At 40.9% G+C, this 72,089-nt stretch overlaps 1 long non-coding RNA gene across 2 annotated transcripts; it reads left to right on the top strand.

Annotated features, from left to right (window-relative positions):
• The first annotated feature begins 16,159 nt into the window (after positions 1–16,159).
• Positions 16,160–52,668, top strand: LOC113905739. 2 transcript variants are annotated; one of them, XR_003514724.1, is made up of 3 exons: positions 16,160–16,335; positions 17,980–18,103; positions 51,255–52,668. It is a non-coding gene; the product is annotated as an uncharacterized LOC113905739 (long non-coding RNA). The 2 variants fall into 2 exon arrangements; XR_003514723.1 differs by lacking the exon at positions 51,255–52,668 and adding an exon at positions 37,310–38,829.
• Positions 52,669–72,089: the final 19,421 nt, after the last annotated feature.

The raw sequence follows: 72,089 nt of genomic DNA on the forward strand, positions 1-72,089 counted from the left end.
ATTTGGACACAGCTGAGCAACTTTCACTTTCATTTTTCATGAATCATACAATGAGGAAGTAAGTTAAGTCAGTGGCTTCTCCTTTAGATGATACGTGTTTTTAGTATAAAGAGACTGCCAGCTCCATTCATAACCTCAAACTTGTATCAGCCATAGTTTGAGATGAAAGAAAAGGTCAGACCATGTTTCAACTTCTCTTCTTTGAAGACACCTAGGCTTTGGTGATCTTTTACTAATTATCACTGCCCTCATCACCCAGGCCTCAGATGGGTTTCTGTACTACAGCCGTCACAGTGGGTTTAGTGAAAAATCTCAAGGTAAGGATACCCTTTGGATGACAGAGTGGAGAATGCAAAGCTGGCCTGCTCCTCAGCAAGTGGATAATTTCCTGAATGAGGACCATGTCTTGTTGAAGGCTATCTGTGAAGCCTCATGTCCTGTACCACGCCCCGCCCCGCCCCCCGCCCCTACCAACAGTCCCTCTTTGACTTGGATACTACTTTAATCCTTCACTTTACAGATAAGAAAACTATAGCTTCGCAAGATTAACTGTCCTTACAGGATGGATTGTGTCCTCCCCCCAAAATATGGTGAAGTCTTAACCCACAATACCTGTGCATCTGACCTTATTTGGAATTAGGGTCTTTGGAGATGTAGCCAAGTTCAGATGAGGTCGTTAAGGTGGGCCCTAATCCAAGATCACACCAGTCAATCCTAAAAGAAATCAACCTTGAATACTCATTGAAAGGACTGATGCTGAAGCTCCAATACTTTGGCCACCTGATGTGAAGAGCCAACTTATTAGAAAAGATCCTAATGCTGGGAAAGACTGAAGGTAGGAGAAAGGGGTGACAAGGGATGAGATGGTTGGATGGCATCACCAACTCAATGGACATGAGTTGAGCAAACTCCAGGAGATGGTGAAGGACAGGGAGGCCTGGCATGCTGCAGTCAACGGGGTCACAGTCGGACATGACTTAGCGACTGAACAACAACAAATTCGAACACAGAGACAGACATGCACAGAAAGGAGACAATGTGGAGACACAGAGGGAGAAGATGGCCCTGTGACAATGCAGGCAGAGACTGGACTGGTACCCCTACAAGTCAAGAAATACCAGGGGTTACAAATACCAGGAGCTAGGAGAGACAAGAAGGAATCTCCTCCCAGATCCTTCTGAGGGAGCCTGGCCTTGCTGACACCTTGACTTTGGACTTCAAGCCTCCAGACCTGTGAGACAATAAATTTCAGTGGTTTTTAGCTATTCTAGTTTATGGTCCTTTGTTACAGAAAGCCTAGAAACCTAATATCACAGAATTAGTCACCTCCAGAATCAGATTTGATTCTGATTCAGAATCATGAATCAGAATCAAGATTCACCTCCAGAATCATGTCTGTCTGGTCCCAATGCCAATGGACTAGGGCAGCATCAAGTATGAACAATCAATTCCACCTCTTTTATAGAGAAAGTACCCTTGAAGTCTGCTTCCGAGGATGAGGATGAATTTGCTAGATGAGGAAGGGAAGAAAGAGAAATTCAAGAACACAAAAGACATGAAAAGAGGATGCTGTGCTTTGAGAATAACCATGACTGTTGCATGGGGTGGAGGAGATGTGTATGGCCAGGAAGTGTGATGGTGAGAAACACTTCCATCTTCTGGGAAAGCCCTGGATACACACTTGCAGGTGGGCTTCCACATTAGAGGAGTATCCAAAATGATGGGATGGCTACAGTCTGTGCCCAAATCTGCTGCCCTGCAATTTGATGTTAGAGCTTTCATGGTTATAAATCTTTCTAGCATGGTCAATGCTAGACTTAGCCAGGGTGAGCTGGAAGATTCCATCAGCAAAGGAATCTACCAGATAAGGAGCATTTTCCTTCCTTGTCACTAAGCACTGTCTCTTAATTAAGTTGTCTTCCACACACCGGATCAGACAGAAATTCCAAGAAGTCCTTTTCCAGGAAAATGCTTATTTCTGTTCTCATCTCTTCCACAGTCACCTCCTTCCCTTTCTCCACCCCTCACCTCTGGCAACATCTCTCTTAGTCATGGGCTAGTGCCTGGAGGTAAATAAGCCAAGGGACTAGGGAGAGAGCCCCTTTTATCTCAACACTGATGTAGGTGTGTGTGCCCGGAAGGACATGGCCCCAACACCAGGCAGGTGCAGAGACAGTGCTCAGAGAATGAATCACAGACGTGATCGAGCCAAGCTTTGTGATAAGTGCAGTGAATCCTTTAATCTTGCAGAGAGAGGAGGTCACATGCTAGTTATTTGTGGTAGCACTATGGCACCTCTGGATTCCAGGCTTTGCCTTGTTTCTACCAATAAAGACTCTTTTATTGAACATTGTACATTGGGCTGTGTAGGCAGTGGCCAGTGGTACTAGGACATCTTTAAATGAATAAGAGGAAGAGAGTAAGACCTCATAGCCATTTTTCTTATTTTCTTATTTTTATTTTTTGGCCACACCATGTGGCATGTGGGATCTTAGTTCCCCAAACCAGTACCACCTGCCTTGGAAGCACAGAGTGTCAACCACTGAACAGCCAGAGAAGTCCCCTCATAGCCATTTATAACCTCTATTCCTCATTCCCTGCCTCATACCCAGGCGATCTCAAAGGGCTATCCATCCTTTCTTGTTTTCTCCTGCCTCTCTCTTTCTATCCATTTCCAGAGTGTAGGTGACACTCACCTCCTCATTTTTACAGTCACAGCTCCTGCATCACCTCTCTTGCACACACGCCCCTGCCTTTCCCACCTCCCCTCCCACCCTGCACCAGCAGACTCTGGCACTTCCTCCCCACTGTTTCAGCCGCACAGCATCAAATCAGCTATCAGGAGATTTATCACACTGTGCTGTAATTATGTATTTACTTTCCTCAATGGTGGTCTAACAAGCCACCTCAAAACTCAGTGGCTTGAAACAACAATTTTTTATTATCATTCTCGGTCACACAGTTCTGGGGTTTCACTGGGCTCAGCTATGTCATTGCCATTGGGGCTCTCCACAACCACTGTCAGAGTAGGGACATCAGTAGTATTCAGGGCTGGGATTGGGATTGTCTCCAAGGCTTTGTTATACACGGGGCTGATGCCAAGGCTGAAAAACTCCCAACAGCTGGGGCCCTTTGAGCAGGTCTCCATCTCTCTTCGGTCTAGCCTCATGGTCTGTCCTTCATGGCAGCTTTGGAGTAGTCACACACCTTACCTGGCTACTCAGGACTCCCAGAGGATTGTCCCAAGAGACAGCGAACTAGGCAAAAACTGTGATTACCTTTTATCACCTAGCCTCGTCTCACTGTGCCACTTTTGCCATGGTCCTAGACCACCCATATGCAGAGGAAAGGGAATAGAATCCATCTCTCAACCCCATAGAGGATTATCAAATCACAATATACGAAGAGCACGTAGGATGAGACACATCCATTCACGTGGCCATCTTTAGAAAATACAGCCTACCACAGTTATAAACCCAGGACTTGGCAAAATGCCTGGCATTTAATGTTTTCTCTCTAAATATAAATGGCCGATTGAATGGATGACCCTTATCCCACCCACCCCCCCCCGTTAGACCTTATTATCTTATGCCCAGCTCTATTCTTGCCTTTCTCTTTAGCCCTTCCTACATTCAATTTATCCTTTACCCTACTTTCTGAAGAACTGTCTTTTAAATCCTGCATGTCTCATTTTCAAAGGTTCTGGTAGCTCTCAGTTGCTTATGGCAGTATGATGATATTGTCTTAGCTTGTGATTCTGTAGTGTTTCTGTGAAAATGGTACAGAGATACATACCCATATACATATTTCAATTTATCTCTGGACTGAAAGAACAATATGTCTGGCATGTGTATGTGTTACTGTCTTCCAAATGTGCAACGTCTGTTATCTGTAGAAATTGTCCTGAGTTTGGGGTTATTGTTGTTGTTCAGTCACTCAGTCATGTCAACTTTTTGCCACCCCATGGTCTGTAGCACACCAGGCTTCCCTGTCCTTCACCATCTCCTGGAGCTTGCTCAAACTCATGTCCATTATGGTCAGTGATGCCATCCAGTCATCTCATCCTCTGTCACCCCCATCTCCTCCTGCCTTCAATCCTTCCCAGCATCAGGGTCTTTTCCAACGAGTGGCATCAGGTGGCCAAAGTATTGGAGCTTCAGCATCAGTCCTTCCAATGAATACTCAGGACTGATTTTCTTTAGGATTGACTGGTTTGATCTCCTTGCAGTTCAAGGGATTCTCAAGAGTCTTCTCCAACACCACAGTTCAAAAGTGTCAATTCTTCAGTGCTCAGCTTTCTCAACTCTCACATTTGTACTTGACTGCTGGAAAAACCATATCTTTGACTGTATGGACCTTTGTTGGCAAAGTAATGTCTTCTGCTTTTTAATATGCTATGTTTGTCATAGCTTTTCTTCCAAAGAGGAAGCATCTCTTAATTTCATGGTATCATAGTGATGGATTAAAACATCATGTTTAATTCTGCTCCCTCCTGTAGTCCCACAAAAACAATAGCAGAAGGCTAGAAAGGGCACACGTTCTTATAAGACTGGACTGAAAAGAGATAAAACATCAAATTTTTGGATAGAAAGCCAACAGAGAGCAATAACTGACTCAGGATTTGCAGTGTTGAAGCTGCTTTGCACCAAAAAACTTGATTAGGGCTTAGGAGTTGGAAATTCCAAATGCCTCTGAAATTGCGGAAGAAGGTGGTGTTGAACAATTAAAATGAGTGAAAAGTCTACATAAGAAGTAGACTAAAGGTAGAAGATTAAATGCTTATTTTCTTGGAGAGGATGAACCAGGATGACTGTGGACACAGAAGAGCAGGCAAGTTGATTATGTGATGTGTGGTAAAAAGAGGGGATATAATAGAGACCTACACATGGAACAGTGAGATATCTGGGCACCTTTTCCTACTAGGCTAACTAGGTTAAATGTTAACAGATAAGTTTTGACCCATGTACCCATTACTCAAACCAGTCAAGAAATGGGTGGAGTAGAAGGTGTACCCAGATGATTAAGGGGAAATGTCAGAGAGCAGGATCTAGGAAGCATCAGGTCCTGATTGGCACAGAGACCCAGAGGGCTACAAAAATGTGTCCCAGAAAAACATGAAACAGCGAGTGTCTGGTATGTTTTAACAAAGTTCTGAGAAAAGACTTAGCCCTTAAGTAAAGCCTGAGGGTAAGTTTTCAAGCACATTGAAAATAAGTTTTAAAAAGAATAAAATAGTACAGTTGTTAATTCCAGGGCGGAAATGTTGTAATCCCAGTATACTACATGGATCAGCCATAAATGAAATGTACATAGTCATCGTTGTAAATTTTAAAAATTAAGTTTAGAAAAATAAAAAGAGAAAGAGAAGGAAGGGAAGGAATGGGGGGAAAAGGAGGACGAAAAAGAAATCCTTTTTAAGTGTTACTTACATTAAAAAGTTTTGGAAGCTCTTGCCTATGAGATCAAATCTAAATCCTTCTGCATGAAATTTAATGTCTTTCAGAATTGTATGTGTGTGTATGAGTTGCTCAGTCATGTCCAACTATTTGTGACCCCATGGACTGTAGCCTGCCAGGCTCCTCTGTCCATGAAATTCTCTGGGCAAGAATACTGGAGTGGGTTGCCATTCTGCTTCATGCTAACTCACTATTGATCAATAATACCTGATATTTTCATACTCTATGCCATGCTCATCTTTTCCCTCCTAACCTGGCATTTTCCCTCTTACCTACCTTCTGCAAATCTTATCCATCTTCTAACATCACTTATACCCTTACCACCTCCGTAAAGCCTTTCTTGACCATCCCCAAAGAGGGACCTTTCCCGTCTCTGTTACTGGCTGGATCCAGTTAGTTAATTGGGCTCTCTGCACTTCAGCTTTCAAAGCATTATGTTCTATGAAAGGGGCTTGCAAGTTCCTCAAGGACATATTCTCCCACAGTGGCTCATGTGGTGCTACAGATCTGTTTACATGGTAAGAACAGTAACATTTTTTGAACAAATTAATAATTAAGCTACTCCTCCTCCTGTCTCTGTCATGCTAGGCTTTTGTTGTTCCTTCCGCTGAGCATCAGGGATTTGTTGTAACTTTCCATTGATCTCTGCTTGTGTTGCTGGGCTGTGGCTACTGACTCAGTCATTGCTTGGATGCCCTGCCCCCTCCACGGTCAGAGCCCAGAAGGTGAGGAAGGTTTGGATGCAGATGGAGTAACCACACCATGATGCTTTAGTGGTGTTTATACTGCTCTGGAACATTTGTTCCTACCAAAGCCGAGTGGGACCAGAAGTGGCAGGTGCAGAGCTGTGGCTAAATTCTTAATTCCATTTAAGGGAAATAAGAGGAAAAGCAACAGGATTATCAACTCTTTCAAAGTGATTGGTCTCATACAGACCTTTTCCAGTTAGATCCCAGGCATATTCTTGCCCAGAGACCTCACACTAGCAGCACCCACCTTTTCTAAGACCATCTGCTTGGCCCCCTGAGTATGTCATCTATCCACCCACTTTTTGTATTCCTTGGTGCTGAGATCCCCCTGAGCCTGTCCCTGTAGCCAACACACTCCATCTCTGATTCTACTTGTCAGATTCAGTCCTCTGAAGAGCAAGCAGACAATGAGGGTGACAGTTCAGTTCAGTCGCTCGTCGTGTCTGACTCTTTGTGACCCCATGAATCGCAGCAAGCCAGGCCTGCCTGTCCATCACCATCACCCAGAGTTCACTCAGACTCACATCCATCGAGTCAGCAATGCCATCCAGCCATCTCATCCTCTGTCGTCCCCTTCTCCTCCTGCCCCCAATCCCTCCCAGCATCAGGGTCTTTTCCAATGAGTCAACTCTTCACATGAGGTGGCCAAAGTACTGGAGTTTCAGCTTTAGCATCATTCCTTCCAAAGAAATCCCAGGGCTGATCGCCTTCAGAATGGACTGGTTGGATCTCCTTGCAGTCCAAGGGACTCTCAAGAGTCTTCTCCAACACCACAGTTCAAAAGCATCAATTTTTCAGCGCTCAGCCTTCTTCACAGTCCAACTCTCACATCCATACATGACCACAGGAAAAACCATAGCCTTGACTAGATGGACCTTTGTTGGCAAAGTAATGTCTCTGCTTTTGAATATGCTATCTAGGTTGGTCATAACTTTTCTTCCAAGGAGTAAGTGTCTTTTAATTTCATGGCTGCAGTCACCGTCTGCAGTGATTTTGGAGCCTAAAAAAAATAAAGTCTGACACTGTTTCCACTGTTTCCCCATCTATTTGCTGTGAAGTGATGGGACCGGATGCCATGATCTTCATTTCCTGAATGTTGAGTTTTAAGCCAACTTTTTCACTCTCCTCTTTCACCTTCATCAAGAGGCGTTTTAGTTCTTCTTCACTTTCTGCCATAAGAGTGGTGTCATCTACATATTGATATTTCTCAGTTTCCCTTAAAGGAAAAGCGGTATAAATAAGTAAGTATTACTTGCTTGTTAAGTAAGTAAGTGTTAATAGCTCAGTTGTGTCCAACTCTTTTCAACCCCATGGACTGTAGCCTGCCAGGCTCCCCTGTCCTAGGAATTCTCCAGGCAAGAATACTGGAGTGGGTTACCATTCCCTTCTCCAGGAGATCTCCTGACCCAGGGATATTGAACCTGGGTCTCCCACATTAAGGCAGATTCTTTGCTGTTTGAGCCACCAGGGTCTAAAATGCCTATTCTGTGGCCACAGATTCTTGTTTCTGGGTCACAGTTCACTGAGTCCTAGAATCTTAGAATTGAAAGAGACCCTCATGGCCACCCGGATAGTCTCCATAGTCTGCTGCATCTGATTACAAATCCCTTCAGCTTGTCTGACTTGTGCATTGCACCACTCCTGCTCACATTCTGCCATCGAGAGGAGGGACCTCCCTCAGCAAGTCATTGACGAGAGATCTAGAGACAGGACAGGAAGATCTGTGGGCAGATGGGTGATTGAAGGGTTTGCCTTAAATGTGATAGTTCTTTATTTGGGGTTGGCCAAAATGTTCATTCAGGAACATCTTATGGAAAAACCTGAACAACATTTTTGGGCGACTGCAGTATTTTATAATCACAAACCCCCAAGAGAATATGAAGCAAGATTTTAGGTCATCTCCTCCAGAAAAGGGCACAGAAACATGATATTTTGAACATAATTTTAATAGGTTCAAAGACTCCTCAAACCCATCTGCAGAAGCCAAGTTAAGAATTCCTAACTTAATGTTGTTTTTGAGAACCAAGCAAATGATCTTGATCCATGGACTAACATGTTTGTGTGTTAAGTCACTTCAGTTGTGTCTAACTCTGTGTGACCCTTGGACTGCAGCCTGCCAGGCTCCTCTGTCCGTGGCATTCTCCAGTCCAGAATGCTGAAGTCACTTGCTGTGCTGTCCTCCAGTGGATCTTCCTGACCAAGGAATCGAACCTGCATTCCTTGTGTCTCCTGTGTAACAGGCAGGTTCTTTACCACTAGCACCACATGAAGTGAAAGTTGTTCCGTCATGTCCGACTCTTTACGACCCCATGGACTATACAGTCCATGGAATTCTCTAGGCCAGAGTACTGGGGTGGGTAGCTATTCCCTTCTCCAGGGGATCTTCCCAACCCAGGGATTGAACCCAGGTCTCCTGCATTGCAAGCGGATTCTTTATTAGCTGAGCCACCAGGGAAGTCTACCCGCTCCAGTATTGTGACCTGGAGAATTCCATGGAGTCGCAAAGAGTCAGACACGACTAAGTGACTTTCACTGGAGCAAACTAGCACCACCTAACAATAATTAAATAAGCCTGACCTGAGAGGGGCAGGGGTCAAACCTTGGAAACTAAACGTTTATCATAAGTTGTATCACTTCCTATCACTCGCATCACCCACCTGGACCAACTGTATCTCAGAGACACTAAGAAGGTTAAAAAAAAAAAAGAAAAAGAGGCAGCCTTGCAAGTTATTTTGTGGGGCTGTGTCTTTCCTTGATATACCTGCCACATTGTGTGGTGAAATGAGACATTCTTCACCGTTGTGGGTTGGCAACTCCTAAGTTGCTGAAGGTTCATGATTCTCTGGGCTCAGAGCTCACACATGTTACACCTTTCAAAAGCTTCGTTTCCCTTTTGTTTGAAGTTTTTCCCAATGACTGAATTAAATATATTCTCTGTTGGCAGGAATGAGACAATTGGGAAAGGTTTTTGTACATTCTTACTCACAATGGTTAGATAGCATCACCGACTCAATGGACACGAATCTGAGCAAACTCCAGGAGATAGTACAGCATGGGGAGCCTGGTATGCTGCAGTCCATGGGGTTGCAAAGAGTTGGGCACAACTTAGCAACTGAACAACAACTCTTAAAACCAATATTGTTTGCTGATTATTGGAAGCCTTATGGTGGCAGCTGCAAAGCAAAACCCCCAGGTAAGTGCTCCCTGTAAGAACAACCTTGAGAAAGTCATGTGGCATATTCCATCATATATTTGGGCTGTGAAAGCTCTCTTGGGCTTCCCAGGAGGCACAGTGGTAAAGAATCCACCTACCAATGCAGGAGACGCAGGAGACGGGGTTTGATCCCTGGGTTGGGAAGATTCCCTGGAGGAGGAAATGGCAACCGGCTCCAGCATTCTTGCCTGAGAAATCCCATGGACAGAGGAGCTTGGCAGGTTATAGTCCACAGGGTCACCAAGAGTCAGACATGACTGAGCACACCCACAAGCTTTCTTAAGTGTCAGGATGTTACTCCTGGGAACACGTGCTTTCCACAGAACTCCATGGACAGAGTCAGTCCCACACTGACCCCTCCCCATATGAAACAATGTTGACTGCTGGACCAGATGTTTGCAAAGGGGAGAGGTGTTGGGATGATTATCAGGGTCTAGTCTATGAGTCACTTCTTACCAGCCCTGAAAAGAAGTGTTCTATTATGCAAGGTGAGAGGAGACAAGAAGCAGATCTTTTTTCTCAATAGTAACTCCTTGGTCTGAAAGGAACTAATCCATTCTTCTGCCTCCAGGCAACACAGCATTCAGATTAGGTTTTTGTTCTTTTTCCCCCCCTGCATTTCCAAAGGACATTCCAGCCTTCCTTAACCTTGCATTCCAGAGCTTCACAGAGCCTGTACTCAGGAAATACTTCCTCAGGTTTAACTTAAATCCTTCTCCCTGCAACAGGAGACCACTGCTGTCCTCTGAGGATTCAGAGAACAGCTGCCTGGCCCCTTGCCAGTCCCACCATCCCACGTTCCCATTGTTCCGGGGAGGAAACAGCTCTGGGCATGTGTTGATTGGCTCCCTACCACCCAGTGGGAACCCAGGCATGAACCCCAGGCTCCTCTGAGGGGTTACTTTGCATACTTGGGGCACTGTTCTCCCAGGACTCTAAAATGATCACAAATGACTTATCAGCCTCTGCAAACAAAAGTCTCTGCAGGGGCTTTGAGAGATGACATAAAAGAATGCTTTGCATCTTCATGGTGCTTTACCTAACGTTTGCGCACAGGCAAGTTCCACTCTAGGTATAATAACCGTCATTTTAAAGATAAGGAAATGGCTGGACCAACACTGGCACAGATTAGAACAGGGGAAACCAGGAGCTTGACCTGAAATCATGATGCATCAACACTCCACGGCACCAGTGGTGCTTCCTGGCAAGAAAATAAAGCCCTGGTTCACTGACCATATATTTCTTATCTTTGCAATTCTTAGTCTAAGGAAAAGAGAGGCAAATATGCTGCAAGAAGGGGGACCCCTTCCAGGGCCCAAGAGTGGGCTCTTGTCTAACACCTGGAAGTGAATTGTTAAGAGGAGACACACGTGCTGACAAAGCAAGAGACTGTTGGGAATGGGTAGCTGGGTGGAGAGCAGGCAGGTGAGGGAACCCAGGAGAATGATTCTGCCACGTGGCTCGCAGTCTCAGGTTTTATGGTGATGGGGTTAGTTTCTGTGTTGTCTCTGACCAATCGTTCTGACTCAGGGTCCTTCCTGGTGGCATGTGCATTGCTCAGCTAAGATGGATTCCAGTGCAAAGGATTCTGGGAGGTTGATAGGATGTGCGGGCTGGCATCTCTCTTCTCTTTAATACTTTATTTCTTGTTGGTTGTGCTGGGTCTTTGTTGCTGCAAGCAGGCTTTCTCTAGTCGTGGTGAGTTGTGGGGCTATTCTTTGTTGTGGCCCAAGGGCTTCTCATTGTGCTGGCTTCTCTTGTTGTGGAGCCTGGGCTCTAGAGCACTTGGGTTTCAGTAGCTGTGGCTCTTGGGCTCTAAAGCGTGGGCTTAGTAATTGCAGCAAGTGGACTTCAGTTGCCCCATGTTATGTGGAATCTTCCCGAACCAGGGATCGAACCCATGTCCCCTGAATTGGCAGGAGGATTCCTATCCATTGTATCACCAGGGAAGTCCTCTCTCCTTTTGGCCTTTCCCAAATTCTTCTGGTTGGTGACAACTTGTTAATTCCTCGTTCCTTACCAGGACCTCCTGTTGTTAAGATAGCTCATACAAGTGGCTGCCCTCTTGTCTGGCCAGGGCAGGCAGTTTCGGTCAGTGTTTTCCCTAACAGATATGCAAGGAAATGGCCGTGAAGACTCACTGAAAACTGTGAACATATGGAAAGTCTTTCTTCAGTCACGAGAATTGTGGAATTGGTGGTGGACTAGGAAGTAGGAAACTGACCCCACATCCCAGGGTGAGCAGAGGGGCTGTGGAGGTAGATAGATCTGATTTCCAGCTTCAGCTCCATACGTGCAGTGTGACACAGACAGGTTTCACTCAGCTCTGAGCTTCTGCAGCATTATGTATGAAATCAGAATAATCATACCATTTCCACAGGGTTATTTTGAGGAGTAAAGGAAATAATATAAAGTGCTTAGCGCAGGGTCTGACAGGAAGTGCTAAAGAAATGTTATTTATTTTGTAGAGTAAATTGAGCAATGAGATTGAATGAAGTTAAATTAGGAAAGGTTTCATGGAGGGAATAAGAGTGGGGTCAGAATTTGGAGAAGGAAATGGCAACACACTCCAGTATTCTTGCCTGGAGAATCCCATGGACGGAGGAGCCTGGTGGGCTACAGTCCGCGGGGTTGCAAAGAGTCAGACACGGCTGAGTGACTTAACTAACTAACTTTCAGAATTTGAAAGCAGGATTGGGGCTTGGTGAACAAGATTAGAGAGAGGGCATTATTTCTTTGCCCTCAGCTTCCCAAAGGCACAGAAATGTCAGTCTTTGAATGTGGATGCCCAAACTGCCTGTCTCCATGGACTTTACCATTTTTAAACACACTGAGGCATGGTAAAATAGCAGAATGTCATCAGAGAGGCTGTGGATGGATGGCTTATAGGAGACATGGGGAGACACCAGCATTAAAGCAAAGTCTATCCCAGAATGAAGAATAACTTCAGTATAACTCCATTAAAAATTGAATGTGCTGTAATGTTGAGCTATTCTTAGTGTGGATAACTGCTTAAAAGGTTAAGTTTAATGGCTTGGCTTGCTTGCCATAGATCTGCTGCTTCTGATATAGATGAGAGAGATGACCTCTCCAACACTCTACAAATTATTGGAAATAGGGAGATTGCAATTCTTGGAACTTTCCTATTGATTGGTTAAGTAAATCATCTGCTAAATAGAAATCTAATTTGAAAGGTATACATTTAATAGAATTAATAAGTGAACTGATTAGGCAGAATGTTAGAAGGAACCCCAAAATGCCTTCATTGATTGGAAAAGTATCAACTGGCCCCAATGAGAAAGGATCCAGGAGGCTTCTTTACCACTAGCGCCACCTGGGAAGCCCCAAGATAAGAATTACTAGGCTCATTTTACAAAGGATTCAGCCTAGTGGCATGCGCTTCCCAGGTGGCGCTAGTGGTAAAGAATCCACCTCCAAGTGTAGGAGACACAAGTTCAGTCCCTGGATGGGGAAGATCCCCTGGAGGAGGAAATGGAAACTCACTCCAGTATTCTTGCTGGGAGAATCCCATGGACAGAGGAACCTGGTGGGTTACAGTCCATGAGGTTGCAAATGTTGGACATGACTGAGCATCTGAGCAGCAGCAGCCAAGGAGTATAGCTGATTTTAACCCAGCTCTGACTGACTCTAAAGTCTGACTCCATGGTCTTTCCACCTCACAGGTTTGCCTCAAGAAAATGGAATATTATTTAATTTTACTGAGCGATTATACTCTATGTATGGGACTGGAATAAGCTAGGGCTGCAAAGTTGTATCCAGATCATGAAGAGCGTGGAATCACTGAGTGTAATGTTAAAAGATGAATAGGCAATGGGCAAAGAGGGTTTTAGAGTGGGGTGAGAGTGCAGAATAATCAGAATTTTCTTTTCTAATTTTAAGACTATAATTCAATATAGGAGAGAGTAGAAGATATGAAAAGCAAACAGGAGGAGACAAGTCCTAGTTCTAGCAAGTTAGTAATAAAAGTTGTTTTGTTTAATTCAATTTTATTTTTTATACAATTTTAAGAGATGGGAATACCAGACCACCTCACTTGCCTCTTGAGAAATCTATATGCAGGTCAGGAAGCAACAGTTAGAACTGGACATGGAACAACAGACTGGTTCCAAATAGGAAAAGGAGTATGTCAAGGCTGTATATTGTCACCCTGCTTATTTAACTTATATGCAGAGTACATCATGAGAAATGCTGGGCTGCATGAAGCACAAGCTGGAATCAAGATTGCTAGGGGAAATATCAATCACCTCAGATATGCAGATGACACCACCCTTATGGCAGAAAGTGAAGAAGAACTAAAGAGCCTCTTGATGAAAGTGAAAGAGGAGAGTGAAAAAGTTGGCTTAAAGCTCAACGTTCAGAAAACTAAGATCATGGCATCCGGTCCCATCACTTTATGGGAAATAGATGGGGAAACAGTGGAAATAGTGGCTGACTTTATTTTGGGGGCTCTAAAATCGCTGCAGATGGTGATTGCAGCCATGAAATGAAAAGACACTTCCTCCTTTGAAGGAAAGTTATGACCAGCCTAGATAGCATATTAAAAAGCAGAGATATTACTCTGCCAACAAAGGTACATCTAGTTAAGACTATGGTTTTTCCAGTAGTCATGTATGGATGTGAGAGTTGGACTATAAAGAAAGCTGAGTGCAGAAGAATTGATGCTTTCGAACTGTGGTGTTGGAGAAGACTCTTGAGAGTCCCTTGGACTGCAAGGAGATCCAACCAGTCCATCCTAAAGGAGATCAGTCCTGGGTGTTCATTGGAAGGAATGATGTTGAAGCTGAAATTCCAATACTTTGGCCACCTGATGCGAAGAGCTGATTCATTTGAAAAGACCCTGATGCTGGGAAAGTTTGAGGGTGGGAGGAGAAGGGGATGACAGAGGATGAGATGGTTGAATGGCATCACCACTAGTTTGTTCTCTATATCTCTTGAGTCGCTTCTTTTTTGTTATTTTCACTAGTTTGTTGTACTTCTTAGATTCTACATATAAGTGATCTCATACAATATCAGTCTTTCTCTCTCTATGACTTGTTTCACTAAGTGTAATGCCCTCCAAGTTATCCCTTTTGCTGCAAATGGCAAAATTTTGTTCCTTTTTATGAATGAGTAGTATTCTGCTGTATGATTGTCCATATGGGTGTGTGTATGTATATATATTTTTTCCCTATCAATTCATCTGTTGATGATGAATGTTGGTGGACACTAAGATTGCTTCTATATGTTGGCGATTGTAAATAATGCTGCAATGAACACTGAGGTGCATGTATCTTTTCAAATTAGTATTTTTGGTTTTTTGTTTGTTTTGGGTATATACTCAGGAGTGGAATTGCTGAGTCGTATGGTAGTTCTGGTTTTAGCTTTATGAGAAATCTCCATGCTGTTTTCCACAATGGCTGCACCAATTTACATTCCCACCAACAGTGTACAAGGGCTCCTTTTCCCCCACATCTTTGGAACCATTTGTCGTTTGTCTTCTTTTTGATGATAGCCACGCTGATAGCTGTGAGGTGATATCTCATTGTGGTTTTGATTTGCGTTTTCTTGACGATTAGTGATGTTGAGCATCTTTTCCTGTACCTGTTGGTTATTGGCATTTCTTCTTTGGCAAAATGTCTATTCAGATCTGTCCATTTGCAATTGAGTTGTGTGTTTATTTGATGTTTAGTTGTATGAGCTGTTTACATATGTTGGATATTAATCATTTATCAGTCATATCATTAGCAAATATTTTCTCCCATTCAGTAGGTTGTCTTTTCACTTTGTCAATGGTTTCCTTTGCTGTGCAGAAGGTTTTAAGTTTAATTAGGTCTCATTTGTTAACTTTCACTTTTAAATCCTTACTTTGGAGATGGATCCAAAAAAATATTGCTGTGATTTATGTCAAAAATTGTCCAGCCTATGTTTTCCTCTAGTTTTATGGTATATGGTCTTACATTTAGGTCTTTAATCAATTTTTGGTTTATTTTTTTATAAGGTGTTATAAAATGTTAGTATTAAAAATGTGAACCAAGATAGTAATGAAAAGACCTGCAAAAAAGGGGCACATTCTATTTTCCAAAAATAGCCATAACAATATTTCCCATCCCACATGTTCTTCCAGTAACTTATCATTCCCCTTTAAGAGGCAGAATCTGTGACTCCTTCCCATAAACCTGGCAGGGCTTTGTAACTGCCTCAACTAACAGAATATGACAAAAGTGACATTATGTGACTTCCAAGGTTAGGTCACAAAAAGTGGTATTGCTGCTATCTGGTTCTCCCTCTCTCTGGATACTTGTTCTTAGAAGCCAGCTGTTGTACTACAAGAAAGACGAGGCAACACAGAGAGGTCTGTGTGAACAGAAACTGAGGCCCCTAGCCATTGGCCCCAGCTGAGCTTCTTGCCAACATCAAGCAGCAACAAATGGCCATATGGAAGTAGATCTTTCAGCTCTCATTTGAGCTACCCAGATGAAACCACATGGAGCAAAGACAAGCCTTCCAAACTGAGCTTTGCCCCAATTGCAAATTTGAGGGCAAAATAAATTATTGGTATTGTTTTAGTTAACTGTTGGGGTGACTTGCTATGCAGCAATAGATTGTTGTTGTTTTGTTGCTAAGTTGTATCTAACTCTTTGCCACCCCATGAACTGTATAGCCCACCAGACTCCTCTGTCTATGGGATTTTTCAGGCAAGAATACTGGATAACGTTGCCATTTCCTTCTCCAGGGGATCTTCCTGACCCAAGGATTGAAACCACATCTCCTGGAATAGCAGGCGGGTTCTTTACCACTGAGCCATCAGGGAAATGCAGCAGTGGATCACCAGGACAAAAAGGGCCAGTGGAAGAAAGAATTATTGGTGTAGCAACCAATAGGCATACTGATGAATTCTGGTCAGAAGATTACAAAGGTTGGTTTTATTTACTCGATTGTGTCTCCATTATTCTGATGATAGAAGATTTTTAGAGTTGGGAAATATGTGCATCTAGATAACAAAGTACTAATCATAGCATTTATATAGTATCCACTCTAAAGGGTGGAGATTGTGATTTAGATAATTGTCCATAATGATGAAGGATCCAATGGAAAACAAATCTGTGTTGGGAGTCTACTATATGTCAGGCAAAATGTTAAATTTTCCACCTGCCTTTTCTCACCAAATCTTCACAAAACTCCTATAAAATCTTACTGTTACTTTACAGGATCAGAAAAGGTTAGAAAATTGACCTTTAAAAAAAATCATCTCATGCCAGTGAGTGGTAGGGGCAAGATTCAAGCTCAAGTCTGATTCCAGAACTGTTTATTTCACTGCATTGTCCTACATATTTGTCAAAGGTGATTTCTCTTTGGTTTTCACACGTGTGCTGTCAATGGTCTTTGAGTTATTCAGAATGGATTCCTTTTTCTTCAGCAACAGCATGTTTATTTACCCTTCTTGGCTACTATTTTTTACAAAAGGAATTTGCATTCCTGGTGCATACACAATCCAATGGTGTTGAAAGCAGATGGTCCACAAGTATGCTGTGAGACATGGGGAATCAAAATTAAAAGAAAATTTTGTCACAGTTTATGGAGTGCTGTGGTGCTTTGTATATGCGTACATACAGTGGAGTGTATGTCATAAACAGAAGTGGCTTCTTTATTAAGTTGGCTATTATCTTTATTAAAGGTATTCTTTCAATCAAAGCTAAGACATTTTACCCAATGCATGAGTGTCTTATAAGTTGGGTTCAGAACCCAGCATGAGTTGCACAAAATATGCAAATGCCTGTCCTGATCAGTCTACTTTAGAATTCTGTCCGGGGCATGTGATTGTTTGAATGGGAAGAGTTCCCTGAGTCATTTCTTGGAGGGAAAAGATATATAGAGGGCAAGAGGTGAAAGTCTCTACCTCTGAAAGTCAGAGGGTTCAGTGAGCAGGAGAAATGGACATTTAAGCTCGTCCATTCTGTCCTGGTACTGCCACTGCACATGGTGACTTTGCTCAAGTCATTAACCCCTTGTTTTTCTTATTAGTTCCAGGGGGATAATAACACCAAGCCAGTTCTTCAGAAAAAGTCATCAGTGTTTGTGCAAACCCAAAAGTCCTTTCTTATAAACAACACTCTCTTTTCCTGTTTTTTCCCCTGACAGCAATGCATTTCTTTCCTCAGCATGCCATTTTCAAAACCTTTGACATTTCACTGCACCTCATCATTGCCTTCATTGGGGATCATGCCAATTTGTCAGTTTTAATCTGTCCAAAAACCTGCATCTGCCAGCATAAACCTTTTTATTTCTTACATGTTGATACAAAGATTTCACACATTGATTTTTGCATAGCTCTGATTTCATGCAAGCTAAGCAAACAGTGACAGGTTGGTACTTGAGGTAATGAATGCTCTATCAGATTAATACAAATCAATGGCATTGGCAAGTTTTAGATGAGGCACAGGGGGTGGGGTCTGGAGAGCAAGAGCTGCCAGAACAAGACAGATGGTCAGAAGCTGACACTCTTACCTCTTTATCATGATGGGCTCATTAACAGATTTCTCTCCTTTGGGTATTATTTGAGTTTCTTGGCTTTAAATGGCACCCCACCATCTTGGAAAAAAACTGATGTACCCTTCTCATGACCTGGCATAGAGGACCTTCTAGTGTCGAAGATCTATTTAGCAGCCTGGAGGGCTAGAACTTGGGTAAGTGGATACCAGAATTTACTGTTTATTGAATAGGACCATTGGGGTCCAAAGAGTCAATATATCTCTGGGAAGAAGCTACTTTTCTAAAAACTACCATTTATTGAATGTCAAATCCTATACCAGGCACATTATTTTATTTAATTCTCACAATAACTCTAGGAGATAGACTTCATTATTTTTAATCCTTGTTCTTATTGTTGCTATGCTGTTTCATAAGTGAGAAATGGAGGATTACATAATCTTTCCAAGGAACACAGCTGGGGCATGGACAAGGCAGCACTTGACTCTAGGTCTGTAGAATTCTGAAGCCCTGGGGTTAACCACTGGTCTCATGTATAGAAGCACATGGCTAAGTCTGTGGGCAGCTTTCTTAGTCCTGAACTGGTGCTTCTCCTTTTTCCCTTCCCCTACCCCTTTCTTCCAGAAGATGTCGAAGACTCTCAGCTATCTCTCTTCTCCTTTCAGAAAAACATACTTCCATCTTCAAGTTCTTTTCCCTCTAAAGCTGGCGGTGGAGGAGAGTATAGTAACCTTGGCTCCCCTCTTTCCTACACTTCCTCCAGATGACCAACACAGGACAAAAACAATAGATAACCAAAAGATTTCAGAAGTCCTGTAGGGTTTTTCTAGTCATCGATCCATCAAATAGAGGTCTTGACTTCCTATTTATTTATTCTTTTCCATTATAGTTTATTAAAAGATATTGAATATAGTTCCCTGTGCTATAGAGTAGGACCTTGTTGTTCACTTATTTTATATATAGTAGTTTGTATTTGCTAACCTCAAATTCCTAATTTATCTGTCCCGCCTTTCCCCTTTGGTAACCATAAGTTTGTTTTCTATGTCTATGGGTCTGTTTCTGTTTCCTAAATAAGTCCATTTCTTCATTTTTTAGATGCCACATAGAAGTGATATCATATGATTCTTGTCTTCCTCTGTCTGGCACACATCACTTAGTATTGACAATCTCTCGGTCCATCCATGTTGTTGCAAATGGCATTATTTCACTCTTTTCTCTTTTTTAGTGATTGAAACTCCATTGTTATAGATGTACCACATCTTCTTTATCCTTTCATCTGTTGATGGACACTTAGGTTGCTTCCATGTCTTGGCTATTGCAAATAGTGCTGCTATGAATAGTGGAGTGCACATATCTTTTTAAATTAGTATTCATTTTTCCAGATTTATGCACAGGAGTGGGATTTCTGGGTTATATAGCAACACTATCTTTAGTTTTTCAAGGAACCTCCATACCATCCTTCAGAGTAGCTGTGCCAATTTACATTCCCACCGACAGTGTAGGAGGGTTCCTTTTTCTCCACACCCTCGCCAGCGTGTATTATTTGTAGACTGCTTAATGATGGCCATTCTGAGTGGTGTGAAGTGATACTTCAATAGAGTTTTGATTTGCAGTTCTCTAATAATTAGTAATGTTGAGCATCTTTTATATGCCTGTTGGCTATCAGTATGTCTTCTTTGGAGAAATGTCTAGGTCTTCTGCCCAGTTTGTGATTGGGTTGTTTGTTTTTTCATGTTGTATGAGCTGCTTCTATTGTATATTTTGGAAATTAAGTTCTTATCAGTCACATCATTTGCAAATGTTTTCTCCCACTCTGTTGATTGTCTTTTCATGTTATTTATGGTTTTCTTGTCTATGCAAAAACTTGTAAAGTTGAGATCCCATTTGTTTATTTTTGCCTTTATTTTTGTTACCTTGGGGGACTGATCTAAGAAAACATTGTTATGATTTATGTCAGAGAATGATTTGTCTATGTTCTCTTCTAAGAGTATTACTGTATCGTGTCTTATATTTAAGTTTTTAATATAAGTTTTGAGTTTACTTTTGTATATGGTGTTCTGACTTCATTGATTTACACATACTTGTCCAGCTGTCCAGCTTTCCAAACACTACTTGCTGAAGAGACTTTATTTTCTCCATTGTATATTCCTGTCTCCCTTGTTGAACATTAGTTATGTGTTCAGTTCAGCTCAGTCGCTCAGTCATGTCTTACTCTTTGCAACCCCATGGACTGCAGCACGCCAGGCTTCCCTGTACATCACCAACTCCTGGAGTTTACTTAAATTCATGTCCATTGAGTTGGCGATGCCATCCAACCATCTCATCCTCTGTCTTCCCTTTCTCCTCCACCTTCAATCTTTCCCAGCAAAGAAAGAACAAATCAGTTCTTCACATCAGGTGGCCAAAGTATTGGAGTTTCAGCTTCAGCATCAGTCATTCCAGTGAATACTCAGGACTGATTTCCTTTAGGATGAACAAGACACAGTTTCCCCCTCAGTCAGTCTCTCCCATCAGGAAGCTTCCATAAGCCTCTTATCCTTCTCCATCAGAGGGCAGACAGACTGAAAACCACAATCACAGAAAACTAACCAATCTGATCACATGGACCACAGCCTTCTCTAACTCAGTGAAACTATGAGCCATGCCATGTGGAGCCACCCAAGACGGATGGGTCACGGTGGAGAGTTCTGACAAAACGTGGTCCACTGGAGAAGGGAATGGCAAACCACTTCAGTATTCTTGCCTTGAGAACCCCATGAACAGTATGAAAAGGCAAAAAATTGTGTGTAAGTGTATGGGTTTGTTTCTGGGCACTCTTCTGTCCCATTGATCCATATATCTGTTTTTGTGCCAGTGCTATACTGTTTGAATTTCTGTTAGTCTTGTAGTATTGTATGAAGTCCGCGAGGGTTATGCCACCAGCTTTATTCTTTTTTTTTTAATTTTTTTTAATTTTTAAACTTTACATAACTGTATTAGTTTTGCCAAATATCAAAATGAATCCCTAAGGATTTCTTTGGTAATTTTGGGTCCTTTATGGTTCCATATAAATTTTAGGATTATTTGTTCTAGTTCTGTGAAAAATGTCATGGATTATTTGATATGGCTTGTATTAAATCTGTAGATTGCTTTAGGAAGTATGGCCATTTTAGCAATACTAATTCCTCCAATTCAAGAGCATGGGATATCTTTCCATTTCTTTGAAACATCTTCAGTTCCTTTTATCAGTGTTTTATAGTTCTCAGGGTATAATTCTTTCACCTCCTTGGTCAGGTGTATTCCTAAGCATTTTATGTTTTGATGCTATTTTTAAAGGGATATTTTTAAACTATCCCTTTCTGATATTTCATTGTTACTGTTAAGAAATACAACAGCCTTAAGCATGTTAATTCTGAATTCTGCTACCTTGCTGAATTCACTTATCAGTCCTAATAGTTTCTGTGTGGAGTGTTTGGGGTTTTTAATACATACAGTATCAGGTCATCTGCATGTAATGATATTTTTACCTCTTCCCTTCCAATCTGGATGCCTTTTATTTCTTTTTATTGTTTGATTGTTGTGGCTAAGACTTCCAATGCTATCAGAAACTAATCAGAAACTAATGCCTGTGGCTGGCAATTTGTTATGTAAGCTAATATTGAAAAGTCTCCAGTCAATAATGTTCGGGTAACAAAAGATGTATTAATACATCTCTGGTCGATAATGTGTTAAATAGAAGTGATAGTGGGCATCCTTATCTTGTTCCAGATGTTAGCAGGAAGACTTTCTGCTTTTGAGCATTTAATATCATGTTGACTATGATTTTGTCAAATAATTTTTATTATGTTGAGATATGTTCCTTCTATACACACTTTGGTAAGAATTTTTTTTTTTTACCATAAATGGATGTTGAATTTTATCAAATGTTTTTTCTGCATATATTAAGATGATCATGGAACTTTTGTTTTTTATTGATGTGATGTATCACATTGATTGATTTACATATATCAAAGCATCCTGGTGATTCTGGGTTGAATCCAACTTGATCATGGTGTACAATCTTTTTTATGTGTTGTTGGATTCATTTGCTAGTATTTTGTTGAGAATTTTTGCATCTATCATCAAAGATACTGGCCTGTAATTTTTTTTTTTGGTAGTGTCTTTGTCTAGTTTTGGTATCAGGGTGATGGTAGATTCATAGAAAGACTTTGGAAGTGTTCCCTCCTCTTCAGTCTTTTGGAAGAGTTTGAGAAGGGTTGGTATAAGTTCTTTGTACTTTTGTTAGACTCCCTCAGTGAAGCTATATGGTCCTGGACTTTTGTTAGCAGAATTTTTTAAAATTACAAATTCTCTCTCACTTCCTGTGGTTGGTCTGTTTATTTACGTCTTCTTGATTCACTTTTGGTAGGCTATTTGTTTCAAGAAACTTGTCCATTTCTTCCAGGTTGTTTGGTATTTTACCATATAGTTGTTCATAATATTCTTATGGATTTTTTTGTATTTCTGTGATGTTGGTTATTTCTCCTTCTTCATTTCTTTTTTTGTTTATTTTGTTCCTCTATCTTTTCTTCTTGGTGAATTTAGAAAGAAGTTTGTCAATTTTGTTTACCCTTTCCAAAAAAAAACCGGCTCTTGATTTTATTAATTATTCTCCATTTTAAAAAATCTCTATTTTATTTCCTAATATTTATTATTTCCTTCCTTCTGTGGGAAATAATAAAGTTTTGTTTGTCTTCTTTTGTGTGTTCTTCTAATTCTTTTAGGTAGTGAATTAGGTTATTTATTTGAGATTTTTCTTGTTTTTTTGAGGAAGGCCTGTATCACTATGAACTTACCTACTAGAACTGCTTTTGCTGCACTCATAGATTTTGTATGCTTCTGTTTTCATTTTCACTGTCTCAAGATATTTTTTAATTTTCTCTTTGATTTCATTGTTGACCCATTGGGTTTTTAGGAGCATGTCATTTAGGGGCTTCCCTGATAGCTCAGTTGGTAAAGAATCCGCCTGCAATGCAGGAGACCCCAGTTCGATTCCTGGGTTGGGAACACCTGCTGGAGAAGAGACAGGCTACTCACTCCACTATTCTTGGGATTCCCTTGTGGTTCAGCTGGTAAAGAATGCATCTGCCGTGTGGAAAACCTGGGTTTGATCCCTGGGTTGGAAAGATCCCCTGAAGAGGGAAAGACTACCCACTCCAGTATTCTGGCTTGGAGAATTCCATGGACTGTACAATCCACGGGGTCACAAAGAGTTGAACACAACTGAGTGACTTTACTTTCATTTAGTCTCTGTGTTTTCTTTTTTTTTCTCATTTCTATTTCTGTGATTGATTTCTAGTTTCATGTTACTATGGTTAGGGAAGATACTTGAAATAATTTATATCCTCTTAAATTTGTTGAGGCTTGTTTTATGACCTAGTATGCAGTCTATCTTAGAGAATTTTCTATGTGCACCTGAAAAGAATGTGTATTTTGTGTTTTTTAGATATAATGTCCTGAAAACTTCAATTAAGTCTGATTATTCTGTCATTTAGGATCTCTGATGCCTTAGTGATTATATGTCTGGAAGATCTGTCTATTGATGTCAGTGGAGTGTTAAAGTCTCCTACTATTAATTTATTTCTGTTAGCTTCTCCTTTTATGTCCATTGTATTTGTATTATGTATTTAGGTGCTCCTATATTGAATGCTTGGATGTTAATGAGTATGATATCCTTCTTGTACTGTTTCTTTCATCACTATATAATGTGTTGTTTTTTTCTTTAAGGCCTTTGTTTTAAAGGCTGCTCTGTCTAAGTATTGCTATGCTCACTTTCTTGTCGTGAAATATCTTTTTTTCATCCCTTCACATTCAATCTATGGTGTGTCCTTCACCCTAAAGTGGGTCCTTTGTAGGAAGCATATTGTAGGCTCTTGTTTTATTATCTAATCAGCCACTCTTTGTCTTTTGATCAGAGCATTTAGTCCATTGTTATCCAAGGTAATTATTGACATGTATTTATTGCCATTTTAAACATTGCTTTCCAGTTGATTTTGTATTTCTTTGTTCCTTTCATTTTGTTGTTATTTTTTCTTTTGTGGTTTGATGGTTTTCTGTTATGTTTGAATTCTCTTATTTTTGTTTTTTGTGACTCTGTTGTTTGCTTTTGATTTGTGGTTACAGTGATTTTGAAGTATGTTAACCCATTACTACATCTATTTGTTTTATTTTGGTAGTCATATAGGCTCAAACACAATCTAAAAAAAAAAAAAAGACCCTACAGTTTCTTACTCCCTGCCCCACATTTTATGATCTTTGATATCCTCTTTAACATCTTAATGTTTATCCTTTTTTTTGTTCATTGTAGTTATCATTGCTTTCACAACTAAAAAAAAATCTATATCTTGGTTTATTTAAATGATTTACTTTCCAATTGTGATTTTGTCTTTTCTATAGATTCTTACCGCTCTTCTATTTAGAGAAGGCCTTTCACTATTTCTTTTAGTGTATGTTTAGTATTGCTGTGTTCTTTTAGTTTCTGCTTTTCTGATAAATGTATTATCTCTCCTATTCTAAATGATAATCTTGCTGGGTAGAGTATCCTATGTTACAGGTATTTTCCTTCCAGGAGTTTGAATACATCGTGCCACTTTCTTCTAGCCTGCAGTGTTTCTGTAGAGAAATCAGCTGATAGCCTTATGGGGGTTCTGTTGTAACTATTTTTTTCTCTTTGCCTTTTGAATCCTGTCTTTAGCGTTTGTCATTTTAATTATAATATATCTTAGTGTACATCTGTTTGGGTTCATCTTGTTTGGTGCTTCCTGTACCTGGATATTTGTTTCCTTCTTTAGGTCTGGGAAGTTTTCAGTCACAATTTCTACAAATACATTTTTATCCCCTTTCTCTTTCTTTTTCTTCTGTGATTCCTAATATGTGTATATTGGCTCACTTTATCTCATAGACTCATATTGCTTTTATTTATTTATTTATTTATTTTGGCTTGGCTTTCTGTCTGCTGTTCTGCTAGTCTGATTTTCAGTATTCTATCTTCCAGATTACTTGTTCCTCCTTCTACAATATTAGCTTGTTATTTATTGCCCTTAGTTCAGCGCTCATCATGGCAAGTGAGTTTTCTAATTTTGATGGACTCCTCTTTATTGTTTCTAGTGCCTTGTTACAGTGATCTGCATTTCTGTTGTTGTTTGCATGTGTGTGCATGTGTGTTAAGTCGCTTCAGTGATGTCCAACTCTTTGGGACTCTATAGACTGTAGCTCACGAGGCTTCACTGTCCATGGGATTCTCCAGGTAAGAATACTGGAATGGGTTGCCATGCCCTCCTCCAGGGGATCTTTCCCATCCAGGGATCGAACCTGCATCTCTATGTCTCCTGCATTGGCAGGTGGGTTCTTTACCACTAGTGCCCCTGGTCTTTCTTAATTCATTCAGTATGTTTATTACCTTCGTTTTGAATTTGGGATTTGGTAGACTGGAGAGGTCTGTTTCATCATTTGTTCTTTTAGGGGATTTTCCTTGTTCTTTTAATTGGGAGTGGCTCCTCTGTTTCTTCATTTTAGTTCTATTTCTGTGACTCTATGAATTTAGGGAAAATGGTTATCTACCATGTTTTTTATATGGCAGTTTCTCTGAGTAGCCTGCATGAGTCTAACATTTTTGGTGCCAGGGCCATTTTTAGTATGGATGCCTGCCAAATATTTCCTCGGTATGTGCTGGCTGTTATCCCCTTGACAGGTGGTGTGACTGTGTTGTGCTGATCGGAGTCTGCACTGGATGTTGAGTAGGGCCTGCTCTTTGCTCTGTGGTTGTCACATCTCTGTGGAGGCAGAGTCTGTTCCCAAGTTGTTGGTCCATCCCAACAGGATAGCCATAACCCCTATACCCTCCAAGGCAACAATATGCTTTGATGTTTTAAGGAGAAAGGGTATGTCACTGGAACTACCTATTCATCAGCATCTCCTCAGTGGTCAATCACAAGAAGGTCCTGAATGTTGAGGTTCAAACACCAATGTTTTCCCAGGACCGTATCTTTGATAAGCCTATGATCATCACAAGGTAAAAGTCCATAAGATGATCCTGGACCATGCCAGAATTACAGTGAGGGAGCTTTCTTTCCACCAAGGATCTTCCTCTGACCTCAAAAGTCTGACCGAGAAAGTGATTGACTGGATTCTGGAAAATACTTCAGCATAAGCTTTATGGGGAAGACAATGAAGCCACTAAATGACAGTCACCACAGGACCCAAAGGAATCACAGTGATCATAGAAGCCCTCTACTGGCCCTTGGCCAATAACAATGGCAACATTTTGTTGTTGCTGAAGAGGGTACCTGTCCTTACCCATCATGCTAGACTCACTCTCAGAGCAAGAGAGTCTGTCCCAGGTAGAAAAACTCTTTGCAGACCTCACCTCAGCTACTCCACTATGAGTTGCACCCACAGTGCAATGCATAGCTTGAAATGACTTATTATGGCCAGATGTGTCTTTTCTACATGGGCTTCCAGTATATCAGCTACATGGAGGGAGATATCTCATTTGAGGCTGTTAGATCAAAGGCTCAATATTCAGATAATTAAGATCATGGCATCTGGTCCCATCACTTCATGGGAAATAGATGGGGGAACAGTAGAAACAGTGATAGATTTTATTTTGGGGGGCTCCAAAATCACTGCAGATGGTGACTGTAGCCATAAAATTAAAAGATGCTTACACCTTGGAAGAAAAGTTATGACTAGCCTAAACAGCATATTAAAAAGCAGAGACATTGCTCTGCCAACAAAGGTCTGTCTAGTCAAGACTATGGTTTTTCCAGCGGTCATGTATGGATGTGAGAGTCGGACTGTGAAGAAAGCTGAGCACCGAAGAATTGATGCTTTTGAACTATGGTGTTGGAGAAGACTCTTGAGAGTCCCTTGGACTGCAAGGAGATCCAACCAGTCCATCCTAAAGGAGATCAGTCCTGGGTGTTCACTGGAAGGACTGATGTTGAAGCTGAAACTCCAATACTTTGGCTACCTGATGCAAAGAGCTGACTCATTTGAAAAGTTCCTGATGCTGGGAAAGATTGAAGACGAGGAGAAGGGAATGACAGAAGATGAGATGCTTGAGTGGCACCACCAACTCAATGGACATGAGTTTGAGTAAACTCCGGGCGTTGGTGATGGACCAGGAGGCCTGGCGTGCTGTAGTCCATGGGGTCACAAAGAGTTGGACATCACTGAGCAACTGCACTAACTTTTTTCCCTCTATGCCCACTTTCTGGAGAGTTTTTATCATAAGTTTTTGTTAAATTTTGTCACAAGTTTCTTCTGCATCTATTGAGGTGATCATATGGTATTTATTCTTCAGTTTGTAAATGTGGTATATAACATGGTTTATATATATATATATATATTTTTACTTTACAATATTGTATTGGTTTTGCCATACATCAACATGCATCCACCATGGGTGTACACGTGTTCCCCATCCTGAACCCCCTTCTCACCTCTGTCCCTATACCATCCCTCTGGGTCATCCCAGTGCACCAGCCCCAAGCTTCCTGTATCCTGCATCGAACCTGGACTGGCAATTCATTTCTTATATGATATTATACATGCTTTAATGCCATTCTCCCAAATCATCCCCCCGTCCCTCTCCCACAGAGTCCAAAAGACTGTTCTATACATCTGTGTCTCTTTTGCTGTCTCTCTTTGACATCTCTTTTGCTGTCTCACATACAGGGTTGTTGTTACCATCTTTCTAAATTCCATATATATGTGTTAGTATACTGTATTGGTGTTTTTCTTTCTTTCTTTCTTTCTGTTGATTAATTTGCAGATATTAAAAAGTCTTTGCATCCCTGGGATCCTATTGCTTCCTGGTTCAGTCTTGAGAGATTGCACCTTTCAAAGAATTTGTCCATTTCTTCTAGGTTGTCCATTTTGTTGGCATTATGTTGTTCATATTAATCTCTTAAGATCCTTTGTATTTCTATGGTGTCAGTTATAACTTCTTTTTCATTTCTGATTTTATTGACTTGGGCCCTAATCTTTTTTCCTTAATGAATTTGGCTAAAGGTTTATCAATTTTGTTTATCTTTTCAAAGAACCTGCTTTTTGTTTCATTGATCTTTTCTATTATTTTTTTAGTCTACAATTCATTTATTTGTACTCTGATCTTTATGATTTCTTTCCTTCTACCTTTGGGTTTTGTTCATTTTTCTTTCTCTAGTTGCTTTAGCTGTAAGGTTGCTGTTGTTATTCAGTCACTCAGTTGTGTCCGACTCTTTGCGACCCCATGGACTGCAGGACACCAGGCTTCCATGTCCTTCACCATCTCCCAGAGCTTACTGAAACTCATGTCCACTGAGTTGGTGATGCAATCCAACCATCTCATTCTGTATTGTCCTTTTCTCCTCCTGCATTCAATCTTTTCCGACATCAGGATCCTTTCTAATGAGTAGGTTCTTCACATCAGGTAGCCAAAGTATTGGAGCTTCAGCTTCAACATCAGTCCTTCCAATGAATATTCAGGGTTGATTTCCTTTAGGATTGACTGCTTTGATCTCTATGCAGTGTAAGGGACTGTCAAGGCTCTCCTCTAACACCACATTCAAAAGTATCAATTCTTCAGCACTCAGCCTTTTTTTATGGTCCAACTCTCACATCCATACAAGACTACTGGAAAAACCATAGCTTTGATTAGACAGACCTTTGTTGGCAAAGTAATGTCTCTGCTTTTTAATATGCTGTCTAGGTTGGTCATAACTTTCTATCCAAGGAGCATTTTTTAAATTTCATGGCTTCAGTCACCATCTGTGGTGATTTTGGAGCCCAAGAAAATAAAGTCAGCCACTGTTTCCGCTGTTTCCCCATCTATTTGCCATGAAGTGATGGGACCAGATGCCATGATATTCAGTTTTTGAATGCTGAGTTTGAGTTTTAAGCCAACTTTTTCACTCTCCTCTTTCACTTTCATCAAGACATTCTTTTGTTCCTCTTCACTTTCTGCCATAAGAGTAGTGTCATCTGCATATCTGAAGCTGCTGATATTTCTCCGGGCAGTCTTGATTCCAGAATGCCTGGCAGTTCACATGTACTTGGCATATTAAATAAGCAGGGTGACAATATACAGCCTTGACCTACTCCTTTCCCTATTTGGAACCAGTCTGTTGTTCCATGTCTGGTTCTAACTGTGGCTTCTTGGCATGCATAAAGATTTCACAGGTGGTAGGTAAGGTGTTCTTGTATCCCCTTTTTTTTAAGAGTTTTCCACAGTTTGTCATGATCCACACGGTCAAAGGCTTTAGCATAATCAGTGAAGCAGAAGTAGATGTTTTTCTGGGATTCTCTTGCTTTTTCTATAATCCAACAAATATCAGCAGTATGATCTCTGGTTCCTTTGCCTTTTCTAAACCCAGCTTGTACATCTGAAAGTTCTAGGTTCGCATACTGCTGAAGCCTAGCTTGAAGGATTTTGAGCATTATTTTGCTATCATGTGAAATGAGTGCAATTGTGTGGTAGTTTGAGCATTCTTTGGCATTGCCCTTCTTTGGGAATGGAATGAAGACTGACCATTTTCAGTCTCATGGCCACTGCTGAATTTTCAAAATTTACTGGCATATTGAGTGTAGCACTTTCACGGCATCATCTTTTAGGATTTAAAATAGCTCAGTTGGAATTCCATCACCTCCACTAGTTTTGTTCGTAGTGATGCTTCCTAAGGCCTACTTGACTTCACACTCCAAGATGTCTGGCTCTAGGTGAGTGATCACACCATTGTAGTTATCTGGGTCATGAAGATCTTTTTTGTACAGTTCTTCTGTGTATTCTTGCCATCTTTTCTTAATATCTTCTGCTTCTGTTAGGACCATACCATTTCTGTCTTTTATTGTGCCTATCTTTGCATGAAATGTTCCCTTGGTAACTCCAACTGTCTTGAAGAGATTTCTAGTCTTTCCCATTCTTTTCCTCTATTGTTTCCCATTGTTTTCCTCTATTTCTTTCCATTGTACACTTAGGAAGGCTTTCTTGTCTCTCCTTTCTATTCTTTGGAACTCTGCATTCAGATGGGTATATCTTTCCTTTTTTCCTTTGCCTTTCACTTCTCTTTTATTCTCGGTTATTTGTAAGGCCTCCTCAGATAACCATTTTGCATTTTTACATTTCTTTTTCTTGGAGATGCTTTTGATCACTGCCTCCTGTACAATGTTATGAACCTCCATCCATAGTTTTTCAGGCACTCTGTCAGATGTAATCCCTTGAATCTACTTGTCACCTCCACTGTATAGTCATAAAGGATTTGATTTAAGTCATACCTGCATGGTCTAGTGGTTTTCCCTAGTTTCTTCAATTTAAGTCTGAGTTTTTCTTTTTTTTTTTTTTTCTGTTTTCTTCTTTTTTTTTTTTATTTTTAAACTTTACATAATTGTATTAGTTTTGCCAAATATAAAAATGAATCCATCACAGGTATACATGTGCTCCCCATCCTGAACCCTCCTCCCTCTTCCCTCCCCATACCATCCCTCTAGGTCGTCCCAGTGCACTAGCCCCAAGCATCCAGTATCGTGCATTGAACCTGGACTGGCATCTCGTTTCATACATGATATTTTACATGTTTCAATGCCATTCTCCCAAATCTTCCCACCCTCTCCCTCTCCCACAGAGTCCATAAGACTGTTCCATACATCAGTGTTTCTTTTGCTTCAACAAGTTCATGATTTGAGCAATAGTCAGCTCCTGGTCTTGTTTTTGCTGACTGTATAGAGTTTCTCCATCTTCAGCTGCAAAGAATATTATCAGTTTGATTTCAGTATTGACCATCTGGTGATGTCCATGTATAGAGTTGTCTCTTGTGTTTTTGGAAGAGGGTGTTTGCTATGACCAATGTGTTCTCTTGGCAAAACTCTATTAGCCTTTGCCCTGCTTCATTTTATACTCCAAGGACAAATTTGTGTTACTTCGGGTATCTCTTGACTTCTACTTTTGCATTCCAATCCCCTATGATGAAAAAGGACATCTTTTTTTGGTGTTAGTTCTAGACAGTCTTGTAGGTCTTCATAGACCATTCAGCTTCTTCAACATTAGTGGTTGGGACATAGACTTGGATTACTGTGATATTGAATGGTTTGCCTTGGAAATGAACAGAGATCATTCTGTCGTTTTTGAGATTGCACCCAAGTACTGTATTTCACACTGTTGTTGACTATGAGGGCTACTCCATTTCTTCTAAGGGATTCTTGCCCACAGTAGCAGATATAATGGTCATCTAGTTAAATTCACCCATATCAGTCCATTTTAGTTCACTGATTCCTAAAATGTCAATGCTCACTCTTGCCATCTTCTGATTGACCACTTCCAATTTACATTGATTCATGGACCTAACATTACAGGTTCCTATGCAATATTGCTCTTTATAGCATCGGACTTTACTTTCACCACCAATCACATCCACAACTGGGCATTGTTTCCACTTTGGCTTAGCCTCTTCATTCTTTCTGGAGTTATTTCTTCACTCTTCTCCAGTAACATATTGGGCAGCTACCAACCTGGAGAGTTCATCTTTCAGTGTCCTTTTTGCCTTTTCATATTGTCCATGGGGTTCTCAAGACAAGAATGCCGAGGTGGTTTGCCTTTCCCTTCTCCAGTGGATTATGTTTTATCAGAACTCTTGAATATGACCAATCCATCTTGGATGGCTCATAGTTTCATTGGGTCAGACAAGGCTGTGATCCATATGAAGCTTCCTCCGTGTTTCCAAGTGGTAGGAAGGTAATAGTGTCAGTTATTTATCTATTGTCTGTCATTCCCATACCTGACTGTCCATACACTGCTCAGACTTTGGTGCAACTCCCTTTCTAATGGGTTCCACATACTAGGAGTAGAGAAAAGTTGTTATTATCCCTCCTTTTCTTCTTTGGCATCTGGTGGCAACTGTGGAAGTGGCTTCATTGCTTTGATGATTCTAACTTTGGTGTCAGCAATCCTTCTTTGGTGGTTTCTGGTAGTACATATGGTTCTCTCTATTGGATCAACATCAATTTCGTCTCTTCATCTTTTATAACTAGCTCTCTGTGTTAAATGCCTTCTGTTTGTTTTTCATGTTGTATCTTGTCTGATACACAAAAATTCATAGGTAGAAAACAATTTTATCATTTCCCCCCAAAAGAACTAGGAAGAAGGAAATATAAAACATTAAATTAACAAACACATTATTTCCTATAAGTTAAATAAGCATTACCTTGTTGATCATAATATTAGAACACTATTTATACATTTTTCTCACATTAAAACATATTTTCATATATGATAGGCTGTTGCTTTTGGAACTGATTCTATATATATGTCATTTTAAATTAATTCTGAGTTTTACATCTGAACTGTTTATACTTTCTTAACCATTTGATACATTTTGTGCTACAGTGTACCAAGTTAAATGTAATATTTCCATGTACACACAAAAATGTCTTCTTCTCTGATCCATTGCAGATGTATAGTATGGCCTAGACTTAAAGTGAAGCAAACTTGAGAAATGAGTGACTCTTGCACTCCTGCTAGCAAATCTCTGGATGAATGACATCATCTAGAAACAATTTATTTGAAAGTTTTAAGAGTTGTTATCTAATCTGCAAGGAACTAGCTAATGACTGATAATTTATCCAGCCATCCATCCAGCACAAAGCTATGGGATCATAGAAGATGATATTCATCTATAATCATTAACATTGCAAGATGTTTACAATACATTGCTGAGTGAAGGAATTGGTTATAAAAGTTTGTATCAGATGACTGCATTTTTGTTTAAAAATATCTGTATGGCTTAAAATTTTCTTTTTACTGAGCTTATTTTCTATAATGAAAATATATTAATCTTATTTATATGAAAAAAAATATTTAGTTAAAAGACAAATCAGCATGCTCCATGGTATAGGACTCTGGCCTGAAGAGCTGTTCAGGGGTGATGAGAGAAGCAAGGAGAATTAAATAAGACCCATTCCTTCCAGATTGGCAGGTGCGTCCCTGCCTTATGGGAGCAAGGTATTGGGTGACGTGTGAGGTTCTGTCCAACTCAGGGTTCTGAGATCCAAACTAAAATGCAATTCAAAGAAAATTTATTGGTGATCATCCTCTGCCAAGATCTATATCAGGTCCTAGAAGGAGAGAGATGGAGGCCAGTACCTGCCCTGCTGGTACCTATTATTTGGTCAAGAGGTTGATACTAGCTTTGGAGTAGAAAGATTTCTTTTTGAATCATGCCTCTGCCCCTCATTAGCTGTGCAAATTTGGGGAATTTTCTTCTCCTTCTTAAAGGTGAAAAATCTGAAACTTAAAGAGAAGGTAATAATTCTTCTTTTTCTTTGTTGTGTGGAGGATTCAATAGAATTATAGTCTAAGAGGAAGGGAGGGAAGGAAGAATAGAGAGAGAAAGGCAGAGAGGGAAAGAGTCATTCATTTTCTAGGCCAGTTTTTAGGCTTTTCAAGAATGAGAAAAGTCGATAAGAATGAAGGGAAAAAAAATCCTTACCTAAGGAGGGGTACCAGACTTTAAGAGTGAAGCATTGGTTACAAGTTAATGACATATATAAATTAGATAATTTTGTAGTACCTCCTCATGGTTTTTGCCTTTTGTGAGCACACAGGGCCTTATCAGAGTCAGATTTTCCATGTAAACTATGTGTGGTTACTGAAGGACAAAGGACCTTCTCAGCCCATCTTTCCCAGAGACCCCAGATAACGGGAAAGCAGTGGGAGATGGAAGAACCATGGTCCACCGAGTCTGCCTCAGAGATACAGAGTGGACAGCACTGTGGGATGCAGGGAGCAAGGAAGACTGAGAAGGGGAGGGGATCACTTGGCCATAGTAAATTATTTCTACCTAATAGAAAAATTATAATTTCTACATTTTTCTAAAACAAATATGTAGAAAAAAATGTATATGAATAACTTTTCTATGAGTTTCAGTTTGTTATCTTCTAGGGGTTACAACTGGAGGACAAAGTCCTATTCTCACCCCTCATTCTCCTTGACCAAATGCTCTGTTGAAGAGAGAAATGTAATGACCTAAAGACAGTATCAAACACCAATCAATGTCCCAATATGTATCCTGACACCTTTTTGCTCTTGGAAGTCTTACCTCACCAACTGCTGCTGTTGCTCAGTTGCCTCGTCACATCCGACTCCTTGTCACCCCATGGACTGCAGCACGCCAGGTCTCCCTGTCCCTCACCATCTCCCAGAGTTGACATCAAGAGTCCTGTCTTCATCTCCATTTGTAGGAATTCTTAGCACAGTGCTGGTCTCAACAAAACAGTACTTGGAGGGTTCACCAATAGTCTCTCACCAAAATTATTCCATTATTTATGTTTACATTGTAGAATTATGAGCCAACCATGGTAAATCAAAATAATAGGCTTTCAATTGGCTAAACAGATTTGTTAACCCACCGAATAATCATTCACCAGTAAATGAATCAGCCTTATTTGCTTAAGTGTTGATGTAGATAAAACATGTGTTCCCATTATTTTAAGACATTGATATAAACGAGAGAAAAGTCAAACCAAAGGCCATGTCTTCAGCACTGGAGGAAGGACAAGTTAATTTAAAAGCAAACCCAGTCAGTCAAGATTTGTGCCAGCTCCTTGGGAGATTATGAAGCATAGCTTCCCTGTTCTCAAGAAACTTTGTCAAGTTAAAGACTCAAGAAACTCACAGCAATTAGGTAACAATAGATACCATACATTCAAAACCAGTCTTTTCAGTTAGAAGGACTCCTTTTAAAAGTAACTAAGTTAGTAACTCAGACAAAGGTATAACCAAAAATTAAAAATTGTAAGTCTTATAATCAGAGATAAGGACTGTTAACATTTTAGTATATCTTCATCCAGATTGTTTTTGTACAAATAACAGGTATTTTCAGTAAAGTAAGATTGCATTATAAAACTGTTTTTAACTTATTATACTCGACAATATATTATGAAAAAAATTGACAGTTTTCTTATCAAATTGGAGATTACATAAAGTTAGGAAGGAGAGCCATTGCTGAAAGAATCATCATCTAGAAAGATCTTGCCAGAAGACAATATGGGCCAAACTCACAAGATTAAATTGAACAGAGATGTCTTTCAAGTCCTTAACTTAGATTGCAAGTCTATAGATCTTAGTTGACTGCAAGCATGATAGGTATCAACAGTGTCACTGGCTTTCAAAATGCTAATGTAAGCTAGGGTGTTTGAACAAAAGCACAGTACCCAATAAAAGGGAGGAAAAGTCCTTTTGTGTGGTCTGACTGTATCTTGAGTTCTACAGTCAGTTTTATGACCCGAGTTGGTCAAAAGGACAGTAAGTGAGAAGAAAATTGTTGAGTCATAATTGCAAGAACTAGAGGTGCTTGGGAGAAGGCAATGGCACCCCACTCCAGTACTGTTGCCTGGAAAATCCCATGGATGGAGGAGCCTGGTAGGCTGCAGTCCATGGGGTCGCTAGGAGTCAGACACGACTGAGTGACTTCACTTTCACTTTTCACTTTCATGCATTGGAGAAGGAAATGGCAACCCACTCCAGTGTTCTTGCCTGGAGAATCCCAGGGACGGGGGAGCCTGGTACGCTGCAGTCCATGGGGTCACACAGAGTCAGACACGACTGAAGCGACTTAGTAGTAGTAGTAGTAGAGGTGCTTAGCTGGAAAAGAGAAGACTTTGAGGCTCTGTGTGTGTATGTATGATTGTGTACATGTATGTGTGTGGAAATTCTACATACATACAGAGTTCTATACTGTAAAAGAACAAGGTGATATATTTTGTGTAACTTCAGAAGGCAAAAATAGCTGGACAGTTCTGAGATCATCCTCATAGCACTGAACAGAGGAATACTTTTTCAACCATCCACACTGTCCAACAGTGGAACAGATTGTCTTTGTGATGGTAAGTTCCCCCTTTCAAGTATTTCTTCTTACTCCCTAACTTTATTTTTCAAGGCAGTTTATCTCAGTGTCAATATATACCTGTCCTAGCTCCTGTGATTCTGAGAGCTGTTTAAGGAAGATTAGGCCAGCAAGAGGACTTCGTTGGAAGCTCAGATGGTAAAGACTCTGCCTGCAATGCAGGAGACCTGGAATCAATCCCTGGGTCAGGAAGACTGCCTGGAGAAGGAAATGGCTACCCACTCCAGAATTCTTGCCTGGAAAAGTCCATGGACAGAGGAGCCTGGCAGGCTATAGTCCAGGGGTCACAAAGAGTGAGACATGACTGAGCGCACAGACCAATGAGTGTGCAAGGTATAGGACATAAACAGAGAAGTAAAATCTCAAAAATATACAAGCAACTCCTGCAGCTCAACTCCAGAAAAATAAACGACCCAATCAAAAAATGGGCCAAAGAGCTAAATAGACATTTCTCCATAGAAGACATACAGATGGCTAACAAACACATGAAAAGATGCTCAACATCACTCATTATCAGAGAAATGCAAATCAAAACCACTATGAGGTACCATTTCATGCCAGTCAGAATGGCTGCGATCCAAAAGTCTACAAGCAATAAATGCTGGAGAGGGTGTGGACAAAAGGGAACCCTCTTACACTGTTGGTGGGAATGCAAACTAGTACAGTCACTATGGAGAACAGTGTGGAGATTCCTTGAAAAACTGGAAATAGAACTGCCTTATGACCCAGCAATCCCACTGCTGGGCATACACACGGAGGAAACCAGAATTGAAAGAGACACGTGTACCCCAATGTTCATCACAGCACTGTTTATAACAGCCAGGACATGGAAGCAACCTAGATGCCCATCAGCAGATGAATGGATAAGAAAGCTGTGGTACATATACACAATGGAGTATTACTCAGCCATTAAAAAGAATACATTTGAATCAGTTCTAATGAGGTGGATAAAACTGGAGCCGATTATACAGAGTGAAGTAAGCCAGAAAGAAAAACACCGATACAGTATACTAATGCATATATATGGAATTTAGAAAGATGGTAAGGATAACCCTGTATGCGAGACAGCAAAAGAGACACAGATGTACAGAACAGTCTTTTGGACTCTGTGGGAGAGGGTGAGGGTGGGATGATTTGGGAGACTGGCATTGAAACATGTATAATATCATATAAGAAACAAATCGCCAGTCCAGGTTCGATGCAGGAAACAGAATGCTTGGGGCTTGTGCACTGGGATGACCGAGAGGGATTGTATGGGGAGGGAGGTGGGAGGGGGGTTCAGGATTGGGAACATGTGTACACTTGTGGCAGATTCATGTTGATGTATGGCAAAACCAATACAATATTGTAAAGTAATTAGCCTCCAATTAAATAAATTTAAATTTGAAGGAAAAAAAAAAAAAAACAGAGAAGACAACAGAATGCAGGAAAACCGGTACAGAAAACGTTTTCTCTCACCAAGTCTTCATTTTTCTCTTCTCTTCTCCCCATGAAAAAAACAAATACCAGAAGAACAGAAGAGGAAAAGATATAGTCAAAGGATCAGCAGTGGAGACATTGGAAAAAGCAGGACCTCACACTGGAAAGTCTCAAAAGGAAGTGAAAGCAGGAGCCAAACTGCTGGGCCCAGAGTGGGTGGAATGAAAAAGATAGATGGTTGTAGAAGAGATAACTAACGAGGCTCTGATAACTCTAATTTTCTGGGCCTTGGTGAGCTTTGCCTATGCTTCAACTAAATGGAAATATAAATAGCTGAGAAAGAAGCCAGTGGATGGGAACTGACATAATGGACTATTGACTCTCTGAGATATAAGGGACCTTCTTAAAAGCATAATATTTTACGTGGTCATTTGTCAGGCTTCCTCTGGGTGAGCGAGCTCCTTTGGGGGAGGTAAGTGGATTGGCTAATCTTAGTGTTTTGTTTAATGTACACCTAGTACATTGTGCTAGAGATCAGTTAGCTTCACTGAGCAGACAGGAAGGGAAAAAGACATAGGCACCCACCCACCCTCCTCTTTCTCCCAAGGGGCTTTACCAGGCGCGTGCCCAATAAAAGATCCAATACCTACTTTCTCCTCCCTTCCACTAGCCTTGCCAGACCATCAAGATCCCTGTCTGAAAGAACCAAGCCAGTCTTCTCTTCCTGCTCTCACAGAGTGGAGTTAGTCCACAGGCCATCCAGGCATTTACCCAGTGGACACCACCTCCTATTAAACCCCCTCACTCCACCCCGATTGTCTCCACATGCATATACCCTCAGCTCTATGAACCTGTATCTTCCACCTCTGTGCTCAGTGCTGGGGGTGGGCGGGGGGTGCAGTTTCCATTATGCCCCAGTCCAAAGTGATTGTCCACCCCACTCCCCCATACCCTTATTGTCTTCACCAGCAGTCTTTAATGGACTTGGAGCTTGTTAAAAAACAAAAACCAACCGAGAAGCAAAGGCTCCAACTCAGAATTTCCAGGAATACAGCCTGAGACTCTGTCCTTTTACAAGCCCCCAGCTGATTCTGATGCACAGCATTATTTGCAAACTGCTGGGTTCTGGGTGATGGTTTAGGATTTCCTATAAATTGCTATGTATTGTATGTCAGTTATGCTTGAGTTAGGTCTAAGCCTCCAGAAGTAAACCATGATCTCCTAGACTGGGACCATTCACTTATGTTCCTTGATATTTCCCTTCCCTGACACAGGAAGTGGTGCTCAGAAAATGACATTTGATGATATGAGAAATTGGGTTTTGTCCATTTTATAGAATGACAGTTTGAGGACATGCTGGTTTAACATGATTCCATCACAAAGCCTACTGTCTCCAAGCACCCCTCCCTTAAAGATTTACCCTACGGACTGGAATTTTGAGAATTTCCCAGCCAGCTTTCCCTCCTCTGGCTGTCTACTATCCTCACATCCGATATCATAGTGGTAATGCTCTCACTTCCACAACAACTTATTCCTGTTACTTCTGATACCATCTCTGTGAAACAATTTCTTAAATTTAAAATTACTGTGTAATAAAAGTTCTCACCAAAGTCCTCTGTTCTCTATTACTTCATCTCCTAAGAGAAGAGAAATCTAGTTTAGGAAAAAGGCAATGTGAGCATTTAGATCTATATATAAGAGATCCAGAAATGTGTAAGAAGCTGCCTTTGGTTGGAAACACACTGATACCTCCACTGACATAACTAAAGTGGTGGATCATGTAAATCCATGAAGAAAGAGGACACATATGTTGGAAAGTAATGAATTCTGAGGTCATCTTCATATACATCTTCATCTAATGGATGAGAATTCAATGACTTCAAGGTAATTGAGCCTGTGTCATCGGAGTCTCAAAATCTGAACTGACAACACGAAGCATGTTTTTTACTGAGAACGTAAGATGAATGATTGTGTAGAATGTTTTTTCTGGTTCACACTTTCACTCAGACTGTGGCACAAATAAACAACAATTCCATTCAAGTCCATCTGCACCCATGAAACAGCAAAGCTACAAAAAGCTACAGAAATTTTTTTTTTATGTTCCTGACATTTATTATTTTTCAGTAAGCAGAAGGGCTAGTGGCTATTTGCTATTAAAACAGTTTCAATAGACAAATTCCTACATATTGACTAAAAAGCTCACTTCTCGGATGCAGGTGAACTGCTGTCTGTGAAAACTGACCAGTCTAGATCCAAGCCACTCTGAGATTCAACACAAGCTTTGCTTCCCCTTCAAGGTGGAGTCCAGAGTCTGTCTTGACAAATAGGAACACAGCCTCTCTTCATTTGTATTTCCAAACCTTTACATAAAGTCTTGCCAGAAAGTCTTCTGGTTCTCTCCACTCAATTTGCCATTTCTGCCTCCAGTTCTGCTTCCCCGGTGGCTCAGTGGTAAGGAATCTGCCTGCAATACAGGAGCCATAGAAGACTCAGGTATGATCCCTGGGTCAGGAAGATCCCCTGGAGAAGGAAATGGCAACCCACTCCAGTATTCTTGCCTGCAGAATCCCATGGACCAAGGGAGCCTGGTGGGCTACAGTCCATGGCATCGCAGAGTTGGACATGACTGAAGTGACTCAGCACATGCTTCTGATTTAGCATACTCTCTTTCCCCACCTCTGTTCCTCTCTGAATTTTATTTATGTTTCAAGGTTTGGCTCAGGTCACGTCTCTTTGGGGTTTCTCCAGCAACTTATCCTCCAACCAATCACCTCAATCTTTCAAATGCTGCAACACTGAGACAACAACATGGATTATCCCTGCTTTTCTTTTTTTTTTTTTAAGTCTTTATTGATTTTTTTTACAATATTGCTTCTGTTTTATGTTTTTATTTTTGGCTACTAGGGCATGTGGGATCTTAGCTCTCCAACCAGGGATGGAACCCAGCCCCCTGCATTAGAGGGTGAAATCCTAATCACTGGAGTGCCAGGAAAGTTCCTTGCCCTGTTTTTCATCACTAAGTATTTGTGTTTTATTCAGAGTGAGCACAATACCTGCATTTCATTATCAGACAGGTACTCCTGCCACACTTAGTAGTTGTCTGACCCTGAGCAAAGTACGCCTCATTTCCTGTTCTATAGAACACCACCCTCACAGAGTCACAGTGAAGACATAAAAATCATGGTTTGTTCACAGTCAACTATTATCATTATTACTGGTGCCTAATGCAGATGCCTGGCTCACTTGCATAGTCAGTGGCCTCATGATGCACAATGATACCCCTGACTGTGGTGACCTTGGTTTCTAACATCTAGTCTAACATATGAACTTTCTGTAACCTTCTCAAAGCTTAGAGTGAAAAAACATATTTCCATAGATACATAACACTCACATTTATATATAACTAACCCATATATAATACATCTCCCTACATTCCAAAATTAAATAATTAAAATGAAATCCAAGTCCTCAAACAAAATGAAACTGGCTAACTGGTGAGGACTCTGGGCGCATCCCTTTGGTATTTCTCTGAGCCTACTGAAAATGCCACCTGGGCAGGAGGTTTTATCATTCAACTTGTCTATCACCTGCAGATTTGGAATGCAGATCTTTAATTGTTCAGATCTGGCTGTATTTGTAGGCAGCCTTGGAGATGTGTATACAGGGGTAGAGGTCTCTGTCCACATCACATTCCTCACTTGCCTCTGGAGATGACATACACAGTCAGAGAGTTACTGCTCTGAGATAAGGCTGCGGACATCTCTATTAGAGAGGAACCTACCTGTGGTCCTGTTATGGACTCAGTCTTGCCTCTTCAAAATTCACAGGTTATAGTACTTAATCCCCAGTACGGCTGTATTGGAAGTGAGAGCTTTAGGGAGACAACTAAGGTTAAATGAGGTCATAAGAGCCAGGCCCTAATCCAATATGACTGGTGTCCTTATAAGAGGAGACAGACACCAGGGATGCCTGTGCACAGAGAAATTTTAGCCATGTAAAGATACTACAAGAAGGTGACCTTCTGCAAGTTAAAGGGAGAACCCCCAGGATAAGTCCACCCTGCCAGCACCTTGATCTTGGACTTTCAGCCTCCAGAACTATGGGAAAACAAATTTATTTTGTTTAAGTCACCCAGTTTAAAGTATTATATATACTTATGGCAGCCCTAGCTGACTGACAGAGTTGCAGATCCCACAAATGATAAATTCTCCATATTTTAACAGTAGTGTCCTCAAATAGACCAGTGAGTGAGACCCCTGACCATCATAAAGGAGAGCAGAAGATAGACCTGGAACCCAAAACAGGCCAGCGGGGGTGGAAGAAGGTGTACTGAGGGTAGGTAGAGAAGAACAGTCCAGCATACAGAGGGTTGCCATGGGAAGACAACCCATGGGGGACAGGATTCTGAAGTGGGCAGCCCTGTGTAGCTCCTACTTGGAAATACTAGGGGACTTCTATAATGAGCAGGTCAAAGAGGGTAGGACAAGATACCCACTTCCCTTCCAGTCAACCCTGACAGGGGCAATGTGGTACCAAGATATTAGAACCCCACTGCGCTGCTTCCCCTTCACTGTGGCTCTTGCCTTGCAAAGCTCTCATTATCAAAGCCTGATTTCCAGGAACTTATTCTGATCTCATTCAATGGATACACTTAAGCTGCACATTTGAAGTAATTAACTCTGTTGACTGGAAGTGTTATAATATCAAATCAGTGGGCTGTCTCAGCACACTCTAAGCCACTTCTCTACAGTTCCTCAACATGTTTAAGAAAAATACAGACAGCAATCAGATGATGAGGTCAGGGCTTGAACAGGCCAAGAACTACAGGGTATAGGGTTCAGGGAATTTTTTAAACTATTTTCACTATGCATTTCCAAGTACATCTAAACAGCACTCAATACCTCTACTACAGAACAGTTAAATGGCTCTGGTCTGGGAGTCCAGAGACCTGAGTTCAAGGCATATCTTTGCAGATAACTTCTAAATTAATGAGTTTTTTTTTCAACACTGTAAGTCACCAAGAGTGTAGGAGAGTTCCCTTTTCTCCATATCCTCTCCAGCATCTATCATTTGTAGACTTTTAATGATGGCCATTCTGACTAGTGTAAGGTGATACCTCATCGTAGTTTTGATTTGCAAAGTGAAGTGAAGTCGCTCAGTCATGTCTGACTCTTTGCGACCCCATGGACTGTAGCCTACCAGGCTCCTCTGTCCATGGAATTTTCCAGGCAAGAACACTGGAGTGGGTTGCCATTTCCTTCTCCAGGGGATCTTCCCAACCCAGGGATCGAACCCAGGTCTTCTGCATTGTAGGCAGACGCTTTACCATCTGAGCCACCAGGGAAGTCACAGTTCTCTAATAATTAGTGATGTTGAGTATCTTTTCATGTGCTTTTTCACATGGGTCTCCAGTCTTGAAGATCCATGTTTCTTTAAGAATCAAGTATGAGGATTTAACATGGTGAGATACACAGAGAGGCCAGGATCTGGAAATCTGTATTCCAATCCCTGAACTTCCTTACTAGCTCTGTGGCCTGTGGCATCTGGCCCCCTTTCCTGTCTAGGCCTCAGTTTCTTTGTCTTTAAATAATGCAGATAAACTTTCCCATCTGTAAATTCCTTTCGGTTCCAGAGTTCTGCAATGCCACAGGGGAAAAAATGTTGGGGGCGAAACCAGATTTTGTATGTGTGTGTGTGTGTGTGTATACACACACAGACACTCCCTCAGTTCTGCAAGTGGTAAGTGGTGATGCAGGGTGTTCACTAAAATCATATGATCATTCTGGATTGGTCTGTTTGACTACATGCAGCAGTCACTCATTGCTACAGCACCTCTACCCACACATAATATAATGGTAACCGACAAAATGTGTGACATTAGGTTAATAGTGAAAATATACATGTGGAGTGGAGGAAAGCCCACTCAGAGGGGTAGTTGGAGGAGGGAGACTTTGTGCATGCAAATAAAAAAATCTACCCTATTCACCCCTCTGGCTGCACTGAAATCCTGGGTACTGTGTCACGCTGAGAACTCACCACACAACGGGCTGCATTCACTGCTTTGGCAGGAGGATACAATGCCTATCCTGAAATCCGGTCAACCTGACACAGCATCCGCCACAGATTAAATAAAAATTTACCAGGTAAAAGCCAACTATGATAAACTCTCCAACAAACAAGAAGATTTGGAAAAGTATATTAAAATTTAAAAAAATTGCCTAGCCAAAACAAGGCAGCCATTGAAGTTTACCAAGTGGCTCCTTTAATTAAGGACCGTCTCCTTAAATTACACTCATTTCTCTTACCCCTTTCAGGACAATCCAGGGTGAATAATATGTTTGTTTCTGGCTGAAGAGGTGCCAAGTTGAGAGGTAGTTTTGGGTTAATAAAACTGATCCGAGCTATCAACCAGAAATCTTGTCTACTTTTAGAGACCAAGAGAAGCTGGTTTACCCTTGATTTCCAAGTATGAGAGGACAACCTAATTTACAATTTTAAAGAGTATGTAAGAAAAGTGAGAAATAAGAGTAAATGATATTTAACAGGCAACCCAATCAAAAAAGGGGCAGAAGATCTAAACAGACATTTCTCCAAAGACATACAGAAGGCCAAAAAGCACATGAAAAGGTGCTCAACATCACTAATTATTAGAGAAGTGCAAAGCAAAACAGCAATGAGGTATCTCACCTTACACAGTCAGAATGGCCATCATCAAAAAGTCTACAAACAATAAGTGCTGGAGAGGGTGTGGAGAAAAAGGAGCCCTGCTACACTGTTGGTAGGAATATAAGTTGGTACAGCCACTATGGAGGTTCCTTAAACTAAAAATAGAGTTACCACTCTTGGACATATATCCAGAAAAGATGAAAATTCTAATTCAAAAAGATAAATGCACCCTAATGTTCAGAGCAGCACTATTTACAGTAGCCAAGACATGGGAACAGTCTAAATCCATTCACACATGAATGGATTAAGATGTGGTACATATATACAAAGGAATAGTACTCAGTCATAAAAACGAAATAATGCCATTTGCAGCACCATGGATGAACCTAGAGAGTATCATACTAAATGAAGTCAGACAAAGACATATCATATGATATCACTTATATGTGGAATCTAAAAAATGATACAAATGAAGTTATTTACAAAACAAGAACAGAGTCAGTGAATTCAAAAATGAACTTAAGAGTTACCAAAGGGAAAGGGTAGGGGAGAAGGGATAAATTAGGAATTAGCATCTGCACACTTACTGTATATAAAATAGATCATCAACAAGGACCTTCTGTACAGCACAGGGAACTCTACCCAATATTTTTAAATAACCTAAATGGGGAAAGATTTTGAAAAAGAACAGATACATGTCTAACTGAATTGCTTTGCTGCACACCTGAAACTAACACAACATTGTTAACCAACTATTCTCGACTATAAAATAAGGTAGTTTTTAAAAGACCATTTTAAATAAATGGGATAGGGCAGGGGAGGGGCGAGATATGGGCAGGAAACTAACGGATCAAAACTGCTCTGTGTAGGATAAATAAGCTACAAAGATACATTTTATAAAACCAGGAATACAGCCAATATTTTATAACTTTAAATGGAGTGTAATCTACAAAATTATTGAATCACTATGTGGTACCCCTGAAACTAATAAAATATTGTAAATCAGCTCTACTTCAAAAAAATCATTCAAAAAATGTTAAAAACAGTAAATGGCATTCAGATCTACTTCTCTGTTCCTCGCTTCTCCTGCCCACCCTAACATTGTACTAACATTTGGGTCTCTTTGCTATCCAGTGTGGCCTGTGCAGAGCTGCCAGACAAAGCATTCTAGAAACAAATTGCTTTTCTTTCCTACCCAAGAACTAGTGAGGGCTTCTCATTATCAGTTAGGAAGAAGAGAAATCCCATTCAACACTGATAGAACCTTGAACAATCACTTGCTTTATCTCCCTGTCCTCATTTCCCATCTCCGAAGCCCAGCTCCAATTAACTTTCCCCATGACCCTTGGGTGCCAGCTAGTCTCTTCTTTGTCACCCACAGTCACAGACTTTCTCACATGCATCCCGTCCCCCTGCTCATGCTGGTTTCTATTTCACTTGTCCAATTCACTGCCCTAGCTTCAGCTTCTAGCAGAAAATCAGGCAGGGAGAAGATACATGATAAGTGCATGCTGAAAAAAACAAAAGAATTAAAAGGCATGGACAACCATTCCATTGGTTTTGGGTTTTTTTTCATCTAGACCCTAATGATTCTGCAGGCCACTTCACGTGAACCTTGCTGTGTGAATCCTTCAGCTCTCCATCCCACACAAACCTCTTCTTTGCCTCAAAGTTATGGGGGAAGGGAATTATTAGCCCTTGGACTAATTGGACTGCTTCCTCTATTTCTCCAGTGTGTAACCTGGAGCTGGATTCTCAGTGTGTGCACGCTCAGTTGTGTCAGACTCCTTGCGACCCCGTGGACTGTGGCCCACCAGGCTCCTCTGTCCATGGAATTTTCCAGGCAAGAATACTGGAGTAGGCTGCCATTTCCTACTGCAGGGAATCTTCCTGAGCCAGGGAACAAAGCCACCTTTCTTACATCACCTGCATTGGCAGGCAGATTCTTACCACTAGGCCACCTGGGAACCCTAGAGTCTAAGAGGATTCCCCAATTTTCATATGGAGAAAAGGATTGAAATTAGTATGTAGCAGACCTAGGTGCTGTACTGAACTTTCAGTGTGGTCTACATTGACTTGCAATCTTCTGTCTCCTCTTCCTGAATGGTGTGATATGGTCCTCATCTGCCCTCCCTATGCTATCTCTGAAGTTTGATGCTGTGTTCAGAGGGCAGGGATTGGAGCCAGGCTGTCTTGGCTTATATCCCAGTTATGTTATGTCCTAGCTGTGTGACCCTGGGAAAGTTACTTAACTCCTCTGTGTTCTCAATTACCTTATCAAAGACTTAATGTGAAGGTTAAAAAAAAAATTGAAATGTGTCAACTGCTTTGAACATGGCCTTGTACATCAAATGCCAAATTAATACTGGCTATTATTCTATCCTAACCACACCGGCCTTCTGTTACCTTCAATACACTTTCTCCTTTCTACCTCAAAACTTTCACACACATGACTCCTATCTACCTGCACTCTTGTGAGTTCATGCTTTTCTTTTAAGGTAAACGGGATCTTGTCAGGGGGGCCATTCCTGATTCATCTGCATTCTGGATTAAGTGTCTTCTGATGTGTCCCTCCAGTTCAGTTCAGTCACTCAGTTGTGTCCGACACTTTGTGACCCCATGAACCGCAGCACGCCAGGCCTCCCTGTCCCTCACCAACTCCTGGAGTCCTCCCAAACCTACGTCCATTGTGTTGGTGATGCCATCCAACCATCTCATCCTCTGTTGTCCCCTTCTCCACCTGCCCTCAATCTTTCCCAGCATCAGGGTCTTTTCAAATGAATCAGTTCTCCACATCAGGTAGGCAAAGTATTGGAGCTTCAGCTTCAACATTAGTCCCTCCAATGAACACCCAGAACTGATCTCCTTTAGGATGGACTGGCTGAATCTCCTTGCAGTCCAAGGGACTCTCAAGAGTCTTCTCCAACATCACAGTTCAAAAGCATCAACTCTTTGGCACTCAGCTTTCTTTATAGTCCAACTCTCACATGCATACATGACCACTGGAAAAACCATAGCTTTGACTAGATGGACCTTTGTTGGCAAAGTAATGTCTCTGCTTTTTAATATGCTGTCTAGGTTAGTCATAACTTTCCTTCCAAGGAGCAAATGTCTTTTAATTTCACGGCTGCAGTCACCATTTGCAGTGATTTTTGAGCCCAGAAAAATAAAGTCAGCCACGGTTTCCACCGTTTCCCCATCTATTTGACCCCTCAGTTCAGTTCAGTTCAGTTCAGTCGCTAAGTCGTGTCTGACTCTTTGTGACCCCATGGACTGCAGCATGCCAGGCCTCCCTGTCAATCACCAACTTCTGGAGTTCACTCAAACTCAGGTCCATTGAGTCGTTGATACCATCCAGCCATCTCATCCTCTGTTGTCCCCTTCTCCACCTGCCCCCAATCCCTCCCAGCATTAGAGTCTTTTCCAATGAGCCAACTCTTCTCATGAGGTGGCCAAAGTATTGGAGTTTCAGCTTTAGCATCAGTCCTTCCAAAGAACACCCAGGATTGATCTCCTTTAGAATGGACTGGTTGGATCTCCTTGCAGTCCAAGGGACTCTCAAGAGTCTTCTCCAACACCACAGTTCAAAAGCATCAATTCTTCAGCGCTCAGCTTTCTTCACAGTCCAACTCTCACATCCATACATGACTACTGGAAAAACCATAGCCTTGACTAGATGGACCTTTGTTGGCAAAGTAATGTCTCTGCTTTTGAATATGCTTTCTAGGCTGGTCATAACTTTTCTTCCAAGGAGTAAGTGTCTTTTAATTTCATGGCTGCAATCATCATCTGCAGTGATTTTGGAGCCCCCAAAAATAAAGTCTGACACTATTTCCACTATTTCCCCATCTATTTCCCATGAAGTGATGGGACCAGATGCCATGATCTTCATTTTCTGAATGTTGAGCTTTAAGCCAACTTTTTCACTCTCCTCTTTCACTTTCATCAACAGGCTTTTTAGTTCCTCTTCACTTTCTGCCATAAGGGTGGTGTCATCTGCATATCTGAGGTTATTGATATTTCTCTCGGCAATCTTGATTCCAGCTTGTGCTCCCTTCAGCCCAGCGTTTCTCATGATGTCCTCTGCATGTAAGTTAAATAAGCAGGATGACAATATACAGCCTTGACGTACTCCTTTTCCTATTTGGAACCAGTCTGTTGTTCCATGTCCAGTTCTAACTGTTGCTTCCTGACCTGCATACAGGTTTCTCAAGAGGCAGGTCAGGTGGTCTGGTATTCCAATCTCTTGAAGAATGTTCCACAGTTTATTGTGATCCACACAGTCAAAGGCTTTGGCATAGTCAATACAGCAGAAATAGATGTTTTTCTGGACCTCTCTTGCTTTTTTGATGATCCAGCAGATGTTGGCAATTTGATATCTGGTTCCTCTGCCCTTTCTAAAACCAGCTTGAACATCTGGAAGTTCACACTTCATGTATTGCTGAAGCCTGGCTTGGAGAATTTTGAGCATTACTTTACTAGCGTGTGAGATGAGTGCAATTGTGCGGTAGTTTGAGCATTCTTTGGCATTGCCTTTCTTTGGGATTGGAATGAAAACTGACCTTTTTCAGTCTGTGGCCACTGCTGAGTTTTCCAAATTTGCTGGCATATTGAGTGTAGCACTTTCACAGCATCATCTTTCAGGATTTGAAATAGCTCAACTAGGATTCCATCACCTCCACTAGCTTTGTTCATAGTGATGCTTTCTAAGGCCCACTTGACTTCACATTCCAGGATGTCTGGCTCTAGGTGAGTGATCATACCATCTTGATTATCTTGGTCGTGAAGATATTTTTTGTACAGTTCTTCTGTGTATTCTTGCCACCTCTTAATATCTTCTGCTTCTGTTAGGTCCATACCATTTCTGTCCTTTATCGAGCCCATGTTTGCATGAAATATTCCCTTGATATCTCTAATTTTCTTGAAGAGATCTCTAGTCTTTCCCATTCTGTTGTTTTCCTCTATTTCTTTGCATTGATTGCTGAAGAAGGCTTTCTTATCTCCTTGCTATTCTTTGGAACTCTGCATTCAGATGCTTATATCTTTCCTTTTCTCCTTTGCTTTTCACTTTTCTTCTTTTCACAGCTATTTGTGAGGCCTCCCCAGACAGCCATTTTGCTTTTTTGCATTTCTTTGCCATGGGGATGGTCTTGATCCCTGCGTCCTGTACAATATCATGAACCTCGGTCCATAGTTCATCAGGCACTCTATCTATCAGATCTAGTCCCTTAAATCTATTTCTCACTTCCACTTTATAATCATAAGGAATTTGATTTAGGTAATACCTGAACAGTATAGTGTTTTTCCCTACTTTCTTCAATTTAAGTCTGAATTAGGCAATAAGGAGTTCATGATCTGAGCCACAGTCAGCTTCTGGTCTTGTTTTTGCTAACTGTATAGAGCTTCTCCATCTTTGGCTGCAAAGAATATAATCAATCTGATTTCAGTGTTGACCATCTGGTGATGTCCATGTGTAGAGTCTTCTCTTGTGTTGTAGGAAGAGGGTGTTTGCTATGACCAGTGCATTCTCTTGGCAGAACTCTATTAGCCTTTGCCCTGCTTCATTCCGTATTCCAAGGCCAAATTTACCTGTTACCCTAGGTGTTTCTTGACTTCCTACATTTGCATTCCAGTCCCCTATAATAAAAGGACATCTTTTTTGGGTGTTAGTTCTAAGAGGTCTTGTAGGTCTTCAAAGAACCGTTCAACTTCAGCTTCTTCAGCATTACTGGTCAGGGCATAGACTTGGATTACTGTGATATTGAATGGTTTGCCTTGGAAACGAACAGAGATCATTCTGTCATTTTTGAGATTGCATCCAAGCACTGAATTTTGGACTCTTTGGCCCCTAGGCCCCTACATATCTGTACCATACTTACCACGTTTGCAATCTGTATAAGAGGCAGCGGTGTGATCCCTGGGTCGGGAAGATTCCTTGGAAAAGGGCATGGAAACCCACTTCAGTATTCATGCCTAGAGAATCCCATGGACAGAGGAGCCCGGTGGGCTACAGTCCATGGGGTCATAGAGTCTGACACGACTGAAGTGACTGAGTGCACACACACCATGTTTTCCCTTAGCCCCCTGTATATCAGTACCACACTCATCATGTTTGCAATTTCTTGTTCCACAAACAACTGTGAGGTTGAACAATACACTTCAAAGGTATGAAGGGAAAATATTTCTCTTTTACATCCTCGGATAACCAGCAACCAGCACAGAGATGACAAATACTTATTGGGTAAATGAATCAATGAAAGAACTATAAAGGGTATTGGAGAAGCTTCACGGGCGCGACAGGCCCAGACTTTGGGACAGGGTTACATCCAATAATGAAATTATGAGAAGCAAAATAAAGTAGATTAGATTAGCCGTCTGGAGGCCAGACAGAAAATGGGTATTTAGGGAACCGGAGAAACACCTAAACGTAGGCTCAGTTGGCCAGGGTACACTGGCCTTTCCCAGAAAACTCTGGGAAAGCTTTTCCCTTTATAGCTCTGCAGAACAGGCAGGCAGAGAGCTTAGCACTGCATTGGACAACAGATAGTGGGTTGGCCAAAAAATTCGTTCAGGTGTTTCCATAACATCTTACGGACAAACCTGAGTGAACTTTGGGGCAACCCAGTATTTTTGCCATCTATGATAAATCACCATGGCACAGAGCCCTAAAATTTTCCTCTCCAAAGGGAACGAAGGATCCAAGTCTCCTGGACAGTTCAGTAACGCCTCCTTTCAGTACCTGCCTAAATAGCAATGACCCCCCCACCCCCCACTGTGTCTTGGCCTCTTTTCACTTTTCTATCTGGCTGAAGGTGGAGGAAGTCAAGTAGGTTAGCAGGGCAGATTAGTAGGTTAGTAGGTATACAGGGCAGAAAGTAGTAGAGATGAAAATACACATTCATGGCTATGCAAAGCCCCTTCTCCCCATCTACCTCAAGAGTAGAAAATAGTTCAGCATTAAACATTGAAGAAGTGAACTTGCTCAGCGCCACGATCACCCACAGCACAGTGTCTGAAACACACTCACACATTTCCAAGCCTCGTAATTAATCAGAGGAAGTTAGAAACACATGGCAGTGGAGACACCTCTAACAAGTTCATCTTAAAGGGGTTAAAGAAACGTGTTGATTGGAGCAAGGCGGGAGCCCTCACAATAAAGACAGTGTATTCAGTGCGTGGACGTGGTTCTGCTGCGGAGGGAGACAGAAGTTCGGGATGTAAACCCCTGGCCTCCTGGGGGACTTGCCTTTCTGCAGAATTACAACCTCAAAACTTGCCCCATCACACTGTCTTTACAGTCTCTCTCATTTGGACACAGCGGGACAGTCCCTACACGTGTGTTTCAGGTTTGTTTCCTCCACTCGTGCAGGTGGACCAGATCCTGGGGCATGGAGTGTGGTGAAGACAGCAGTGCAGAGAGGAAGGCAGCAGAGTCCTGCATTGGCCATGATGCTCGCACAGAGAGGAGGAAACCCGCCCGCCTGGCTTCTGCACCATGGGAGAGGAGGGCGAAAGAGCTGAACGTTAATTCATGATCTGGAAATGATTTCATAATTCTTTTGATGGCTTCGAGGAGACAATGGGTAAAAAGTCAACTTCCCTTCTGAGTCTTTTATGAAGAGTAAAACAAGTTCAACTGGGCACATTCTTGAGCTTGCAAGTCCCTCTTCCGGGGACCCAGAGATGAAGTCTGTGATGGAGAGAATTCAATCAACCTGAGGAAATGGGACCTGTTTGGAACCCGAGATCCCAACGTGCTCTCCTCTCTGAAGAGAACCTGACTATGCCCTGAAACTGTCATAAGCATCTGTCAGAGGAGACTTCTTGCCTCTGTAGGCAGGTGCTGAGCCTGTCCTGACCCCAGGATGGCAGTGCATGTCCCTCTGGACTGCACTGGGCTGCAAGAGCCCAGTTTTAGTGCTGTAGAGCCCTAAAACTCCTCTCCAAAGGGAACGAAGGATCCAAGTCTCCTGGACAATTTAGTAGGAGGGCTGGGCAGTGCACGTCCGGAGAAACTGCCCTGGGCTAGAAGACGAGAAGGTAAATAAAGCGCCTAATGAAGCAGCAGAATGAGGCTAGCTGCCTTTCCCAGATGGGTTCCACCAGTGTCTTTTTTTGTTTTAGCTGCCTTTCCCAGCTGGATCTTAGATGCAGTACATAAGCTTGGTTTCCCTGTGGCATACGGGATCTTAGTTCCCTGAGCAGGGACCAAACCCATGTCCCCTGCCTTGCAAGGCAGATTCTTAACCACTGGACGACCAGGGAAGTCCCCCACCAGTGACTAAGTGATCTTGTGCAAAGTATCTTCTTTCTAGGCCTCAGGTACCCATTCTGTATGATGGGATAACACCGTCACTCTTGCCTTACTCAGCATCCAGATGCCAACATCTCACCTGCCAGCCAACTCCACAGCTGTATGGAAGGGTCTGCCTTTCAGCCCCTGGTGGTACAGTATCAGAAAGGCTAACCGGCGTTTCCACTCAGAGGTTGCTTTAAACACAAAGTAAACTTTTTATCCAAGTAACTAATGGCCTATAAAGAGATAAAATCGATACTGCTAATAATAGCTTTTAAAATCTTTTAAATTGGATCCTCTGTGCGCGCATTACCTACTGAAAAATAATTATTAACATCTCAAAAATCTAAGCAACAATTTGAAAGCTTTTCCACTAATTTTTAAGGGATTATTGTATTGTTGATCAGTTGCTAAATTGCTTCGACTCTTTCCAATCCCATGGATTACACCATGCTAGGCTTCCCTATCCTTCATTATACCCCGGAATTTGGTCAAATTCATGTCCATTGACTCAGTGATGCTATCTAACCATCTTATCCTCTGCTGCTCCCTTCTCTTTTTACTTTTAATTTTTCCCAACATCAGGATCTTTTCCAGTGAGTTGGCTCTTCACATCAGATCCAACTTTGCTATACTTGGCTGAAGTATGAAAGTAAAAAGTAAAAGTCATTCAGTTGTGTCCAACTCTTTGTGACCCCATATACTATACAGTCCATGGGATTCTCCGGGCCAGAATGCTGGAGTACATAGCCTTTCCCTTCTCCAGGGGATCTTCCCAACCCAGGGATCGAACCCAGGTCTCCCACATTGCAGGCAGATTCTTTACCAGCTGAGCCACGAGGGAAGCCCAATAGCAAGGCTTAATTTTATATACCTATTTTGGTTATATTTATTCTTTGTAATTTATCAGCACTCTTACTTTATAATCAATAACCTTTCTCCAAATATTTGTATACCCCAGGGGTTTCTGTTGCCCAGCTGATGGGGTGTACATTTCACTCTTCTTCAGTCTGGGTTTTTACCTGTTACCAAAATGGTCTCTTCCCAGCTTTTGTCCACAGAGAGAAGGGAAAGCTTGCTTCCATTTTTAAAATTAACTTTCTGGTTCTCACTTCATGCCTCCTCGTTTATTATATTCAATTCAGTTCAATTCAACCAGCACTGATTGAGCCCCCAGTACATGTCAGGAACTTTGCTGGCACCTGGCTCTAAAGAGATAGGTAAAGCACAGTCTGGCATTCCAGGGGTTTATGGTCTAGTGATGCTTTTGAACTGTGGTGCTGGAGAAGAGACTCGAGAGTCCCTTGGACTGCAAGGAGATCAAATCAGTCAATCCTAAAGGAAATCAACCCTGAATATTCACTGGAAGGAACTGTTGCTGAACCTTCAATACTTTGGCCCTCTGATGCCAAGAGCCAACTCACTGGAAAAGACCCTGATACTGAGAAAGACATAAGGCAGGAGATGGGAATGACAGAGGATGAGATGGTTGGAGAGCATCATCAACTCAATGGACATGAGTTTGAACAAACTCCAGGAGATAGTGAAGGACAGGGAAGCCTGGCATGCTGCAGTCCATTAGGTCACAATGAGTCAGGCACAACTTAGCAACTGAACGACAACATAGTCCAGTGGAGGAAAATACCTGTCACCAACCTTTTGTCCAGCTAAAAGGGATGTTAGGGATCTTTACAATAAAGCCCTTCGTTTTACAGAAGCTGCTACAAAGATCCAGCAAGGTCAAGTGATTCACCTTCCAAGTGCTGAGCGAAGACAGGAGTTTAGAGCCCACGTGCCAGGGGGGAAATGAAAACAAAAACTTCTCTGCCTTTCTTTATCCAGGATGTGAGACCAGTCACTGTTTTATGGCTCTGATAATCAGGATAAGTCAGTAACAAGTGATTTTAAGATACATACACTTGAGACTTCCCTGGTGGTCCAGTGGCTCAGGCTTCTAGCTCCCAATGCAGGAGGCCCGGGTTCAATCCCTGATCAGGGAACCAGATCCCACGTGCTGTAACTAAAGCTCTCTCATGCTGCAGCAAAGACACAGATATGGGGCCGCAACTAAGCCCCAATGCAGCCAAATATTTTTTTTTAATACATAAACTTAAAACCCAACATTTTGTACCTTAGAAATTTGTATTTGACATTTAGAAACTTTGAAACTATTTGGTCCAGGCAGATATTTCATCCCCTAATCCCACTGTTTCCTGCCTTTTAGCCTTCTTTGTTTGTTCTTAAACGTTAGCTGTGAGTGGGGTATCCAGCCAGACCCAATCTTTTCCTTTTTTAAGGTTTGAAAACCATTTTTATTTTTAGGTTGCAAAGATTATAAATGACTTTTTAAAGTTTCCTTGCTAATAATAGTAATAATTGATACACAAAAAACCCTGCATATATTTAACATATACAATTTGGTGAGTTTGGTCACATGCCCAAAAATGCCTAGGAAACTACCACCATATCCATCACTCCAAAAGTTTCCCTGTGTCCTTTTTTTTATTAGAACACTTGAGATAGCTCTCTTAACAAAATGTAAGTACACAATACAGTATTTATAAGTATAGGCACTATATTATATAACATCCTCAGAGCACATTCATCTTGTGTTACTGAAACTCTATACCAATTGAACAATAGTTCCCTATTTGTCCCATTCCTCAGGCCCTAGTCACCACCATTCTATCCTCTGCTTCTATGAATTTGACTGTTTTACATTTCTCACATACACGATAACAGGTAGTGTTTGTCCTTCTGTAACTGGTTGATTTCACTTAGCATAGTGTCCTCTGGGTTCATCCCTGTTGTCCAAAATAGCAAGATTCCCTTTTTTTAAAAGGCTGAATGATATTTCATTGTGTGTATGTACCTAATTGCTTGATCCATTCATTGGGGGCATTTTCATATCTTAGCTGTTGGGAGTAGCACTGCTGTGAACATCAGAGTACAGGTATTTCTTCAAGATCCTGATTTGAATTTTGAGGGGGTATATACCCAAAAGTGGGATTGCTGGATCATATGGTAGTCTTATTTTTAATTTTTAGAGGAACTACGATACTGCTCTCCATAGTAGCCATATCATTTTATGTTCTTACCAACAGCATAAATGGGTCCCAGTTTCTCTGCATTCTCACCAACACTTGTTATCTTCTGCTTTCCGATGGCCTTATCACCTGTCTGTGCATACCTCTTACCTGCATGCTATTTCCAGGGTGTTCTCGAAGGAAGCCTAGCTAGCCAGTGATTCCTACCACATACTAAGCACACTGAGGACAGAACCCTCTCTACTATTTCCTGAAGCTGTCTTCTACTGTATCCACCACTGTATGTAGGGTCCTTTCCTATAAGATCCAGGCTTTTAACCAGGCTGAAATTTTAAAGCATAACCAACCAGTCAGACTTGGCCTGTCTCAAGGGGCTGCTTCTGCTGACCCCTCTCATGTGTTCCTGTTTAGAAGCACCTCACCCCCGTAGCCCTGGAGTGATTGCAGAATATATGAAATAGCCTTCAGGGACTTGTTTAAAACGTTTTGTGTCCATAAATTCAGAGCAAATAATAGCCCATTCCATAAATGTCATGAGGCCTTAGAGATTATCTCATCCAATTACAGACAACTAAGGCTCAGAGAGGTAAAATGAATTGCCCAAATGTATATAGCTATTTGGTGATAGAAGCAAGTTTAGAATTCAAGTTTCTTGAAACCCACTACAATACAGTTTCCAATACATTATATTTCTATTCAAATTAGAAATATAGAAGTAGTGATGAATTAGTAATGAATATTTATGGAGTGCTAGAAAGCAAATGCTAGGTGCTGTGGGGGATACAAAAATGAATAAGATGAGGCTTCTCTGGTGGCTCAGTGGTAAAGAATCCACCTGCCAGGGCAGGGAACACAGGTTCGAGCTGTGGTCTGGGAAGATCCCACATGACACAAAGCAACTAAGTCCGTGCACCGTGACTGCTGGGGCTGTGCTCTAGAGCCTGGGAGCCATGTGAGCCACGACTACTGAAGCCCCTACACGTAGAGCCCCTGCCCTACAAAAAAGAGGAGGCATCACGATAAGAAGCCTGTACGCTGCAGCAAAGAGTAGCCCCCACTCTCCACAACTAGAAAAAAAAAGCCCACATGACAACAAAGACCCAGCACAACCAAAAATAAATAAAAATTTTAAAAATCTTAAAAAAAATGAATAATATGAACTTCCCGTCCTCTGGGGTCTCATAGCCAAAGAGGAGAGACAGCTCTGTAAGTCAAGCAACTTACAGAAAACTACAATAGAGATTAATCTGGAAGAGGTTGGGAGATGAGAAAGGGAGTAGTTTTAACTGTAGAGATTTAAAAAACCTAATGGAGAAGGTGTGTTTTGAGCTGAGCTTTAAAGATGAGTAGAACTGTGTTAGAGGCTGTAGAGATGGAGGACATTCTAGAGCAGTGGTCCCCATCCTTTTTGGCACCAGGGACAGGTTTCCTGGAAGACAATGTTTTCATAGGCCAGGGAGGTGGAATGGGGGATTTAGGATGATTCAGGCACGTTACACTCATTGTGCATTTACCTCTATTATTATTATTACATCAGCCCCACCTCTGGTCATCAGACATTAGATTCTGGAGATTGGGGACCCTTGTTTTAGAGGTTCAGGACACAGTGGTAGAGGCAGGTGGGTTTCTGAGCTCCCTCTGATTTCACCAGTTAATGAGGGAAGGCAGCATCTGATTCCTAGTGACTGGATGCAAGGCTTGGCACTCTGGGCTGAGCTTGGAAGTCCAGCCTCTGACCCACATCCAGTAGCTGCATGGACCATGGGGTTTACCGATTGGTCAGAAACCTAGATTGTCTGGGTTCCTATCCCTTCCCCATCACTTACAAGCAGTACCACTTTGTGCAAGTTATTTCAGCTTTCTCTGCCTCAGTTTTCTCATCTGTAAAGTGGGCCTTATAAAAGTATCTGATAAGTTTGTCACAAAAATTAATTTAAAGTGCTTAGAACAATGTTTGAGATATGGTAAGTACTAGATAAATGTTCATGTAAACAGTCCAATCTACTGAACGCAGTAGGTTCTTTCAGATCAAAGATTCTCCATGGAGGCAAAGAAAAACTGTGAAGAGTTTCTAATCTGTTACTCAAATAAGAAGGAAGAGAAAAATACCTTGGTATCAAATTCTGTGATGAATTCATGCAAAAAAAAAAGATGCTTGGGGTAGTGTCCATCATCGTTGCCCCATTGCCCTGATTCACCTCTGCCAGGAGATCCCAGACACCTGAGGTGACCCCACGTGATGCCCCTCACCCTGAGATGATGGGTTTTGCCTTACCCGGAATCAGTCTGCTCTTGGTAATGCACTGAAGTCACTTGGGAGCTCGATCCTCCATGGCTCAGAATAGATCCTGACCTCGTTGTGGGCTCCTTGCACTAATGGTTTCGTGTATTTGAGATTGCATTACTACCAGGAATCGATTTTTCAGCTCTTTAAAAACAGTCTATTTTGGTCATCTTCCCCCTGCTCTTAGAGATGTATTTATTTCCCAGAAAGTGTAGTGACTCTTAGACAAAATAAATTCTGATTACTGAAATGGAAGCAATCTGTTATCCAACTGTCGGGAAAGCTGGGAGGTTTTCCTTGGGAAATTCTTTTGTAGGTCAAAGCAAAGGAAATTCATGTCTCTAACGTGGAGGCCCAGAGTGAAAGAAATAGCGTACCATCCAACTGAGATTTAAGAACTTCTGTAAAAGCTGTCAGATACATAAAGCTCAACAGTTGATACAGTGGCACTATCCAATATGATAGCCACTAACTGTGCAGGACTGTTAAGCCACTGAACTGTGGCTGGTGTGACTAAGGCATTTCTAATTTTATGGAATTTTAACTAATTTTAATTTAAAAACCAGTATTAGATTCAGTTACTGAAAAACTTTTTTATGTTTGGGAAAACTGGGGATACACATCCACTTACTCAATTGTAAATATTATGCAATTGAAATACATAACAGATATTTTTGATTAAAATTTAGCATCCAAATTGAGACCTGTTGTAAGTGTTACACTGGATTCAAAACCTTAGCATAAAAAAAAAGAATGTGAAATATCTCCTTAATAGTTTTTTCAAATTGGAAACTTGTTGAAATTATAGTAATTTTGCTTACATTGAATTGAATAAAATATATAATTAAAGTTAAATTTACCAGACTCTTCTTACTTTTATTTAACATGGCTTAGAAAAAGTTAAGTCACTTCCGTGGCTCACATTATGTTTCTTTTGGACAGCACTGTTGTAAAGCAGTTTTACAAATACCAACCTAGTCCTTTTCTATAACCCCACAAGTTGCTTAAAATAAGTACTATTCTTCCTGTGTTAGAGATACGGAAACAAAGGTTCAGGTAGTTGTAGGTTAGCAAGCGCCTGGTAGGCTGCAGTCCATGGGGTCGCACAGAGTCGGACACGACTGAGCGACTTCACTTTCCTTTTTCACTTTCATGCATTGGAGAAGGAAATGGCAACCCACTCCAGTGTTCTTGCCTGGAGAATCCCAGGGACAGGGGAGCCTGGTGGGCTGCAGTCCATGGGGTCGCACAGAGTTAGAAGGACTGAAGCGACTTAGCAGCAGCAGGGTTAGTTAGCGGGCAGCTGCAATGGCACACAAGCACGGCTGAGAGGAGCTACCCCATGTCCGAGGTCAAGGGCAACGGCCGAGAGTGCCAGGCTGGACGGTGCAGGAATGGCCTAGAGGAGCTACCCTGCATCGGAGGTCAGGGGCGGCGGCCGGGAGGAGCTATCCCAGGTCCAAGGAGCTGTGTCTGCACGGGAGGGCCTAGAGGAGCTACTCCACGTTCAAGGTCAGGAGGGGCAGCGGTGAGGAGATACCCCTCGTCCAAGGTAAGGAGCAGTGGATGCGCTTTGCTGGAGCAGCTGTGAAGAGATACCCCACGTCCAAGGTAACAAAACCCAAATAAGACGGTAGGTGTTGCAAGAGGGCATCAGAGGGCAGACACACTGAAACCATAATCACAGAAAACTAGTCAATCTAATCACACTAGGATCACAGCCTTGTCTAACTCAATGAAATTAAGCCATGCCCTGTGGGGCCACCCAAGATGGGTGGGTCATGGTGGAGAGGCCTGACAGAATGTGGTCCACTGGAGAAGGGAATGGCAAACGACTTCAGTATTCTTGCCTTGAGAACCCCATGAACAGCATTAAAAGGCAAAATGATAGGATACTGAAAGAGGAACTCCCCAGGTCAGTAGGTACCCAATATGCTAATGGAGATCAGTGGAGAAATAACTCCAAAAAGAATGAAGGGATGGAGCCAAAGCAAAAACAATACCCAGTTGTGGATGTGACTGGTGATAGAAGCAAGGTCCGATGCTGTAAAGAGCAATATTGCATAGGAACCTGGAATGTCAGGTCCACGAATCAAGGCAAATTGGAAGTGGTCAAACAGGAGATGGCAAGAGTGAACGTCAACATTCTAGAAATCAGCAAACTAAAATGGACTGGAATGGGTGAATTTAACTCAGATGACCATTATATCTACTACTGCAGGCAGGAATCCCTTAGAAGAAATGGAGTGGCCATCATGGTCAACAAAAGAGTCCGAAATACAGTACTTGGATGCAATCTCAAAAACAACAGAATGATCTCTGTTTGTTTCCAAGGCAAACCATTCAATATCACAGTAATCCAAGTCTATGCCCCAACCAGTAAGGCTGAAGAAGCTGAAGTTGAACGGTTCTATGAAGACCTACAAGACCTCTTATAACCAACACCCAAAAAAGATGTCCTTTTCATTATAGGGGACTGGAAGGCAAAAGTAGGAAGTCAAGAAACACCTGGGGTAACAGGTAAATTTGGCCTTGGAATACGGAATGAAGCAGGGCAAAGGCTAATAGAATTTTGCCAAGAAAACACACTGGTCATAGCAAACACCCTCTTCCAACAACAGAAGAGAAGACTCTACACATGGACATCACCAGATGGTCAACACCGAAATCAGATTGATTATATTCTTTGCAGCCAAAGATGGAGAAGCTCTATACAGCAGCAAAAACAAGACCGGAAGCTGACTGTGGCTCAGATCATGAGCTCCTTATTGCCAAATTCAGACTTAAATTGAAGAAAGTAGGGAAAACCACTAGACCATTCAGGTATGACCTAAATCAAATCCCTTATGATTATACAGTGGAAGTGAGAAATAGATTTAAGGGACTAGGTCTGATAGAGTGCCTGATGAACTATGGATGGAGGTTCATGACATTGTATAGGAGACAGGGATCAAGGCCATCCTCATGGCAAAGAAATGCAAAAAAGCAAAATGGCTGTCTGGGGAGGCCTTACAAATAGCTGTGAAAAGAAGAGAAGCGAAAAGCAAAGGAGAAAAGGAAAGATATAAGCATCTGAATGCAGAGTTCCAAAGAATATCAAGAAGAAATAAGAAAGCCTTCCTCAGTGATCAATGCAAAGAAATAGAGGAAAATAATAGAATGGGAAAGACTAGAGATCTCTTCAAGAAAATTAGAGATACCAAGGGGACATTTCATGCAAAGATGGGCTCGATAAAGGACAGAAATGGTATGGACCTAACAGAAGCAAAAGATATTAAGAAGAGGTGGCAAGAATACACAGAAGAACTGTACAAAAAATATCTTCATGACCAAGATAACCACGATAGTATGATCACTCACCTAGAGCCAGACATCCTGGAATGTGAAGTCAGGTGGGCCTTAGAAAGCATCACTATGAACAAAGCTAGTGGAGGTGATGGCATTCCAGTTGAGCTATTTCAAATCCTGAAGTGGAAGTGTTGCACTCAATATGTCAGCAAATTTGGAAAACTCAGCAGTGGCCACAGGACTGGAAAAGGTCAGTTTTCATTCCAGTCCCAAAGAAAGGCAATGCCAAAGAATGCTCAAACTACTGCACAGTTGCACTCATCTCACACGCTAGTAAAGTAATGCTCAAAATTCTCCAAGCCAGGCTTCAGCAATACGTGAACCGTGAACTTCCTGATGTTCAAGCTGGTTTTAGAAAAGGCAGAGGAACCAGAGATCAAATTGCCAACATCCGCTGGATCATGGAAAAAGCAAGAGAGTTCCAGAAAAGCATCTATTTCTGCTTCATTAACTATGCCAAAGACTTGGACTGTGTAGATCACAATAAACTGTGGAAAATTCTTCAAGAGATGGGAATACCAGACCACCTGACCTGCCTCTTGAGAAAACTATATGCAGGTCAGGAAGCAACAGTTAGAACTGGACATGGAACAACAGACTGGTTCCAAATAGGAAAAGGAATACATCAAGGCTGTATATTGTCACCCTGCTTATTTAACTTCTATGCAGAGTACATCATGAGAAATGCTGGACTGGAAGAAGCACAAGCTGGAATCAAGATTGCTGGGAGAAATATCAATCTGAAATATCAGATATGCAGATGACACCACCCTTATGGCAGAAAGTGAAGAGGAACTAAGGAGCCTCTTGATGAAAGTGAAAGAGGAGAGTGAAAAAGTTGGCTTAAAGCTCAACATTCAGAAAACGAAGATCATGGCATCTGGTCCTATCACTTAATGGCAAATAGATGGGGAAATAGTGGAAACAGTGTTAGACTTTATTTTTCTGTGCTCCAACTGCTGCCATGAAATTAAAAGACACTTACTCCTTGGAAGAAAAGTTATGACCAACCTAGATAGCACATTGAAAAGCAGAGACATTACTTTGCCAACAAAGGTCCGTCTAGTCAAGGCTATGGTTTTTCCAATAGTCATGTATGGATGCGAGAGTTGGACTGTGAAGAAGGCTGAATGCCAAAGAATTGATGCTTTTGAACTGTGGTGTTGGAGAAGACTCTTGAGAGTCCCTTGGACTGCAAGGAGATCCAACCAGGCCATTCTAGAGGAGATCAGCCCTGGGTGTTCTTTGGAAGGTTGATGCTGAAGCTGAAACTCCATACTTTGGCCACCTCATGAGAAGAGTTGACTCATTGGAAAAGACTCTGATGCTGGGAGGGATTGGGGGCAGAAGGAGAAGGGGACGATAGAAGATGAGATGGCTGGATGGCATCACCGACTCGATGGACATGAGTTTGAGTGAGCTCTGGGAGATGGTGATGGACAGGGAGGCCTGGTGTGCTGCGATTCATGTGATCACAAAGAGTCGGACACGACTGAGCAACTGAACTGAACTGAACTGAGGGTTAGTTCTAGTCATCTAGGATCTTGGAGTCAGTGTTCCCACTCCAAAGGCTCAGGGCTTGATCTTCTGGAATCAGACTGTTTGAATTCAAATGTGAGCTTCACTTTTCTAACTTTATAAATTTCAGCTGATTCTTTGGCTTCTTTACACTTCAGTCATCTCATCATGGGAAGAAACACTATGTGCTGCCAAGGAGAATCTGTGTATCTGAAGATCTGCCTGGATTGGAGAATAGAGGTGTTCCTTGTGCTCAGAGCTTCTTTTACAATCTCTTCAATGACTATCTGATTCACTAGCAAGCGGAATGAGAGCCAGAGCCTGACCCCAGGGTTTCTGATTAAAATCCAGGGCTCTTCCAATGCATTGGGTTGGCCTGGAACCACAGATTAAGCTTAAGAAAGGCCTCTTGCATTCTTAAACTGAACCTGTTAATTCTGTACTAAGCAACTAATGGGAAACTGACATACCTTAAAAGAGCACCATATTCGACACAAAGGTCAAATAAGCATGCACACATAGAACAATTGTAATATGTGTACTGCATTTATTTGGCCTTCGTGTCTGCTTGGGGATCCTTCAGCAAGCATTTCCATGCTGTAAAGAGGGTATTCAATGTGTCATATGCCATTCCTCTGTATCATGTAGATAAATCTGGACAGAGAGATTTGCTCAATAATTGCAAATCCAATAGCAAGCTGACTAGCTAGAGAAAGTTAAAGATGTAGGATGTACATAACAGCAAGAGGAAAACTATACGGAACCACAGAGTAAAACAAAAAATGTCCAATTAATTAATTGAAAAAATAACACTTTGAAGAAGATGATAAAAAATAGAACTTAAAAATGAAGAACAACATGAATTATGGTAGTAAACTGTCGCTTCTCTCTCCAACAACTAATCGGAAGCACTTATTAAAGGAACATGTTAAACTACATATTAAACTATTTTGCTACAAAATATATTTCCCTGTGGGAAATGCTACAGGAGTAAAACAACATACTTCAAAAGAAATACAAAAGAAATGGAGCATTAACATGGAGATTTTAAAAGTCTTAAAAGACACAACAATTTCAACTTGTGAATCTTGTTTGAAACCTGATTTTTAAAAGAAAAAATTTAAAATTTAATGGTTGGATATTTGAACAATGGATATTTGACGGGGAGGAATTATTGTTGAATATTTTAGATATGATCATGGAGTTGTAATTTTTAAAATAGGCTCTATGTTTTAAGAGTACATCTTACATTTATAAAATATTTACGAATAATACCCGCCTTAGATTTACTTCAGAATACTATAAGAGAGGTTGAAACTCTGGCACAACCCTAAAATACTATAGTTCTATACAGATAAAAAGAATTGAAAACAGAATGATATAATACCAGTGACCCTTGGTAGAGACTCAGTTTTCTTTTAAAAAGTTTGCTACTCAAGATTTCTGAGATTTCTGTTTGGGCCAATGGTAGAGTAGTATTAGACTAGATCTCTTACTTTAATAACTAGAAAATTGGTCAAAATATAGGAGATAAATACAGACTATAACCCTAAAAGAAAAGAAAAAAATGAAGTTAGCCCAACAATTGGTTTTGCTTTTTGTCTGAAGACATATTCCAGTGCACAAAGCTAGGAGGCAGATCCCTTAGTGGAAAAAAGCGTTCTTGTTGAGTTGATGAGACAGAGCTCCAAGTGTGGGGAAGCTGAGGTGGCTGGAATGGACAAGTTGGAGTACTTGAGAGAAGGGAGTTATGCTGAGAAAGACCTCCAGAAATCTGGAACGAGATCTTGAGTTTTATATGAATACTAAACTATGGATGTGTAGCATAAGCCTACATGACCTTGGTAAAGAACACTAAGGGGCAATCAATTACCAGGGAGCTATACACCGAACAGCTACCAGGACTCACCCAGGACTGGGAGACATTCAAATCACATCCTAACAAGTGAAAGAAACCTCCTTAAACACTTAAGAGAATTTCATAGAGGCACAAAAATATCCTGTCTTAATGGTGAGACGAAAATCACTCTGGAGTAAAAGCTCCAAAATCACTCTAACAAGGCTTAAAAGCAAACCTCAAGGAACCAGTCTGATCCAGAAGTAAATTAACTACTTGCCAGAATAAAACCCAACACTGTTAAATAAAGGTAACAAAATCCAGATGCTCAACAAATAGCATCTGAGGTCTCACATCCAATCAAGCATTTCTAGACATATGGAGAAGGAAAATGTTACTTCTACCCAGCAACAAAATCAGGCATTGGAAACAGATCCAGAAGATCCAGAAATGATATGTATGTCATAAAATCTTCAATATCACTATTAGAGAAATGCAAATCAAAACTACAATGAGGTACCACCACACAGCGCTCAGAATGGCCATCATTAAAAAGTCTACAAATAGCAAATACTGGAGAAGATGTGGAGAAAAGGGACCTTTCCTGCACTGTTTGTGGGAATGTGAGTTGGTACAGCAACTATGGAAAACAATATGGAGGAATCTCAGAAAACTAAAAATAGAATTACCATAGATCCAGCACTCACGCTCCTGGGAATATACCTGGACAAAATTATAGTTAAAGATTTAATTATGTGCACCCCAGTGTTCACTGCAGCACTATTTACATAGCCAGGACGTGGAAGCAACCTGAATGTCCATCAACAGAGGAATGGATAAGAAGATGCGGTACATATAGACAAAGGAATATTAGCCATAAAAAGGAACAAAATCGAGCCATTTGCAGGGATGTGGATGGACCTAGAGACTGTCATACCGAGTAAAGTGAGTCAGAAAGAGAAAAACAAATATCGTGTATTAGTGCATATATATGAAATCTAGAAAATGGTATACAGATTTAGAACTTAACTGCAAAGCAGAAATAGAGGCCCACAAATGTAGAGAACAAAGGTATGGACACCAAGGGAGTAAGGGGGGCCAGGTTGGATGGGTTGGGAGATTGGGATTGGCATATATACCTTACTGTGTATAAAAAAATAATTGATGAGAACCAACTGTATAGCACAGGGAACTCTACTCAATGCTCTCTGGTGACCTAAAAGGAAAGGAAATCCAAGGAAATGGGATAAAAGTATATGTGTGGCTGAGTCACTTTGCTGTACAGCAGAAACAAACACATTGTAAAGCAACTATACTCCAGTAAAAAAAAAAAAAAAATACATGCATCCCTATGTTCATAGCAGCACTGTTCAAAATAGCCAAAACATGGAAACAAGCTAAATTGTTGTACACAGATGAATGAATAAAGAAGATGTGGTACATATATACAACTGAATACTGTTAACCTTAAAGAATACCATTTGCAGCAACATGGATGCAACTAGAGATTGTGATACTGAATGAAGTAAGTCAGAAAGAGAAAGACAAGTACATGGTATCTTATACGTGGAATAAAATATGGCACAAACAAACCTGTCTACAAAACAGAAATAGACTCATAGATGTAGAGAACAGAGTTGTGGTTGCCAAGGGGGAGGGAGGGAGGGAGGGAGAGAGATGGATTGGGAGTTGGTAGATGCAAACCATTACATATAGAATGGATAAACAACAAGGTCCTAATGTATATCAGAGGGAACTATATTCAATATCTTGTGCTAAACCATAATGGAGAAACATATATATACAAAAGACTGTCTCTGTGTGTATAAGTGAGTCAGTATGCTATATAGCAGAGGTTGCTCAACATTATAAATCAACTATACTTCAATAAAAATGTTTTAAAGAAATTCTATATGTCAAAGTTAGCAGAAAACACTTCAGAACTACTATTATAAATATGTAAAAGAATATAAAGGGGGCTTCCTTGGTGATCCAATGGTTAAGAATCACCTTGCAGTGCAGGGGACACAGGTTCAATCCCTGGTCCGGGAAGATCCCACATGCCAAAGGGCAACTAAGCCTGTGAGCCGCAACTCCTGAGCCCACGTGCAGCAGCTACTGAAGCCTCCGTTCCCGAGAGCCCATGCTCTGCAGGAAGAGAAGCCACCACAATGAGAAGCCCATGCACTGCAACTGGAGAGCAGCCCCTGCTCTCCGCAACTGGAGAAAAGCCTGTGCATCGCAACAAAGACCCAGCAAAGCCAAAAATAAAGTAATTAAAAAAAAAAAAAAAAAAAGAATTCAAAGGGAAACATGACCACAAAGGAAACTTTATGCTGCTTGTGGACATAAGTCTAGAAAAGCCAAATATAATCTATAGTGACAGAAGGCAGATCAGTGGTTGCCTAGGGGTGCTGATGGGAGATTGATTTGAATGAGGTTCTGGGATTTTTTTTTAGTGATGGAATATTCTATAACTCAATTATGGTGGTGTTATACTTAAATTTCATCAAAATATACACGAGTGCATTTTATTAGGTATGTAAATCAGAGCTGGAAGAAAAAGTTGATTTAAAATGCTCAAAAAATAAATAAAAACAAGCAGAGGAAAGTGAATGAGGGTGCAAGTGGGCATAGATTGGCCTTAAATTAAAAATTTTGGAGGCTGGATGATGGCTACAGGGTGATGTGCTGTTTTTCAAACTTTCCTATTATAATAATAAAAAAAAAGTTTTTTATTTCGAAGAGGAAAAATCAACTGCTCTTTCTGAGAGAGCATTGAAGATGATTGTTTTCACCTCTCCATGAGCCTTTTTACTTTGTAAACATTTGTTTTTCTTTTATAGCCCCCAATTCCCGTTTCATTCTCATAACCTCCTCAAAGACACCCACTCTAAGTCATTCACATCCTTGCATATTTTTGTAAATTTGAAAAATAGTGTTTCCTTTGGAATATTTGTATTTTCAAGTTGTATATATTGTACTGTACAACAGATCTCATTCTATTTCTTTTCTGTTTCATTCAACACTATTTAGGGCTTCCCAGGTAGCACTAGTGGTAAAGAACCCACCTGCCAAGGCAAGAAATTTAAGAGATGCAGCTTCCATCCCTGGGTTGGGAAGATCCCCTGGAGGAGGACACGGCAACCTACTCCAGTACTCTTGCCTGGAGAATCCCATGGACAGAGGAGCTTGGCAGACTACAGTCCATGGAGTTACAAAGAGTTGGACAGAACTGAAATAACTGAGCAACAACACTATTTAGGAGCTATATATACCTCTCCCTGTTATACTGACTTTCGAAAGGGTTTTACATATTTCTTCTCTCAGTGAAGGACACCTCAATTGTCTTCTATTGCTCACTTGCATCAAAAAATCTCAAAAAAAATTCTTGTACATGTCTTATGCGTCTATGTCCTGGTTTTTTCTGTGGAATTTAGCCAGTAACAGAAATGCTGAATCTTTAGCTATATACACACCTATTTTCCAGTAAGAACTCCTTCCACAAAACCTTCAAATGACTTCCCATCTTACTCAGAGTGTAACCCAAAGTCTTCAAATACATACAATGCCCTTGTTATCTGCCCCTATTTATCTCTCTTACTTCATTTCCTCTTATTCTCCCCTTACTTCCTTAGACCAAGCCATACTAACCTTGCTGTTTCTCAAACACCTTAAGCATGGTATCAATTCAGGCCTTTGTGTTTGCTGTTGATTCTGGCTTGGACTCACTTCTCCAGGATTACATGGCTTATCCCTCACAGGTCTGAGCTCCAACCTTTCCTTCTCAATGAAATCTTCCCTAGCCCCTAAATTTAAAATTGTAACTGTTTCCTTTTCCTCTAGCCATCTCCTAACACATTATCCTGTCTTTCTTTTCTCCATGCTATTTACCATCATCTGACAATCAGCCCTGGGATTTCTTTGGAAGGACTGATGCTAAAGCTGAAACTCCAGTACTTTGGCCACCTCATGCGAAGAGCTGACTCATTGGAAAAGACTCTGATGCTGGGAGGGATTGGGGGCAGGAGGAGAAGGGGACGACAGAGGATGAGATGGCTGGATGGCATCACTGACTCGATGGACGTGAGTCTGAGTGAACTCAGGGAGTTGGTGATGGACAGGGAGGCCTGGCGTGCTGCGATTCATGGGGTCGCAAAGAGTCGGACACGACTGAGCGACTGAACTGAACTGAACTGAACTGATATATGTTCATTTTATGTTTGATTTTATCATCTTCTCTCTCCACTAAATAATAAGCTTAATGAAGGCAAATACTTTTATATTTTCACTCACTGTTGACTTCTTCAGCATCTAAGATAGTTTCTGGTCCATTTTTAATACTCAAAATATTAATTAATTGAAATACTGCCAGATTTGTCTCTAGAATGGATATACCAGTTTTCATTACTGAGAAAAACATGAAAATTTTTATTCCCCTCATTTTTGTCAAATGTTTGGTATTGTATAACTTCCTAATGTTTACCAATCTGCTGGATATTAAATGTCTATTTTTGTTTCAATTTTATTTTTTCTAATTACTAGTGAAGTTGAGCATTTCCTTATATATTTGTTGGATATTTGAACTTTCTGTGACCATACAACTTAATACACTTCCCATTTTTAAACTGGGTTTCTCATTTGTAAGGTTGATTAGCAAAGTTCATTGGCTCTTTGATCTTTCTAGATATTAACCTATCAATTTTGACACCAAAATCTCTCTCCCAATCTATTACTCACCTGATCCAAGGTGTTCTGTTAATTTTGCTTATGGTGTCCTTCATGGAACAATAATAATTTATTTTGATGTCCTCAGACTCATCATTTTTTGTCTTATAATTTTTACTTTTTAAATTAACTTTACTGAAGTACAATTTACATACAGTAAATGTACCTTTCATGTGCACGGTTCAATTATAGTTGTTTAGTTGCTGAATCATGGTCCGACTCTTTGAACCCCATGGACTGTCACCCACAGGCTCCTCTGTCCATGGGATTTCCCAGGCAAGAATACCATAGTAGGCTGCCATTTCCTTCTCCAAGGAATCTTCCCAACCTAGGAATCGAACCCATGTCTCCTGCTTGGCAGGTGAATTCTTTACCATTGAGCCATCTGGGAAGCCCTGCACAGTTCAATAATTTTTGACAAATAAATTACCTATGTAACCACATACAATCGAGACACATGTCTATCACTTCAAAAAACTCTTTCATACCTTTTAAAGTACCTCATACCTCTGAGGTACTTTTCAGTACCTCACCCTTGGTCTCAAGAAACCACTAATCTGCTGTTATTGTAGTTTAATTTAGCATGTTCTAGAAATTTATATACATGGAATCATAGGTATTGCTTATTTTAACCAGCATAAGGTTTTGGGGCTCTAAGCTGTATGCTCTAGTGTATTTATCCCTTCTCCTGCTGATGTATATTTGAGTTGTTTCCAGTTTGGAGCTTTTATAAATAAGGCCTGAGAACATTCATGTACAAGTATTTGTGTGAATATATGTTTTAATTTAACTAGGGTAAATACCCAGGACAGGAATTGTTAGGTCATAAGCTAATCATATGTTTAACTACATAAGAAAGTGCCAAACATTTATTCCGAGTGGTTTTACTCAGATCTACCAATTTTCCACTAGTTGTGTTTTGCTTCTGAGGTCTTATTTAAGAAGTTCTTTCTCATTTCAAGGTCACAAATATAGTCTGATTTTTTTTTCATTAGCTCTGCAGTTTTATATTTTACATTTAAATTTTAATTTGTCTTCCACTCACCTTTGTAAATGGCATGAGGTAAAAACCAAATTTTATTCTTCTGTAAAAAGTGAGCCAGTTTTACTTGCACTATACATTTTATGATAAATCCTTTCCCCACTGATTTTACTGCCACCTCCATAATATATCATTTCTATATAGACACATGCTCTGTATTTAAACTATATATTCTGTTTTGTCTGTTCTTGTACCAGTATATCCTTTTGTTTTAAATTCATATGCCTTATAGTATCTTATAGATCACACAGTAGTCACATCTCTTTGATTTTTTTATGAAAGTTGACTGAGCCCAGGCTTCATTCATTCATGAATCCTAATTTAAATTAACTTTGGCTTTTCCCCAAAAATACCTTACTGGAAATTTAATTAATTTTAATGTCACTGAATATAGAATAAATTTGAAAAAATATTGAGTATTAACTCATTCCATCTACAAATATAGTTTATATAACTCTTCTGGGCTTTCCTGGTGGCTCAGATGGTAAAGAATCCACCTGCAATGTGGGAGACCTGGGTTTGATTCCTGGGTTGGGAAGATCTCCTGGAGGAGGGCATGGCAACCCACTCCAGTATTCTTGAATGGAGAATCCCCGTGGACAGAGGAACCTGGTGGGCTACAGTCCCTGGGGTCGCAGGGCTGGACACTACTGAGTGCCTAAGCACTATAACTCTTCTATATCCTTTTGAGTTTTCAAATATCTCATATGAAGCATTAGAGTTCCATTAATTCCTCAGTACGTCATAAATTTTAATGATATTCTAAATGCTATTTTATTTTCTATTTTTGTAATTGTTTAATACTTATGTAGAAGATCATTTTCATTTTTACAGAACTTTCTTATTAATACTAATACCTGATTTTGTAATATTTTCTCTATAATTTTATCATCTGTGAATAACAACAGTTTTAGTTTTCTTTTTCCTAATATTATACATTTTCCTTCTTTTTCTTTTCATATTATATGAGTTCTGTTTTGAGCAGTAACAATGATCATAGGTATCTTGTTTTATTCCTATGCATAAAAAATGTTCCTATTGAACATGTTTGATGTGTTTTTAACTCATTTAACTCATTAACAAATGAGTTTTAACTCATTTGTTTAACATTAACAAATGTGTTTTAACTCATTTATAATATTAATGTTCTCTTTAACTTCTGTTATTTGATAGTTTTAAATTATAAGTAGATTTTAAACGTGGTCATACTTTTTTTTCCCCTGAATCTACTGAGATAATCACATGACTGTTTTTTCTTCCATTTAAGGTAAAAATCCTACTTTATTAATGAGCTATTTTTTAACACACTGTTTATTTCAATCTGTGTAAGTTTACATCTTTGCATTTGTGTTCATAAATAAAACGGATCTATAATTTTATGGTGCTGCCTTTACCTGGAATTTGGACTCAAGGTTCCATTTCCCTCCGAATGTAACTGGGAAAAATATCTGACCTTGTGTGTTATATAAAACAAGAATGATCTCTTCCTTGAGCTCACCTGTAAATTCTCTGAGTACTTGGGTTTTTTTTCTGGGGGAGGGGAGGGAGGAGACATCTGTGGACAATAATAAATACTTAGCCAGTCATTCAAGTCACAGAAGGAAAGGAGAAAGAAAGTGAGGTTGAAAAAAATACCTGAGAAATATGGCCTAAAATTTATAAATTTTGGTGAAAAATATAAACCTGTAGACTCAAGAGACTGAGTGAATCCCAAGCAAAATAAACTCCAAAACTCCACATCAAGAACATCATAATCAAACATTCAAAAACTAAAAGCAAGGTAAATAATCTTGAGTGCAGAGAGAAATTTTGCATTACCTATACAAGAAAATTTGAATGATGACAGATTTCCTACACATGGAGGCCATAAAGAAGTGGCACAACATTTTTCAAGTCCTGAAAGAAAGAACTGTCACCTCAGAATTATGTATTCAGTGAAAATATCCTTCAGTAAGAATAGTGAAATAATGGTATTCTCAAATGAAGAAAAGCAAAGAGAATTTATTGTCAGCAGACCTACTGGAGAAGGAAATGACAACCCACTCCAGTATTCCTGCCTGGAGAATCTGGACAGAGGAGCCTGGCAGGCTATAGTCCATAGGGT

The sequence above is a fragment of the Bos indicus x Bos taurus genome, chromosome 15 (assembly GCF_003369695.1).
Source record: "Bos indicus x Bos taurus breed Angus x Brahman F1 hybrid chromosome 15, Bos_hybrid_MaternalHap_v2.0, whole genome shotgun sequence".
Lineage (NCBI taxonomy): Eukaryota > Metazoa > Chordata > Mammalia > Artiodactyla > Bovidae > Bos > Bos indicus x Bos taurus.